Source organism: Emys orbicularis, chromosome 1 (genome assembly GCF_028017835.1).
Source record: "Emys orbicularis isolate rEmyOrb1 chromosome 1, rEmyOrb1.hap1, whole genome shotgun sequence".
Lineage (NCBI taxonomy): Eukaryota > Metazoa > Chordata > Testudines > Emydidae > Emys > Emys orbicularis.
In genome coordinates, this window is record NC_088683.1 from 145,425,142 (window position 1) to 145,497,038 (window position 71,897).

Consider the following 71,897-nt stretch of genomic DNA (forward strand, 5'->3'; position numbering starts at 1 on the left):
GACGCCTTTGAGGAGCAGTGGGCGCTGTCCGGGGTTCTCTGCTCGGTGTCCCCATCCGGTACCCTCGTCTTGAACCTATGACCTTCACCTCAGTCCCTGTTTTTCTCATTTGTTGTCCCCCGTAAGCACTTGGTCCCTGGGTCCAGTGATCCCTTCTGCTAGACTGGGGGAGGGGCCTTTAGAAGTGGGCGGGCTTGTGCCTGCCCACCTCCCGTGTTTTCCAATAAGACTACAGGGGGCAATCCATGTGACCTCAAAACTCTTTGAGAATGATATGGCAGAGAGGAACCTTCTTTGTTTGCAGAATCTTTCATCCTATGTTTGGGACTGTGATGGATATGCTAAGAATGGAACTACGACCCCCACCAGACCCTTCCCCGCTGCACTTCCCTTTCCTCTGACAAGGTACAGGGAATGGTCTTGAACCAGGAAAGGGCTGGGCTATTGTGGGAAGCGGTGGCCGCATGGCAAGTGAGGAGCTGCAGAGAGCTGTATGCAGAGGGCAGTCCCCAGGAGCTGTATGCAGAGCTGCACATGGAACAGGCTGTGACTGCCAGAGATAACAGCTGGCTGCAGGTCTGTGAGAGGTTTATGGAGGAACAGCAGCGGCTGGGCAGGGAGCCAGTGGAGAGCAGCCCCAAAGAGAGATACTAAGTGAACCTGGCCTGGAAACCTGCAAGGTCCCATTTGCTTGAATAGAGATTGGACTAGAGAGGGCACTCAAGGCACTAGGCCAGAAGACCCTTGACTCTCAACTGGACTGCCCCAGAGACCCAAACATTTACCAGTATTGCTCCCTATGAACTGTAACTATTTAAGCCTCTGGACCTAGTGTGTGTAGAACCTTCCCCTTTCCCTTCGCCATGTGTCTGAGCAGTTAGTGGGACCAATCAGACCTAGCTGCCGAAGCACCTACAGTGCTTGCCTCCGAGTGACGGTGTACCGGGCACGCTGCTGGCACTTCAGGGGTTTGGTGTACTCCAGCACCGAACTGCCCCAATAATTACAGGATTGTTTCTAATGGATTAAAGAAGAACTTGGGCTGAGACTAACACGTCCCTCTTGGGTTTGGTGTTTTTACAGTATGAACTTGCTCTGCTTGTGGGTACAGTGCATGTGTTTTAGCTGGTACCCACACACCAACATGGCTGAAACATGCAACTCCCTCTCTCATTCCTTTCCACTGGGGGTGCTGGCCCATCTTCTGTACGGCCAGAGACCGTGATGTGCAGCAGTCAGGGGTGTTGGGAGAGGTTTTGTTTTCTATGGCTAGTGACTGTCCCTAAAGTTTCTCCTACCAGCGCCCTATTGCCTTTCACTGCAGCTGCCATTCCCTGAATACTAGGAGGTGACTGGGTTGGAAGGAGGGGGCACCTGTGAGTTGAAGTGACCACGGGTCAGACACAGCAACATCTTAGCCATAACGTAGATGTGTAGATTTTAAGGCCTGTAGGGACAATTAAATAATCTAGTCTAACCCCCATACACATGACAGACCATCAAAGTCACCCCTGCATTGAGCCCAACAACCTGGATTAGACCAAACTGTTACAGCCCTCGGGAGTCTAAACTATTGTTTGCCACGGGCAGAGACTAGGAGGGACTGAGGGGCACCCACACCTGAGGCCCCTTTAATGGCAGGGAATTGATTTGGTGAGATATACCCAAATGATCCTAGCAAGTGACTTGTGCCCCATGCTGCACAGGATGGCAAAAACCTCCGGTGTCCCTGCCAATCTGACCTGGGGAAAAATTCCTTCCTGACCCTAAAAATGGAGATCACTTAGACCCTGAGCATGTGAGGGAGACCCACCAGCCAAGCACCTGAGAGAAATAGTTTTCTATATCACCTGAGAGCACTTGCTTAAGTAGCCCCTGTCCCCTCACGCCAACTCCATGTGGGGTGGAGAATCCATCATTTCCCTTGGTACTTTGTTTCAATGTTTAATCACCTATTTCAAATTTGTCCTTTATTTCTAATTTTAAATTATCTTGCATTAATTTCTTTATTATGCCTTTCTCTGCTAGATGAAAGAACCCTTTAGTACCCAGTATTTTCTCTTTGTGAGGGTATTTATGCACCATAATCAAGTCACCTCTTCATCTTCTTTTTGATAAACTGAACAGATTGAACTCTTGTCTCTCACTGTAAGGCATCTTTTCAGCTCTTTTTAAAATAGCTCTTCACTGCCCCTTGTCCAATTTTTCACAGTTAGTCTTAAAATGTGAACAATGCAACTGGATGCAATGTTTTGGTATTGGTCTTACCAATGTTGAATACAGAAATAAAATCAGCGCCCTATTTCTAGCCATTATTCTCTTGTATATACTTCCAAGAATTGTGTTGGCCATTTTGGCCACAGCATCACCCTGGGATTTCATGCTGAGTTGTTTGTCCATTATGACGCATAAATCCTTCTCAGAGTCACATATGTATGACCTTGCATTTTATCAAAGCTCATTCATACAATGGAATTCCCTCCTCAGTCACCTTCACCTGCTGCTGTTCCTTTTCTCTTTCCTTTTCTCCAGGATCTGCGTGTGCCATTTTGGGGGGAGTTCTCCTTCTCTCTTTGCCTGTGAGCAATGTGACCCCCCTGGATGGACTGACCAAACCCAGGATTCCTTCAGCCTGAAAGAAGAGGGGAGAGTTGACCTGCTCCCTCTTTAACGCTCCAGTCCCAAGCCCTAGGCAGAGTCAGAAGCCTGGGTTCCCTACTAAAGCACAAACATCCAACCTGGGGCTACCTCCTCTCTCTGGTCATTTCCTTTGTCCTGCACATCTGTCTTGAAGACACAACCCCTGGAACAGATTAGCACAGCCCCTGAGATTTCCTTTCTCAGTCTCCAAGGGTCAGTACACTCTATTACATGTCTCCATAATGTTTTCTGTTTTTCCCTTTTAAAAGTAAATTGTTTTATTCCTAGTCTCTTCATATGACCGTCCCACCCCCAAACTTCCTGCTTCCAATCATCTGCTTTCACTTTCTGTCAACATTTTCTATCTCCATTGTACCTGTGTACAGATGAAGTGATCAGACTGAATGCAGGATTTGTGGTAAAGGAAAGAAAGACATTTCTGTGAAATAGTGATGTACTCTGCATGCATTCTGATACTGATTTCACTGAGGGTTCATCCAGGGAACACTTCTGGCTTCTCCACTGGTCAGTACTCAGCTCAGCATTGATATTAAACTATATTTGTAGATGGCATTGGAAATAAACATTCCACTGTGTGAACATGATCAGTTTTACTGGGGTTTCTAGTAACAACTCAGTGACTTATTTGTTGTAGCTTTATCGGTTCAGTGGAAATCCAGACTCTGATTAACCTTCCCCTTGTCACTATTGTCTATAAAGTATTTATTATCCTAGCAGAAATATTCATCCTTTGTATTTATCGCTAATGGGGAATTCTTTTCTCCATTTTTTTAATTTCAGGTGTGAATTACCCAGGGAAAATTTCCCATTTATCTCCTTGGATTCAATGAACGTTTCAAATCTGAATTTGCTTTAGGAACAACCATGTTGCTCACTGCAGAATGTTCTCTTGCTGGTGTCTCTCTTTTACCACATGTCTGATAGAACATTCAGTAGAACCCCTCCCTCCCCCTCCAACAAATAGCCTGCCAGACCCAGAGGTGGCCCACCCTTGTCTCTTGATTTGTTCAATGTCAGCCTCTCCCTGTGATGAGCCCTGGAAACTGCACAATTCATCTGGCAAGAAAAACTTCCACTATGGGGAAGACTTTCAGAAAGGATTTAATAAGAAAAAAGGAACAAATTGAAGCTGAAGAAATTACAGGGATAAAAAATCAGGAAACTTCCATCCTGGCCAATCAATGGGAAGTTATACAGAGGAAATTTGTGAACCTTTTCCTACTCGGATTTGAATTTCCTGCAACTTCACACAACTTCTATAGAAACCCCTGCTCTGTCTATCTACTGTCTCTGGGCATCATGCCAGAGGGAGCATTTCTCAGAGAAAGAGGCAAAGCTTTTACATCATCTCACGGTTATTTGGTCCAATCACATTGTTCTGATACTGATCCCCCAGAGTCACCATGTCCCACATCATCATAACTTGTGTCTCCAGGAGGCAGGAACAGGGTTTCTTTCTCCATCCCAGAGACACCTTCACTCCTTAGCGAGTGCAGATTCCAACCTGAAAATACAAAGGGAGACACATACAGTCAGTGGATCCATTTTATAGCTATGTGTGGCCGCACAGCAAGGGTGGAGTTCACTCTCTGGTATGGGTTAGAAAATGTTCCCTCTTTCTTCTTCTCATTGGGTCCATGACAAGTTTTAATCCATCTCTGTACATATTCTGGAAATAAAATCCTTGGTTTCCAGACCATTTATAGTTGCCAAGTGAGAACTGTATTCACCTGTCACTTCATGTATAAAACCCAATCACTTACCAGGAAGTAGATCTTACTTAAGGACATTGTATAATTCACTCTGAGCTAATCATACACATAAGCACGTTATTCTTATCAAGTACTAAGCAATGCATATTTGATCGCCACTCCACTTCCTTTAGGGAGGCTGGTGGTGTCTCTGCTCATGACATAGTGGGGATGGGAGGGGAGATGTTGGCCAAGGATAATGGGAAAAGCCCAACTTTTACAGGAAGTGTCACAGGCTCTTTAACATTTGTGCATCAGTAACAGGACTTTGGTTTATAAGATTCTGTCCAAAAGATACAAGCACAGTAAACTGGTGGGAATCCAGTACATCCAGGGTGTGGCAGCCACACAAGGATTTGAACCTAGAGATTGAGGGATTTTGCTGCTTTGACCACGAAGTAGTACACAGCAAGAACTCCCCTTTTCCTGTCACCATTGCAAGCACAGAAACCTCTGCTTTGAGGGAAAGGAGAGAAGGAGAGGTTTTTTTTTTCCCCACAGGCATTGGGTTGGCCAGGTTTATTCCCTAGCTGTGTAATGCACATTCCGAGCCATCCCATTCTGTAGACGCACTGTGAAGTGCAAACTCACCTGTCTGTGAATCCCTGTTCCTGTCACTCGCCCCAGTGCCTTCCTCATCATTCTGCCCCAAACCAGGGTCATCTTCACGGTCAGACATGTCTCTGGCATCATCATAACCAGCCCCTGGGACATCTCCAGCCAGGACAGGGGCATCTGACATGAAGATGTGAAGTAATTAAGAGAATATTCACAGTGAAGACAGAATTAAAGTTCAAGCTGCAGATGCACCAGCCTCACTGGTCCCTGGGGATCTCTCAGCACTTCCACCCTCAGGGTGGTAAGAGGAGCCCTCCTCTGGAACCCTCAAATTGAGGGATTTTACATATCACATTGATTTGATACATTTCAATAGCTGGTTGAGAGGATCCTAGAGCTCCCAGATGAGCAGGGGAGGGGCAGTTCTAGAAAGAGGTGACTGGGATCTAGTCCAGAGGGATTGCTCCACAAGGCATTTCATTACAATAATTACAAATAGAAATGGCTTGGAATTGTCCTGAGTTTGTTTCCAGATTCCTAAATTCGACATTATTTTAAAATGTCTTTTCAATGTGTTCTCCTGATAATGTTTACCCCATAACCTGCCATCAGTCTCCAATGTACTGACACCACTGGGAGCTGAGCCAGCTAATAAGGTTGGGACATTGACCCGTGGGTGTAAAATCTCTATGTCCCACCCACTCTCCCGTCACAGCGTGTCTGACACAGATGTATATAAGCTGCCATAGCTGCATACCAGGAAAGGCTGGCAGGGAACATTGCTGCTATGTAAAGGTCTCTGCTTCGGTGCGTTGTCTTTACAAATAGTGAGTAACACTAGTGCACACGGCAGTGAGGGTCACAGGGCACTTACCTGAGCCAAGTACAGCATGGGCAGCTCCTGAGCAAACTGCTCCTTCAGTCCCTTCAGTGGGCCTCTGGCATGACCTAGGACATCACACGCTTCCCTACCGCTGGACCTCCACACAGCTCTTGTAATGCACCTGGTCAGTGCCCCCAGCATTAGTCCAATAGACAATACTGGTGGGTGAACTTTTGTGGTTTTCTTAACAAACCACTATTGTCCCTACTGGGAAATAAAGTTAAATAAATTAATGGAGATATCCTATCTCATAGAGCTGGAAGGGACCTTGAAAGGTCAAGGAGTCCAGCCCCCTGCCTTCACTAGCAGGACCACATACTGATTTTTGCCCCAGATCCCTAAGTGGCCCCCTCAAGGATTGAACTCACAACCCTGGGTTTAGCAGACCAATACTCAAACCACTGAGCATTGCCTCTATCTAGCATACCACTATCCCTCCCCTGAAAAAGTTAGTTTTCAGTCAGGGTGACGTTGGTTCCAGGAGGCAGATTCACTGCTCACCTCGGCCGCCTGGAGTCTGGGGGTCGTCGTTCAAGGCAGGCTCCTCCACGTTATCGTAATCCAACTGAGACCCCTCCGGGGAAGCTCCCTCTGGAAGAGCAAACACCACACTCAGCCCATGGCACCAGCAGCGTCTCTTCAGCACAGGTGGTGCTTATAACTACAGCTGCTCAGTTTATGCCACCCCATTTATAATTAGAGATGGGCCCAGGCCAGGAAGTTCAGATCTAGGATTTTGCTTCAGCCTGTTATAGTGACAGGTGCCAGCCCCAAAACTGAGATCCAGAGCTGGGGTCAGAATCTGCAAATTCCCCCTCCCCTAAAATTCTGGTGGGTTTGGATCAGTGAGTTGGGCTGAACCCATCTGTAATTATAACACAGGACAATCTTCTCATATCTCTCGCGGGATGTGTGTTGAGCCCTGCTGGGCATTGACACCTTCCACCCAAAGAGACTGACCCGTCTGCTCCAGCTCCTCACCTGAGGAGGTCACTGGGAGCCACTCCCAGGGGTGTGTGCTCAGGAGATGGTCACATGTTCCCATCCTGAGATTCTGACAGAAATCCTGTTCAATGGGATTAGACCCGACTGTGTACAATGGGAACCGTGTGAGGAGAAATGGCTGCGATTGCAGAAAGTGTCATAGAAATTCTGTTCTCTGCCCAGATTTGGGTCTCTCAGCCTGAGTCTGCCCCTCCCCCGTTACCTTGTTCTGATCCAGGATCATTTTCCCCCTCGCTGTCTCCGGTGTAATACTGCAGCTTCGTCACTGAGTCATCTGAATAGGAGACTGGAGAGACGAGAACCAGAAATTCATCACAGTGAGAACAGCAGAACTGTGGGACTGGGAACATATCCGGGGCCAGGAGCAGGATTTCCAGTCTCGGTCTATTCCTTCTTCTACAGGAGATGGTAACTCACAGCGACTCTGAGCGGTGAGAGGCTGACACAGACTCCCCAAGAGAAATCTCAATGTTACTGTGGTAAATGTGACTGAGGGGATGATACAATCAGACCTGAAATATACTGGGGTGAATGAAGGGCACATCTCTGGCTCCTGGTCCAGGGAAGTTCCACAATGGTCCTGGCCTCCTCATCCACAGAGGGGACTCCTCCTTCTTAAGGGTAAACCTGCCTCCCCCATGAATCAGTCGATCAGCTCTCTGTGGTGTTTCCAGATTAGGCCAAAACAAGCCCAGAGCAGAGTCTGTGATTCACTGTAACCATCTTGGCAGTGATGCTGGGAGATGCCCTGAGCATGTTCCCAGAGCCCCACCACAGCACAGCCCTTGGGCAGGACGTTCCCATCAGACATTGAGAGAAAATGGCACAAAGGATAAAAGGGCCGTGACTCAAAGTCATGAGGCTCTCCTGGGCTGATCTCTCTGCTCCGGGGGCAGGAGGGAGCCGACCCAGCAGGCCAGTGGCTGCGGTAGGAGGGGGGCACAGAACATTTCCTGCGCCAATGCTCCAGGGCAGTTTTCAAATTATAGTTTAGCCTGGCCCCAGACAGTCGCTTTCCTGACCCATAACTGGTTACACTCCAAGGCTGCAGGATAGGCAGAGTGACATTAACTGTCCCTAGAATTGGGAGACTCAGTATATGGTGGGAAGGAAACCCATCTCCCTCAGTCTGTATGAGTAATTGCTGGTCTCACCACAGACCCAGCTCCCACAGCTAGAGTGTGTGTGGGGGGGGGAAAGATGGTTTGGTTCTCTGGCAATTGGGGGGAAAAAACAAAAACAAAAAAACCAAAACCCAACATTCTTTTGAGTTGAGCCAAAAATGACTTTAAGTTTTGGCAAATGCAATAGTAAAAAAAAAAAAGTTTAATTTTGACTGAAACCATTTGGTGTTCTTTTGGACATTAGTTAATTTTTGTTTGTTTGTTTTTATAGATGAAATTAAAGGAAATTTCTAATGGAAAAATACTATCAAATTGAAAAAACAAATGTTTTCTTTAGTGTTGTACACAAAGAACATTTCATTTCAGTAACTCCTCATTTAAAGTCGTCCCGGTTAATGTTGTTTCATTTCTGATCAATTAGGGAACATGCTCATTTAAAGCTGTGCAATGCTCCCTTCTAACGTCATTTGGCAGCCGCCTGCTTTGTCCACTACTTGCAGGAAGAGCAGCCCGGTGGAGCTAGCTGGTGGGGGCTTGGAACCAGGGTGGACCAGCAGCCCCCCATCAGCTCTCCACTCCCCTAAGTTCCCTGTGCAGCAGCTGCCTGCAGTTCAGCTGTGTCCCTCCCCCCACTGCCATGTGATGCTCCTGCCCTCTGCCTTGGAGCTGCTCCCCGAGACTCCTGCGTGCTGTATGGGGGGGGAGGGGAAGAAGATGGGGCCTAATGTCAGGGTGTCCCCCTCCCTCCTGCTCCTGCACCCTGCTTACCCCATCTTCCATAGAGCAGGGGGGACACACGACAGAGGGAGCTTCCAGGCAGCAGCAGAAACAGCTGCGGTTGGGTCTCAGCTGTCTGATCTAATTAACAAGGCAGTGTACTTCTGACCCCACTCTTCATACTTAAAGGGGAAATGTGCACCCCTCTCTCTCTCTCTCACACACACACAGGGTATGTGTCTCTGTCCCTGTCTGCCCTCCCTCCTTTCCTGCTGCCTTGTAGAATGTGAGAGTTAACCCTTGAGGGCTCAGCCCAGGTATGTGTTTTGCTGCCCAAGCAAAAGCAAACAAAAAAAAAGAGCTCAGAGAGCACAATTGCCAAAGCAAAAATGCCGCCCCTGTAATTGTGCCACCCCAAGCATTTGCTTGGTTTGCTGGTGCCTGGAGCCGGCCCTGGCTCAGCCAATTGCTAGTTCATCATTTAGCAGTAAGGCATTCCCTGGGAAATATCCCACCCTCTGACTCCTCCACCTCAACCAAGCTTCACAATCATCATCACTGTGTACCAGTATTAAATTGTTTGTTTAAAACTTATACTGTGTGTGTGTGTATATATGTATATATATATATATATATATATATATATATATATATATATATACACACACATACACTATAGTCTTTTGTCTGGTGAAAAAAATTTCCCTGGAACCTAACCCTCTCATTTACTTTAATTCTTATGGGGAAATTGGATTCGCTTAACATCATTTCACTTAAAGTCGCATTTTTCAGGAACATAACTACAACGTTAAATGAGGAGTTACTGTATTTGGAACAACTGGGTGAAATTGACAGGAATTTGTGAAATGTTTCGGTGTCTCTTGATCTGAATTTTTCACCACAACATTTTGTAATGAAGACTTGTGCCGAGCTCCAATGACAAGTTCACAGGGCTGAAGCTGCAGTGATTGAACTCTGGGTCAGGGCCTCAGATGGAAAGGGCATTAGATAGCTGCTCCCTGTTAAGAGTGAGACACACAGACCTGAGCGACTGAACATCTCCTGCTTCTCTCTCATCAGGTTATAATCAATCTCCTCATACACAGCCTCAGAGAAGGGATCCAAGGGTCTTCTGGAACCTGAAAACAAAGGTCAGGGTTTGCAGAGGGTCATTGAAAACAGAGATGGGAAACACTATGGGATCATTCATCCCCTCCCCCTCAGGCCCAGTGCGAGCCTGAACCCTACAGCACATTCCCACTGCTGGAATTTAAATGAGCCAGGTGACAGGGTTTCTTTCCACAACAGCCCTTTGATGATGGTTCCCAGGGTTAGTTCGCTGTCAGGAAGCTTCCTCACATTCATCTTAAATGTTCCCTTTTTAATCTCATCCCATTATTCCGGGCTATTCCCCTTTGGAGCAGCTTAAATAATTCTTCCCCCACGCTGGTGTTTATCTTTTTTTTCCCATCGAGTTTAAGGCCAGAAGGGACCATTAGAACATCTAGTCTGACCTCCTGTATAACACAGGCCACTGCATTTCACCCAGATACCCCTAGGTTTGAGCCCAAAGATGCACTTAGACTAAAGCATTTCAGTCCTCAGCAGAATAAACTCTTGTGTGCGACAGGCAGAAATCAGGAGCGACGAAGGTACCACCAATGCCCAAGGCCCCCGCAATGGCAGGGAATTGACTAGGTGAGAGATGCCTAGATAATCCTGGCAGGCGATCCATGCTCCATGGTTCAGAGGAAGACGAAAATCCCCCAAGGTCCCTTTTTGCCAGTCTGACCTAGGGGAAAATTCCTTCCTGACCCCAAATCTGGCAATCGGTTTGACACTGAGCATGTGGAAAAGACACACCAGCCAGATATCTTAGAAAGAGCTTTCTCTATACCACCTCAGAGGACTGGTCCAGCCTATCCAGTGTCACATATCCCTTTGTAGCTAATGTCTGATGCTTCAGAGCAGGGCAAGAAACACAACAAAGCAAAACAAAACACAAATATGGGAGTTTCCCAGATTCCTTCCTGACCCCTGCAGGCAACCGGCTGAAGCCCTGAACCATGAGGTCTGATTATAGTCATTGTCTTACTGCAAAGTTGTGAATGTTACGTGTATGTTGATGGCGATCCCGTCCTCTATCTTCTTGCAATGGAGCTGCTAGCTAATGTATGTATACTGTTTTATAGAAGTAAAATCCCCTACAAGTGCCAGCTTTCAGTACAATACAGTATAATGCTCCTTTCCTGCACTAAGATTGTCTTTTCTACTGGATCACTCTCTTCACAACTATTTACCACAGCTCTATTTTTATACACTTTTCCCCCCTGAAAATATTTCCAATTTCTCTAGGTCCCTTTTCCATGATGTCTCTCATGATATTCTGAACCCCTCCCTGGGACAGATACTGAAATTCCAGGCAGTATCTTTGGGAATCACTGTATTAAAGCTATGAATGGTTTATGTTCTACTTCATATGGGAGGGTTACCACAGCTCCTCAAGGAAGAAAAAACAATGAGAGTGTGTGTGTGTGTGTGTGTGTGTGTGTGTTTGTTGGAGGGGGGGGGAGTGTGATTAAGGTGAATCACTGAGGGTATGTCTACACTACGAAATTTGGTGGAATTAATAGAAGCCGGTTTTATAGAAATCGGTTGTATACAGCCGATTGTGTGTGTCCCCACATAAAATGCTCTAAGTGCTCTAGTCGGCGGACCGCGTCCACAGTACCGAGGCTAGCGTCGACTTCCGGAGCATTGCACTATGGGTAGCTATCCCACAGTTCCCGCAGTCTCCGCCGCCCATTGGAATTCTGGGTTGAGATCCCAATGCCCGAATGATGCAAAACAGTGTCGCGGGGGGTTCTGGGTACATGTCGTCAGGCCCCTCCCCCTCCGTCACAGCAACGGCAGACAATAGATTCGCGCCTTTTTACCTGGGTTACCTGTGCTGACAACATACCACGGCAAGCATGGAGCCCGCTCAGCTCAGCTCACCGTCACCATATGTCATCTGGGTGCCGGCAGACGTGGGACTGCATTGCTACACAGCAGCAGCAGCTAACTGTCTTTTGGCAGTAGACGGTGCAGCATAACTGGTAGCCTTCATCGGCGATCTGGGTGCTGGCAGCCATAGGGCTGCATTGCACCAGCCCTTGCCTTTTGCCTTTTGGCAGTAGATGGTTTATTACGACTGGTAACCGTCCTCGTTGTACAGCAGTGGCTGTCAATCATGGGCACCTGGGCAGACATGGTCAGTCCAGCAGTGGCTGGAACTCCGTATGTCCCCCAGTCCCCCATCCTGCTGCCTTCACAATGACGATGATGGCTATCAGTCGTAGTATGCCATTTTCTGCCAAGCGCCCTGTTGGCTCATCGCACGTTAGCAGTCTTCCCTGAGCAGCAGATCGTGCAATAGGCCTGAAGGCTACTGCCAAGCGCCCAGTATTTGCTGCCAAGCACCCAGAAGATGCCGAGGGCTATCATTCATGCTGCACCGTCGTCTTAAGATGTAAAAAATAGATTTGTTCTGTATTCATTTGCTTCCCCCCTCCCTCCGTCAAATCAACGTCCTGCTAAACCCAGGCTTTTGAGTTCAATCTTTGGGGGGGGCCATTCTGTGTGACAGTTGTTTGTGTTTCTCCCTGATGCACGCCACCTTTCTTGGTTTTAATTCCCTGTACCTGTACGCCATGTCGTCACTCGCCCCTCCCTCCCTCCCTCCCTCCTTCCCCTGGTCCGTCAGATACTAGTTTCGCGCCTTTTTTCAGACCAGACGCCATAGCTAGCACTGGGATCATGGAGCCCGCTCAGATCACCGCGGCAATTATGAGCACTATGAACACCACGCGCATTGTCCTGGAGTATATGCAGAGCCAGGACATGCCAAAGCAAAACCGGGACCAGCCGAGGAGGCGATTGCAGCGCGGCCACGAGAGTGATGAGGAAATGGACATGGACATAGACCTCTCACAAAGCACAGGCCCCAGCAATGTGGAAATCATGGTGTTCCTGGGGCAGGTTGATGCCGTGGAACGCCGATTCTGGGCCCGGGAAACAAGCACAGACTGGTGGGACCGCATCGTGCTGCAGGTGTGGGACGATTCCCAGTGGCTGCAAAACTTTTGCATGCGTAAGGGCACTTTCATGGAACTTTGTAACTTGCTTTCCCCTGCCCTGAAGCGCCAGAATACCAAGATGAGAGCAGCCCTCACAGTTGAGAAGCGAGTGGCCATAGCCCTGTGGAAGCTTGCAACGCCAGACAGCTACCGGTCAGTCAGGAATCAATTTGGAGTGGGCAAATCTACTGTGGGGGCTGCTGTGATCCAAGTTGCCAGGGCAATGAGAGACCTGGTGATATCAAGGGTAGTGACTCTGGGAAACGTGCAGACCATAGTGGATGGCTTTGCTGCAATGGGATTCCCAAACTGTGGTGGGGCCATAGACGGAACCCATATCCCTATCTTGGCACCGGAGCACCAAGCCACCGAGTACATAAACCGCAAGGGGTACTTTTCAATGCTGCTGCAAGCCCTGGTAGATCACAAGGGACGTTTCACCAACATCAACGTGGGCTGGCCGGGAAGGGTACATGATGCTCGCGTCTTCAGGCAGTCTGCTCTGTTTCGAAAGCTGGAGGAAGGGACTTTCTTCCCGGACCAGAAAATAACCGTTGGGGATGTTGAAATGCCTATCGTGATCCTTGGGGACCCAGCCTACCCCTTAATGCCATGGCTCATGAAGCCCTACACAGGCAGCCTGGACAGGAGTCAGGACCTGTTCAACTACAGGCTGAGCAAGTGCCGAATGGTGGTGGAATGTGCATTTGGGCATTTAAAAGCGCGCTGGCACAGCTTACTGACTCGCTCAGACCTTAGCGAAAAGAATATCCCCATTGTTATTGCTGCTTGCTGTGCGCTCCACAATATCTGTGAGAGTAAGGGGGAGACATTTATGGCGGGGTGGGAGGTTGAGGCAAATCGCCTGGCCGCTGATTACGCGCAGCCAGACACCAGGGCGGTTAGAGGAGCACAGCATGGCGCGGTGCGCATCAGAGAAGCTTTGAAAACCAGTTTTGTGATGCCCAAGCTACGGTGTGAAACTTCTGTTTGTTTCTCCTTGATGAACCCTCCGCCCCTCCCCCCCCACCCAGTTAGCTCTACTTCCCTGTAAACCAACCACCCCACCCTCCCCTACCCTCCCCCCTGCGACCACCACTTGCAGAGGCAATAAAGTCATTGTTACTTCACGTTCATGCATTCTTTATTAATTCATCACACAACTAGGGGATAATTGCAAAGGTAGCCCGGGATGGGTGGGGGAGGAGGGAAGGAAAAGGACACACTGCAGTTTAAAACTTTAACTCTTATTGAAGGCCAGCCTTCTGATGCTAGGGCAATCATCTGGGGTGGAGTGACTGGGTGGCCGGAGGCCCCCCCACCGTGTTCTTGGGCGTCTGAGAGAGGAGGCTATGGAACTTGGGGAGGAGGGCTGTTGGTTACACAGGGGCTGTAGTGGCGGTCTCTGCTCCTGCTGCCTTTCCTGCAGCTCAACCATACGCTGGAGCATATCAGTTTGATGCTCCAGCAGCCGGAGCATCGACTCTTGCCTTCTGTCTGCAAGCTGACGCCACCTATCATCTTCAGCCCGCAACTTGCTCTGTTCATCCCGCGATTCAGCACGCCACCTCTCCTCTCGTTCATATTGGGCCTTTCTATAATCAGTCATTGACTGCCTCCACGCATTCTGCTGTGCTCTGTCAGCGTGGGAGGCAGTCTGTAGTTCTGTAAACATGTCATCACGTGTCCTTCGCTTCCTCTTCCTAATCTTCACTAGCCTCTGTGAAGGAGAAAGATTTGCAGCTGGTGGAGGAGAAGGGAGAGGTGGTTAAAAAAGACACATTTTAGAGAACAATGGGTATACTCTTTCACGTTAAATTTTGCTGTTCACATTACACAGCACATGTGCTTTCGTTACAAGGTCGCATTTTTCCTCTTATATTGAGGGCCTGCCGGTTTGGTGTGAGAGATCACTCACGCACTGCCAGGCCACAGATTTCAGCTTGCAGACAGCCATGGTAAGACACAGTCTTTTGGCTTTTTTAACCTTCTTAACATGTGGGAATGATTTCAAACAGTAGTGCTCTCATTTACCATACCAAGCACCCATTGGGTTGGCCATTTAAAATGGGTTTGCAATGTAAAAGGAGGGGCTGCGGTTTCAGGGTTAACATGCAGCACAAACCCAACTAATTCCCCTCCCCCACACCCAATTCTCTGGGATGATCACTTCACCCCTCCCCCCACCGCGTGGCTAACAGCGGGGAATATTTCTGTTCAGCAGAGCAGGAAAGGGCACCTCTGAATGTCCCCTTAATAAAATCACCCCATTTCAACCAGGTGACCGTGAATGATATCACTCTCCTGAGGATAACAAAGAGAGATAAGGAATGGATGTTGTCTGCTTGCCAGCAAACACCGGGACCATACGCTGCCATGCTTTGTTATGCAATGATTCCAGACTACGTGCTACTGGCCTGGCGTGGTAAAGTGTCCTACCATGGCGGACGGGATAAGGCAGCCCTCCCCAGAAACCTTTTGCAAAGGCTTTGGGAGTACATGAAGGAGAGCTTTCTGGAGATGTCCCTGGAGGATTTCCGCTCCATCCCCATACACTTTAACAGACTTTTCCAGTAGCTGTACTGGCCGCAATTGCCAGGGCAAATTAATCATTAATCAATAAACACGCTTGCTTTTAAACCATGTGTAATATTTACAAAGGTACACTCACCAGAGGTCCCCTGTGTGCCCTCAGGGTCTTCGGTGAGTTCGGGGGTTACTGGTTCCAGGTCCAGGGTGACAAACATATCCTGGCTGTTGGGGAAACTGGTTTCTCCGCTTCCTTGCGGCTGTGAGCTATCTACATTTCCTCCATTCTCCTCTTCCGAACCCTCTTCCCTGTGTGTTTCTCCAGTGAGGGAGTCATAGCACACGGTTGGGGTAGTGGTGGCTGCACCCCCTAGAATGGCATGCAGCTCCGCGTAGAAGCGGCATGTTTGCGGCTCAGCCCCGGACCTTCCGTTTGCTTCTCTGGCTTTGTGGTAGGCTTGCCTTAGCTCCTTAATTTTCACGCGGCACTGCTGTGCGTCCCTGTTATGGCCTCTTTCCTTCATGGCCTTGGAGACCTTTTCTAATATTTTGCCATTTCGTTTACTGCTTCGGAGTTCAGCCAGCACTGATTCATCTCCCCATATGGCGAGCAGATCCCGTACCTCCCGTTCTGTCCATGCTGGAGCTCTTTTGCGATACTGGGACTCCATCACGGTTACCTGTGCTGATGAGCTCTGCGTGGTCACCTGTGCTCTCCACGCTGAGCAAACAGGATATGAAATTCAAATGTTCGTGGGGCTTTTCCTGTCTACCTGGCCAGTGCATCTGAGTTGAGAGTGCTGTCCAGAGCGGTCACAATGAAGCACTGTGGGATAGCTCCCGGAGGCCAATAACGTCGAATTCCGTCCACACTACCCCAATTCCGACCCCCTAAGGCCGATTTTATCGCTAATCCCCTCGTCGGAGGTGGAGTAAAGAAACTGGTTTAAAGGGCCCTTTAAGTCGAAAGAAAGGGCTTCGTCGTGTGAACGTGTCCAGGCTTAATTCGATTTAACGCGGCTAAAGTCGACCTAAACTCGTAGTGTAGACCAGGCCTGAGATTGTAAACAACTCCAGAAAGGTACAACTTCAGGGTGGTTTATACAGACTGGTCCAAACTGGGTTACCAGAGACCAAGAGACAAAGAAAGACTTCTGGTATGAAAGGCTGAGTTTAAACAGACTCAGGGCCTTCATTTTGATTCAGCAAATGGGCAGGACCTTCTGTCCACGGGGATCCCAACACTGAATAGTTGGAGGGACGTTGGTCTATCAGGCTGCCCATGAGGAAGACGGGTGAATTCATGTATGTTCAGCAAGTGTGGAGGAATTTTTATTGTTTTTAATGTTTTCTGTGTCATACTTTTATCCTAGGAATAAGGTGTAGTTTGCTGAGAGAGAGTTGGGTGGTGACTTGTAACTGCTGGCAATGCACTGCTCATAGCCCTTGGGGAGAATGCACAGCATGGGGGCTGGCCTGTAGGCAGACTGGTTTGCTGGGGGTATCACAGTGGAAGTCGGGGGGGGGTGCAGTATTAAAAACTCCTGGCCACAAGGAGGTGGGACAGGGGGTTCCCACCCAGAGACTGGTGACGGCAGGAGGCCTGAGTGGGCACTCCTGGAGTGGATCACCGGAGGGGGCGGGGATACAGATGCAGATTCTCTGAAACTGTAAAGGTCCCTAGCTAGCATCATCTCCAGATTTCATGGCTGGGCTGTCCCACTGCCAGACAGTTAATGAAATATTAAATGAGAGAGGAGTTAGGCACCCTCGTCCACCCCACCCAGCCCGGTATCACCCCTCACCCTGACACCTGCAGCTCCCCTGCTATTGCAGAGGCATTTCACACAGTGACACCAATCAGCACCCACCTCTGCGCTGTGCCCTGGCACTTCGCAGCTGCGCCCCCAGGATGATTAAGACCAGGCAGAGCAGGGCCCCCAGGATAATGCAGATGATCAGGGGCACCGTGACTCTCCCACTGTCGGTCGGAGGGCGTCGCGGGGGACCTGGATGGAAATGAACATGCGACAAGGAGAGATTATCCTGTGAGATTCGGGGGAGGGAGGGGGACCTGGGGAGCTCCCCAGTCACTCATTGCACGGCCCAGGACAGCAGGGTAATGAGCTGGGACAGTCTGTGCGCTATGGGGGCAGCTCACAGGCTGCTGTTTAAATCATGAGCCCTCCCCTGTCAGCTGGAGCCAGAAGACAGGAATCCTCTGGCTCAGCAGGGCCTGCAGCTCCCAGGTGTCATTCCCCCTCAGATGTCACAGGCCATGGAAAGGAGCTCCTTCCCTCAGGCTGCAGCTTGCAGCTCCTCCTCTGTGACCCAGCACCAGGGAAATTTAACCCTTGATGGGAGGAGGGGGATGCTTTAACTGGGGTATTTGGAAAATCTGTCCTCTCTGTCACACCTGCAAAGAGAAAGGGAGGAGAGGTGGAGTCTGGAGCGAGGGGGAGGTGACGTGTTTGTTCCTGGGGGGAACCTCACCTCTGAGAGTCCCTGGTTGTCTCCAGCTGTCATGTCCACAAACTCCCTCACAGCTGCACAGGGCCTGTTTGTTAGTGATTTAGGGCCCAAGTCCCTTGTGCTCTGTGCAGCGATGAGGACTCTAGTAACAAACCAGCACACTGGGGCCGGTGATGGATACGGGGGCTATGTGGGCTGATGCCTGAGCCAATCTGACCCCACAAAGGTTCCACCCCACAGCATCCATGATGCTCCTGCACACAGGAGATGGGAGGGCCTGGTCTGGGACCAAAGGGATAGGGGGGCAGAGGCTGATCCATCGTCCTCCCTGAAAATTACAGCATGTAGCAGAAACATCTCCTGTCACTCACCTGAGCAATTCACAGCAGCATCTTCCTTATGACCACAGTTGCTCTCACCCCAGGGCTTGGCAGGACAGTCCCAGAGAGATGACTCTGTCCCTCTGCAGTTCACCTTCTCCACCCAGATGGGACCAGTCCCCTCACCGAATGCAGCCTCGCCCGGGGCAGATACAGCAGATCCACAGCCCAGTAGTTTACACACAACATTAGCATCCGCCATGTCCCAGGAATCATCACAAACTGTTCCCCAGGAGCCACGGTACCAAACCTCCACTCTCCCCGAGCATCTGTCCTCTCCTCCCACGACACGTAACTTCTCCTGGTCTGGAAATGCAGAAACCTCACATGTTACTGGGACAGCTGGGAAAGTCCTTAGGGACCAAGAGGGAGACAGTGAGAAGCAGAGATACCTGTGCAGCTTGGAGCGTTTGGGCACTCGGTAAACAGGGTCTGAGTTGGTTTTGCTTTTTTTCCTATGGAGAGAAAAAGCTGTGGTGAATGCACTGGGTTGTGTGTGTGATGTGGGAGTAGAATTTGTCTGTATTTTAAACCCCTAATTTCAGCACTGTATGAACTGAAATGTGAACTCTGGGTCATTTAATATCTAATTAATTTGCTATTCAGCTGTTACTCAGACACACAGGCTGACATGCACATAGACTTGTGCAGGATTCCAGTTCTGACCCAAACTGCACAGCCTGGGCCCATCTCTGATTGTTCATCCCAAAAGGATTAATAACCACAGAGCTGCCTAATGACGGTCTCTAGGGAGAGGCTTTTCTAGGATCTCACACTACCTTATCACACTGTATAACACTGGTCTCTTTTATAATTAATTGATTAATTTCCATGTTTGTTGTTAATCAGACAAATGCTTATTGCTATAAAACATCATGAAAATATGTTTGTATCTTGTGTTGAGAATTTACATCTGCCTACACTGAGATGTGAACAACAACAAGTTCTATCCTAACCCTTCAATTAATTGAACACATCACGTATATGTGTGTTTGCACGCGCGCATGCAGGTAGTTTCAGAATTACCAGTGCAAGAAATATGGGTCTCTTCTGCTCGGTTATCACATGACTTTGGATTCCAGGGCTCTGACGGGCACTGCCAGAGGGAGCTGTTCTGCTCACTGCATGCAACATGGTCCAGCCACGTGGGACCAGAACCTGCTCCATATTCAAAGTCTCTTGCAATCTGCCCTCCATCCCCACAGTTCAGTTGTTTGCAGACAATTGCTGGGGTGACTCCAGACATCTGATTGGAGCAAACACTGCCCCATGTCCCATTGTAGAAAACCTCCAGCCGCCCAGCACAGTCACTGTCACTCACCAGCCTCAGATCTGTGAATTCTAGAAGGAAAGGCAAAAAAAGGGAATTTAAATCATCTGATTCTGAAATGAACTGGGGTGTGAAGAGTGAAATCTCGGCAATTGCTAATGATCCTGTGCATCATTCTGCAGGAGCTCCTGCTAGAGAACCACTCCAAGAATGAGAGACTCTTTTGCACACCACATGCCCCTTAGAAATACAGTGGGCATCTCTGGAAGGCCACCATTTACCAGCAGCTACATTCAGATTGTACTAGATAAAGGCCGGGAAGGATTGTGACATTGGCAGGCCAGATGCCAGCTCTTGCCCAGGCTGCAGCTGAGAATTGACAATCTCACAGCTGGAGACCAGATCAGGTCACCTGTATGTTAGTTTTGCTCAGAACAGGTATTAGTCTTGTAAGAATGTATTTTGTGCTTAGATTCTATGAAATGATGGTTAGTTGCTGCAGGCATTAATCTCACTTGTAATCTCTGTGGTCCATGCTACAAGAAAATATGTAAGTTTTGCTTTATAACTGAAAATGTTTGCTCTGAACTTGTGAACTCAGGCACGGGAATGATCCCCCCATCCATCCCCTGCATGTAGTACATGCAGAAGGCCTCATCCCATCGCTTTGAAGGCTGGAAGGGGGAAATAAAAATAATAGATGTGAAGATTGTTCATCTTTTTGGCTGTTTGAACTGTGACAGGGCTAGAGACACCAAACTGAAGCCAGAGACCCCAAGGGGTTACCCCTGGGTCAGCGCTGAAGGACATTTGGAATTGACAGATCACTACAACTCTGTCACTGCTAGGATGTAAATGGTAACTCATTTGTGTTTAGATGATTTTTTGCTTTAACCTGTAAATAACCTGTTTATTTCTTTTTCCTAGTCAATAAACCTGCATATAGTTTATTACAGGATTGGCTACAGGCATTGTCTTTGGTGTAAGAATCAGGGTACCAACTGATCTGGGATAAGTGACTGGCCTCTTGGGACTGGAATCAACCTGAATGTGGTGTGATTTTTGGTGTAAGTGACCAATTCACTAAGTCCAGTTTGTCTGTGTGACAAGATAGGCTAGAGAGTCTAAGGGGACTGTCTGTGACGCCATGGGAAGATAGATATAGTGAATCAGGACTACATTGCCTCTAAGTTGTGCGGCCACATGGCCGCAGAGCAGGATATCAAGGGCCCCGTAGGCACGGAGCCACAGGGGCCTGGACTGGAGAGGCACCACTCAGTGGCATAGCCAGGTTTTAAGAGCAGGGGGAGCAAACATAAAAAAGGCGCCCCCCCCTTGCCTCCTCCTCTGGCCACGCCCCCCTTGGCTCCTCCTCCGGCCGCTCCGTGCCCCCCCCCCCCCCTTTGGCTGGCTCCTCCAGACCCATCTATTGCCAGGGTCCTGCAGGCACCCGGGAGCCCCCGGCATGCACCCTGACACTCCCACGTGCCCCGGGCCGGGCCGAGCCATGGTGGGGTCCGTGTCCCTTTAAGAGCGGGGATGGGCTGAGCCGAGCCGGCGGGGGTGTGGCTCCACTCCCCGCTGCAGGCTGATGCCGGAGCCTTGGCTGAGAGCCCCACTCGTCTCCTGCACCAGCTCCGGGCGGGGCTTTGCTGCGGCTCCCCCTGGGCCGAGCCGCCCCCTGCACCTGCACAGTAGGGGCAGGTTGCATGAGGGCAGGACCTGGTGCCATCTGCCTGGTGGGCCCTGGAGGGCACCGGGCAGGGCACCAGGGGAGATGGGGTGTTGCGGGGGGCACCGGGTAGTGGGATGGGGCACTGGGCCCCGGGCCAAGCGCCCAGCATGCGCTCGGTCACTCATCTTCCTGTCCAGGCCGAAGGGGAGGGACTCTCAGTCTCTTCCCCAACTGGGGAGGGCGCGGGGTCCCGCTGGGTCTCTGCGGCCGCGCTTGGCCTTGAGGAGGCGGCGGCGGCGCTCCTCCATCTCCGCCTCGCCCCAAGCACAGAGCACGCCAGGCGCGAACCCCATCCCAGGTTAGCCCCCTGCTGGGGCTGAGGGCTGAACAGGCCCAGCAGGGCAGTGCGGGGGCTGCTGGAGCCTTGAGGGGGAAGCTGGGGAAGGGGTGGCACGGCCTCAACCCCCTGGGGCTACCTGCCCCACGGAGGAGGCGGAGGGGCGCAAGCTGCAGCAGGACCCCTGCCCCCTGGTAGAGGGGATATGGGGCCAGCCCAGGGAGGCAGGAGCAGCCCCGGGTGTGCTGGACGCGTGCAGGGCAGAGCCCCGGGAGAGCCCCAGCCCCGCGGCGGGAAGCACTGCAGAGGAGGAGCCCGCGGTGGGCGAGGGGAGCCCCAGGCAGGGGGAGTCGGGCCGCCCGCACCCACCTCTCACGGCCGCTCCATGCTGCTCCCAGTACCAGCCCCGCTGCTGCAGTTGCTAGTGCCGCCGCTTTCCGCTTTTTCTGCCTGGTGCCGCGCCACCCCACCGCATTGACCAGCCCCTGTCCCCCCCTTGCCTGCAGGAATTCAGCGCGGGCCGGCAGGCCAAGCTTCAGAGCGGAGCGTGGGCTGGGCCCCGCCCACTGGCGCCATAGTAACCTAAGGCGCCTCTTTTGGAAAATGTGGTGAGGGGAAGCGTCTGCTTCCCCTGCACCCCACTAGCTACGCTACTGGCATCACTTCCCCAGCCCTGAAGCTGCTGCAGCCGGGGACAGGCACCTCTCCCCTGGCCCCAGCCCTGGATCTGTCGTGGCCAGGGAGAGGTTCCTCTCTCCTGATCCTGGAGCTGCCGCAGCGGGGAAAGAGGTGCCTTTCCCCTGGCCACAAGCTGCTGCAGCAGGAGAAGGCTGGGGGGAGTCCTCTCTTCCTGCCACAGCCCCAGGGCAGCCTGCACCCCAAACCCTTCATCCATGGCCCCACCCCATAGCCCACACCCCCAGCCAGAGCCCTCACCCACCACATACTCCAACTCTATTCCCACACCCTGAGCCCCCTCCTGCATCCTGAGCCCCTCATCTCTGGGCCCACCCCACAGCCCTCACCCCTAACCAGAGCCCTCAGCCCCAACACTATAACCCTCTGCCCCAGCCCTGAGCCCCTCACAACCCCAAACCCTTCATCCCTGGCCCCACCCCAAAGCCTGCATCCCCAGCCAGAGCCCTCACCCTGTGCACCGCCACCCTGTGCACCAGCCCTGAGCTGCCTCCCACACTCTGAACCCCTCGGCCCCACCCCCGCCACACATCACCTCTATACTGGTGCACATAACAAAATTCATTCTGCACATGGATGTAAAAAATTAGAAGGAACATTGGTTCAGGAGTTCACATCTGTTACTGTCTTGGTGATATCGACTTGTCGAACGCACCACCAGTTTGGGGTATTGCCTTGTTTTTCATCATTCTCCCGGAGGTGGGCACTCAGAGCTGTGAGCCACTCCAGACAGCGTGACAGGGATCATGAGATCAAATAGTTTGACCTTCTGTAAAACAGCTGCATAGAGCCTAATAACTTGAGTATGATGTAAGCATCGCTTCCAGAAAGGCATCCGGTCTAGACAGGAAGACTTCAAGAGATGCAGAATGCACCATTTCCCTGGTAGTTTGTTCTGATGGTTAATCACCCTCCCTGTTAAAAACCTGGGCCTTATTTCTGATGTGAATTTGTCTGGTTTCAGCTTCCAGCCATTGACTCTTGTTCTGCCTTTCTCCATTAGATTAAAGAGCCCTTTAGTAAGTGGTATGTTCTCCTTGTGGAGAAACTTATGCACTGTAATCAAGTCACCTCTTGATCATTTTGATAAGCTAAACAGATTCAGCATCTGAAATCTCTCACCATAAGGCTTTTATTCAAGCCATCACATCACTTTTGTGGCTCATCTCTGCTCCCTTTCCAATTTTTGTGGACATCAGAATTGGACACAGTATTCCAGTATCTGTCTCACCAGTGCCACACACAACAGTAAAATTTAGTCCCCACTCCTACTCTCTGCTCCTCTGTTTACACATCTAAGGTTCGCATTACCCCATTTTACCACACAGGGCACTGGGAGCTCATGTTCAGTTATTTCTCCACTAGGACCCTACATCCTTTTTCAGTCACTGCTTTCCATGATACAGTCTCCTTCAGATACCTGAGACGCAGCATTCTAACATTAGGGAAATCTTGCAATATCTCCAATATCTCTGGTGGGAGCTGAGGACTTTCTAATGGTGAGCCTGGTAGGTAGTTACACAAGGGAAAGGGAGGCAGAGACAGCCAGGGAAAGTATCATTCTCAGCAATCTCCTTAAACATCTGCCCCCTCCATTAAATCACCTGGTAACTCAGCTCACAAGAGCATTCACAAAACAGACCTGAGCAGAGAACTCCCGCGTCCTCTTTGTGTCTGCAGTTGTGCTGGCCCCAGCCCCTGGAAGGACACGCCCAGAGATCGGATTCATTCCCAGAGCAGTTCACATCATCCAGCCAGATCTGCCCGGATCCTTCCCCATAATGAGCTGAGACAGTTGCATTGATGGCACGTCCACATCCCAGTTGTTTGCAGACGACACTGGAGTCCGGTAGGTCCCAGAAATCATCACAGACTGTCCCCCAACTGCCGCTGTAATAAATCTCCACTCTCCCGGCACAGCGACCTGTCCCATTCACAAGTCTGATCTGCCTGCTCCCTGTGGGGATAGATCCCAGCTGTTAATACGTATTTTCCTACTCAACAGAGAATGTTTGTGAGATTTGGAAATGAATCACCTGAACAAACGACACCGACATCCGCAGCGATTCCTGCTTGGGCTGTCTCAGACGTGGAGTTGTCACAGAGAGTCAGACGAGTCTCATTTCCTGCACACTGGACCCTTCTCAGCCCCATGGGGCCCGTTCCTTGCTCAGACTTAGGGGGGTTATAAGCTTTCTCAGCGACTCCACACTGGAGCTCCCTGCACACCACGCTGGCATCATTCATGTCCCACTGGTCATCCAGCACTCTGCCCCACACACCACGGAGGGAAATCTCAACTCTCCCGTCACACCGGCTCTCTCCATTCAGCAGTCTGAGTGATTCAGAATGACCTGGGCTCAGGAGAGATGGGAAACACACTGAATAACACTCCCTGTTATACAGTAGAAATAATACAGAGTGTGCATGAAATTATGGACTGTTTCTAAAGAAGAAGGTTATCACCCAGTGATCAGAATGTGTCACAGTGTTAAATGGAACAACCTGTCAGAAGAAACTTTCTCTTTTGAATCTCTAAGTGAAGCTGATATAAGGATTGTTGTAACACGCTGAGTTTGCCAGCGGGACTTGCCAGCAGACCCTGTAAATGAGTGAGCGAGAGAATTCCTGCAGGTTACTGATTGGGAAAATAGTCTCTGTGTGTGCTGGTGGAATGGCTGCTGAGGTTTGTAGTCACTTTATCCAGGCTTAAATGCCTGGAAGCCAGTGAATGGTGTCTGCACAAGCGCTTAGCAGGTGGGTTGTGAATGATTTAGGCAAGTTTGCCTTGAGGGAGTTTGGCCAATGGAAAAGCAGGGATCATGATGGTCAGGAACAGGTTATTGTTGGTAAATTCCCTTAGTTCCCTCTCATCTTTGCTCAATAGGTGGCAACTTTCTTGGTTCACCTGGGTCCAGTGCAGGAGCTCCCAGTTTGAGATAGTTCCTGGCACTGGTGGTTCTGACTGGAGCTGTCCCCTGAAGTGTGGTGTCATCTCTGAGCCCAACGTGAGATTCCAGCTGATCAATTCACACCACACTAAGCAGGTTGTGTGTGGGGCGGGGAAGGGGACGTTCTCTGTTGGTGAATATTGTGATGTCCTTGGGATGTGAATCTCAGTTTTTGCATGTGTCACAGAGTCAGTGAGTCCTACAGCAAGGTGATAAGTTAGGAATTACTCACTGGGTTCAGACACGGTGCAGCCAGGAGAGACTGACAATGGTAGAAGACAAGCAGCAGAGTCAATGCAAGGCACACCCACTGGCTGTGTCAGGTACAGTATGTACTAGTATGGCAACCTGACGGGTGCAGTGTGTGTGCACTGGATCCAAACAGCTCAAGGCTCTTGGTAGCCAAACAACATTTCAAGGCTAAGAGTGAAATCCTGGTCCCACTGAAGGCAATGCTAAAACCTCCATTGACTTCAACGGAGCCAGGAGTTCGCCCTAAGACTGGACCAAGAGAATGCCTGTGTGCAGCTAGTGTGGTGCAGGGGTGTAGCCACGGGTGGGCTGTGGCCCACCCAGTTAGCATCCAGGCCCAGCCAAATCAGTGCCGGAGACCCCCAAATCCACCGGCTGGGACTCCCAACCCCGGCTCGGTGTTCATCAGTCTTGCGCCGTGCGCTGCTTCCCTGGTCTCTGACCCCAGCATTAGCAGGGCAGCTGCTCCCGGCGCCGTCAGGAAAAGGATGTGGCTGGGCTGACGGACACCGAGCCAGGGTTGGGAAGGGTGGGTGGAGCTCGAGCCCCAGCGGGACCCCCCTTTGCCCAAAGGGCACACCTAGGTGACCAGATGTCCCAATTTTAGAGGGACAGTCCTGATATTTGGGGCTTTTTCTTATATAGGCGCCTATTACCTCCCATCACCTGTCCAATTTTTCACATTTGCTATCTGGTTACCCAAGACACACCCCGCAGCCTGTGTGCCCCAGGCAGCCTCAGCTTTGGGTGCCTGCTGAGCGGTAAGGGCCGGCTGGAAGGGGGGGAGGGAGAAGAGCCCCCGCCTCCTGACCCCTTCCCAGGGTACCGGATTCCTCCTGCATCCCTTCCTCTGCCCCTCCCATCATTGCCCCCCCCCCCAAAAGCCAAGGCCCACTCAAGTTTCCTGTCCTAGCTATGCCACTAGTGTAGTGTGAGGGTAGAGAGTAGATTTGGGGCTTTCCGAGGAGGCTCATGGATATAACTGGGTACCACAGCCCCTCAGGAAGGCCAGATGGGATCATGGCAGATGGAGCTCGTACGGAAGGGACCGGGTGTTTTTCCTTAGAAGGGATTCTCCTTCCAGCAACTGTAGGGAGAAATCAGCATCTTCATGTGCTGAGGAGTTCCCTCCGAGAACCAGGGTATGGGCTGGGTAGCTAGTTAGGAGGGGCAGGGCAGGGCTGCAGGGAATTCAGTTAGGAATGCAGGTAGCAGCCTCTGTGAGAAGCAGGAGAACTGTGAGGTGAATTGCCCCCAAGGTACAAAGGTATCAGCTGTGAAGAAGAGAGTAGACCTCTGTTGTGAGTGCTGGGCAGGGCCCTATAGGCTTAGTTATGGTGTGTAATGGCACCAGTGACTCTGGGCTCTGTGGGAGACAGTCCTGGAAGCTATGTGTCCATTATTAGGAAGAAGGTTGAAATCCAGGGCTTCTGAAGTAGGTTTCTCTGTAAGGACCCCAGTTCCAGCCAGTCAAGAAGCCCTATGGAGACTCTGTATATGGATTTGAAGATGGGTCAGAGAGGGGAGCTGGAACTTCATTAAGCAGTAAGGGTCCCTTTGGTGAGGGGAGAAGCAGATGATCACAGTGGCCTCTTTGGGTCTTAAAACTGCGGATCTATAGACCCATGAGACGGGCTCCATTTAGCCAGAAGGGAACCAGATTGGCTGGTCATTAAAATTAAGTTTTCTAGTGAATTATTTTCCTGCAGGGCCCTGGCCACTTTCAGTGCCCAGGATGGATAAGTCGGGGTTGTGCAGCATCAGGCTGTTGCCTGTATGACCCCTGCCTCATTCACTTTAGAAACTGGAAGGCCTGAAGAGAACAAGCAGGGGAGCGCAGGAAGAACTAGGATGATCTTGTTAAGAGCAGTGACCGTCATTCATTAGAGCTCAGTTCTGTTCCTGCCTCTGCTGCAGACTTCACAGGTGATGCTGAGCAGGTCTCTTAAGCCAATTTTTATGGGGTCTGATTTGCAGAAGTATTGAGCACTCACAACTGCTGCTAGGGTCAAGACAAAATGTGGATACTCAGCTCTTCTGCAGTCAGGCAGTGGGGTCGGGTGGAACGAGCACAGGGCTGCAAGTCAAAACACTTTGTTTTATCCTGTCTCCGCTGCTGAGTCACTGGGTGGTCTTGGGCAAGTCACTTTGCTTATCTCTCTCAGTTTCACCATTTGTAAAATGGAGCTAATAATAATACTTACCACCTGCTTCCCTGGAGTTTGGTGAGGGTTTATTAATGTCTGGAGAGAACTTTGAACACAGAAAACTCTTCAGAAATGGTGAGTATTCTGGAGTATCAGGCCCCGAGGGTCTCAGGTTGCTGCCCAATCACCCCAAATAAGTAGCGAGTTTGGAATTTTGGCTTTAATCATTGTAAGTAAAATTTTCAAAAGCAGCTAAATGATGTAGGAGCCTAAGTGCTATTTTCAGAAGTGACTTAGGCAGCAAGAGGGAGAAGTCTGCATGGTTCTTGGGCTCCTACGTTACTTGAGAAAATAGGATTTAAGTCTCTAAGTCACTTAGGCATTTTTGAAAATGTTATTCTTGGGCTTCTAAGTGCCTAAGTCACTTTTGAAATGGGCATCATAAGAGTCTGCTATCTCCTGGGGTGTTATGAAGACAAATTCATTAATGTTTGTGGTGCACTCTGATACTGGGGGTAGGTAAGAATAATAGGACGTATGCATGCAATTAGACTGTATCATAATGTATATGCAGAAGGGAGGGTGGGGGACTGAATTAACATTATATAGGTAACCTTAATTCTGTTTTTTTCTAATTCTTGTGCCTTTGGCTTTGACTAAATGAACTAAATAATGCTGTTTATTTTATTTTTTTTTTATAAAAGGTAAATATTAGAGCGGGTCAACAACTCAAAATTTTTCCTGTGAAGTATTTCAAATGCAGTATTTCAATTTTTAAACAGATCCATGATATTGGCATGTGGAAATGGAATGAGAACTTTTGTTTAGACTCTAACTAAAATGTTGATTAATTTCAACGTTTGGAAAATGAAACATTCAATGTTCTTTTCCAGTTTTTGGATTTACAGGTTTGCCACTTCCTCCCCCTTTCTATTTTTTTATACAATCAGAATATTATGATTAGAAGAGACCTCATGCGGTCATTAGTCCAATCCCCTGCTAATCTTTTCTTCCACTGTAAAAAGTTAGAAAAAGGTAAAAAAGTGTAAGAAAGTAAGAAAGCCGGGGGGGGGGGGGGGGCGGGGGAATTTTTAGAGTTTTTTCAATTGGAAAGGTGTGAAAAAAGTAAAAAAAGCTAAGTGAGTGAAAGCACTACTTTCTCTGTAGTGTGCTACCAAAAATACCCTCAGGAGAAGGGAAATGGTGATTTTCAGCAGTTTATAATTCAGCCAAACCTGGAAGGAATCTCACTGCACTAGAGAAGGCACCTCCCTGGCCCCAGCACTGACCTCTTCCCAAACTTCAAAGGCTGCAGCAATCAAGGAAGGCGCGAGAGCTTCTCAAGAAGGTGCCGAGAATATTTTATAATAGAAAGTGGGAACCAACCTCCATATTGGGAGTCACTACCAGCTCCTCCTCTAATTACTATTGGAGAAGGCTGGGGACAATAATTGGTGACATTTGTGTAACCCGAAGGACAAAGTGCTGCCCCTGCTCCTCTGCCCTGCGTAAGGACAGGGTTACTGATGTTTTTATTGGAGAATCCAGGGCTTTCCCAGGTCACAACTATTCTTTTGTGATAATATTATTTACTTAAATTTTATCTTTAATACATTTACTAGTATTATACGTGTTTTAGGATCTAGCTCCCTCTCCCCTTGCTGTGTCCTGAGATTCCCCTGCTCTGGGAGCAGTGTCACACACTGAGGGGCCGGTGTCATTAATCCAGCATCTCTCCTGCACTTACCTGAGCAAATCACACTGGCATCATTGTCGTGTGAGCACTGAGAGGCCCCCAGGGCAGTAACAGGGCAATGGCTCAAATGGGGTTCAGTCCCTTTGCAGTGATATGTGTCTGTCCAGACAGAGCCGGTTCCTTTCCCAAAATACGCTTCTCCTGGGACTGATACAGCGAATCCGCAGTCGAGCTGATGACAGAGAACGTTGGCATCTGGTAAATCCCAGCGTGAGTCACAGAGGGTTCCCCAGGCACCAAGAACCTGGATCTCCACCCTCCCTGAGCACGCTGTGCTGCCGTTCACCAGCCGGAATCCTGTGTACCCAGAGGAGAAGGGGTTTAAAGAGGGAGGCTTGGAGCTATTTTATATTAAATAACAAAGAAAAGGAAAGTCAAGGGGATTGAGCCCATCCCTATTATATTGGATTGTTGAGGTTTTACTAGGAGCCGATAGCAGCTCTATTATCCCAGCTCCCTACAGAGTGAGATTGTTTTATTGCTGCACTAGAATACACAACACTGGGATTTTAGAGACATTGTGCCAAATTCTTACGTGAGCATATGGCACTGGCATCATTTGCATGTGAGCACGTCTGACTCCCGTGTGATACCCTGAGACAGTAGATGAGGTGTGACTCATTCCCTACACACTGGAATTCCTCAGACCAGATTGGTCCATGTCCTTCTCCGAAGTGAGCTCCTCCTGGGATAGATAGAGCTGTTCCACACTGTAGTCCATTACAGATAACACTGGCAGCTTTGAGATCAAAGTGTGCATCACAGATTGTAGCCCAGGTGTCTCCATGTCTTACTTTCACACGTCCTGAGCAGGCATTGTCCCCTCCATCCAGCTGGAGCTCAATGTGTCCTAGAAAGCCAATGAAGTATGAAAATTACAAAGGAGCCTTAGGGAGTTAGGTGTTCCACTGCCCTAGAACTTTGGCCAAAAGCCCGTCCTGGTGCAGTGGGGCAGTGCAGGCAGCAATTAGAAATAAAAAAAAAAGTACAACAAATGGAAAGAGGGGAATTCAGTAGCAATTGATATACATTGGAAGCTATGAGATGTAGAAAATCGATAAGGGAAGCTAAAGCTATCATGGAAAACTCCATAGTTGGCAGGGCAAGGAACAATAATGGCAATTTTTAAAGTATATTAGGAGCAAAGACAAACAAACAAACACATCCTAACAAAGGTGTAGGCCCATTACAAATGGAGATGGTAAAATAGTTTATAATGATGCAAATAAGGCAGATGTGTTCAATAAACATTTCTGGTTTTGGATAGAAGCAGGATGTGTTTTCATACTATGTGAGGAGGGTGTGCCACTCTGCAATCCATTGGTAACTAAGGAGGATGTTAAACAGTATCTACTAGAGATAATCTTTTTTTAAAAAATCAGCAGGCCTCAATAGCTTATCAAATCTTGGAATAAATAGAAATGTAGGACTGGAAGGAACCTGACGAAGTCAGATAGTCCATCCCTCCACACCAAGACAGGTTTAAGTATACCTAGTCCATCCCTGATAGATGTTTGTCTAACTTGTTCTTAAAAGTCACCAATGATGTGTGTGACGGGTTCGGTCACAGAGACCCCCTTGGGACTTTCACCTGATGTTCTGAAATTACCTCTGAGCCTGTTTTCCCTGCCAGTTGGGATTCCATAACCCTGCCTTGTTGAGCCACACATGCTAGCCTGCTGCAACACAGACCAATGTATAAAAAGTAGGATTTAAGTGGTTTCAAGTAATAACTGACAGAACAAAGTAAGTCACCCAGCGAAATAAAAAACATGCAAATCTAAGCCTAATACATTAAGAAACTGATCACAGATAAAATCTTACCCTCAGAGATGTTCCAATAAGCTTTTTTGACAGACTAGACTCCTTCCTAGTCTGGGCCCAATCCTTTCCCCTGGTATAGTCCTTATTAGTTCCAGCAGACATCTTAGGTGGAAAACAGGGGCTTTCTCATGACTGGCATCCCAGACTGTCCTGCTCCACCCCTTTTTATAGCTTTGGCACAAGGCGGGAAACTTTTGTCTCTCTGGGTCCCTACCCCTCCTTCTAAATGGAAAAGTACCAGATTTAAGATGGATTCCAGTATCATGTGACATGGTCACATGTCCTGTGAGACCTCATTCTTCATTACCCATGGGCTGGCCCACACATACACAGGAAGGCTTGCAGGTAAATAAACCTTCTACAAGCAATTGTCCTAGTCAATGGGAACCGTCCAGATTCTAAACCACCATTAATGGCCCACACTTTGCATAATTATAATAGGACCTCAGAGTTATACTTCATATTTGTAGCTTCAGATACAAGAATGATACATACATACAAATAGGAGGAATATATTCAGTAGGTTATAACTTTTGTTATGATACCTTACAAGAGATCTTTTGTATAAAGCATATTCCAGTTACATCATATTCACGCTCATAAGCATATTTCCATAAAACATATGGAGTGCAACATCACAATGGGGATTCCACAACCTCCCTTGTTACCTTGTTCCAGTACTTAACTATCCTTATAGTTAGAAAGATTTTCCAAATATCTGACCTGACTCTCCCTTGCTGCAATCTAAGTGGATTAATTCTTGTCCTACCCGTCGTAGAGAGAGAGACCAAAACTGGACACAGTGCTCCAGCTGAGGCCTCACCAGTGCTGAGTACAGCAGGACAATTACCTCCTCTGTCTTACTTAGGACAATTCTGTTAATTAAATCCAGAATGACATTTCCTGTTTTCAAAACAGCATCACCCATTTCACTCTGTGATCCAATATAATCCCAGAACATTTTCTGCAGTACTGCTGCCTAGTCAGTTATTCCCCATTTTGGATTTTTTGCATTTGATTTTTCCTTCCGAAGTCTAGTACTTTGTACTTGTCTTTACTGAATTTTAATTTACTGATTTCAAACCAATTCTCCAATGTATCAAGGTCATTATGAATTCTAATACTCTCATCCAAAGAGCTTGTGACCCCTCCCAGGTTTGTGTCATCCACACATTTGATGACTTGATTCTCTACTCCATCGTCCAAATCATTAATGAAAATATTGAATAGTACCAGGCCCAGGAGAATGATTTTTTTATGTATCCATTGGAACACAGTGACCAGAGAGAAAAGTGTTAAAGCAACTAAAGGCCAACAGGCATATGTCTTACCTAATCCTCATCTGACGAAGTGGGTATTCACCCACGAAAGCTTATGCTCCAATACATCTGTTAGTCTTAAAGGTGCCACAGGACTCTGATGCTTTTTACTAATCCTCATAATTTCCCTCAAAACCTAGGCTGGCCCAACCTATCCCAGCTACCCCTGCTTCTGGGGACTGGGTTTCAATCTCCTTCCCTGCAGACCCTGCCTCTCCCTCTCTGTTCATCAGGGCTCCCCTTTTCATAGTTCCCAAGCTCTTTGTTTAATTTTCCCACTTGAAGGGCACCTCCCCTCTTCCAAGCTAGGGGGGTTGTGCCCGGCTTGGTCAGAGGCAAAAGTTGAAAGGCCTTGACACCTGTATTGTCAGTTAAGTACCAGTGACTGGGTTCTCTGTAGCCATTGTCTGCCTTACTGGGACATGTGGGGAGCTCCAGCGGGAGTTACTCTCTGAACTCTGGTAGGAAATGGTAAAAGAGCAATAAAAGAAACAGAGGTAACACATAATATACATGTAACCCTTCTGCCCATCTAGTTGGCAGCAACAAGGGCCGGGTTCTGTATCTAGGGGTTCCGTTTCAATAATACAATGCAAAACCGGCTCGAGCCCCCACCCAGTGACCTGGGACAATTACATACCACCCCCCTGGGTACCTCTAAGAGGCAATACTTCCCCTCTCGCAAGCACGGAGTCTGAGTGTAGCAGAAAATGTTTAATAACATGAGGTAAACGACATCAGCATAAAATTGGAAAAACACCACAAACAGGATTCATAACACAAACCATGAGCAAAACCCACCCCAGCAAATTGGGCTGTGTCAACAAGATCAACCCCTGGAGTTCTTTTCCACACTCGCCATAATTCACCACCAGATGTCAGGGTAGAGCTCATCCTGACTCTGCTTACATACATAAACATACAGATATCTCCCATGGTCTTCACAGGGGTCATAGTGGACAAGCAACTGAACTAGAGGTCCCAGGGTGATGCTGTGAAAAGGCTGAGGTGATCCTTGGAGGTTTAAACAAGGGAGCAGTGAGAAGAACTGGCTGAAACGCAGGATTTCCAGCTCACAGGAAATTTTGCTATTTCAAAAGTTCCTGTGAACCAGAAATCCTCTCAACATTTGTTCTGGAAACACCAACACATGGTGTGTCCGACATGAAATTTGCTCCCAGGGACACCAGCAGATGCTGAGTGACACTGACATTCTTGTCAGTTTCACCAGTGCTAAGAGAAAAACAAAAATGTCAATTTCTCTCAGTTACCGCTGGGGCTCCCAGGGTCTGTGGCTCTTGGGCAGCCTCGCCATGCAGACTGCCTTGGACTGGGGACCCTGGGTTTCCAGACTCCTGGGCCAGCTGGTGTCCCAAATAGCCAGCTGGCCTGGAAGCCTCGAAGCTCTGGGGTCCCCGGTCTGGAGCAGTCTGCAACGCAGGGCTGCCTCAGAGCTGCAGACCCTGGGAATCGGGATCCCATTCCAAGATTTCTAATTTCCCTACTGTGGAGCTGGGAGATGAGCCCTGGTTAAAGCGGGGGACAGAAGCAACTTTGTCTGTAGAAAGTGCAAGCTGGTCTCCCTATTGGAAGAGAAGGTTCAAGGTCTGGAGAAATAAGTATCAACCCCGCGTTGCATAAGAGAAAATGAAGATTTCCTGGACAGATGTCAGGATATGCTTCTGCGGTCACGACATTCTGAAGAATCAGAGCAGGCTGAGCAGCGGGGACAGAAGGATGGTGAAGAAAATTGGTAGCTTGTGACCTCCAGAAAAAGAAAGAGGAGCGTCCACGTACCAGCAATGCAGATACAGGTGAGCAACCATTTTCATGTTCTCTCCAGAGGTACTAATGTGGAGAGTGGACTAGATAGTACATCTGAGGGAAGGGAGCAGAAGGAGACTCCACCAATTGGAAAGCATGAGATGCACTGTCCGAGGGATGGGGGTTCCACAACCGCCACTCCCAAGAGAAGGAGGTGGGTGGTGGTGGTGGTTGGGGAATCCCTCCTCAGGGGGACTGAGTCATCTATCTGCCGTCCCGACCGGGAAAGCCGAGAAGTGTGCTGCTTGCCAGGAGCTAGGATTCACGACGTGACAGAGAGACTGCTGAGACTCATCAAGCCCTCGGATCGCTACCCCTTCCTGCTTCTCCACGTGGGCACCAATGATACTGCCAAGAATGACCTTGAGCGGATCACTGCAGACTATGTGGCTCTGGGAAGAAGGATAAAGGAGTTTGAGGTGCAAGTGGTGTTCTCGTCCATCCTCCCTGTGGAAGGAAAAGGCCCAGGTAGAGACCATTGAATCGTGGAAGTTAAGGAATGGCTATGCAGGTGGTGTCGGAGAGAAGGCTTTGGATTCTTTGACCATGGGATGGTGTTCCAAGAAGGAGGATTGCTAGGTAGAGATGGGCTCCACCTAACAAAGAGAGGGAAGAGCATCTTCGCAAGCAGGCTAGCTAACCTAGTGAGGAGGGCTTTAAACTAGGTTTACTGGGGGAAGGAGACCAAAGCTCTGAGGTAAGTGGGGAAGTGGGATACCAGGAGGAAGCACGAGCAGGAGAGCGCAAGATGGGAGGACTCCTGTCTTATACTGAGAAAGCAGGTCCATCAGCGAGTTATCTTAAATGCCTATACACAAATGCAAGAAGCCTGGGAAACAAGCAGGGAAAACTGGAAGTCCTGGCACAGTCATGGAATTATGATGTGATTAGAATGACAGAGACTTGGTGAGATAACTCACATGACTGGAGTACTGTCATGGATGGATATAAACTGTTCAGGAGGGACAGGCAGGGGAGAAAAGCTGGGGGAGTTGCACTGTATGTAAGAGAGCAGTATGACTGCTCAGAGCTCCAGTATGAAACTGCAGAAAAACCCGAGAGTCTAGAAGTGTGAGGAACAAGGGTGATGTCGTGGTGGGAGTCTGCTATTGACCACCAGACCAGGGGGATGAGATGGACGAGGCTTTCTTCAGGCAACTAACAGAAGTTACTAGATCACAGGCCCTGGTTCTCATGAGAGACATTAATTACCCTGATATCTGCTGGGAGAGCAATACAGCGGTGCACAGACAATCCAGGAAGCTTTTGGGAAGTGTAGGGGACAATTTCCTGGTGCAAATGCTGGAGGAACCAACTGGGGCAGAGCTCTTCTTGACCTGCTGCTCACAAACAGGGAAGAATTAGTAGGGGAAGCAAAAGTGGATGGGAACCTGGGAGGCAGTGACTATGAGATGGTCGAGTTCAGGATCCTGACACAAGGAAGAAAGGAAAGCAGCAGAATACGGACCCTGGACTTCAGAAAAGCAGACTTTGACTCCCTCAGAGAACTGATGGGCAGGATCCCCTGGGAGAATAACATGAGGGGGAAAGGAGTCCAGGAGACTGGACAAATGACCAGGGAGGAGTATATATTTTTTTATTTTTATTTTTTGCCAGACAAAAGGCATTATATACATTTTAAACAATTTTAAACAGGCAATTTAATACAGGTATTTAACAGGTTGGCAGCCCCCCATCGGCTCCCCTATGCCCCCCCCACCCGCTGGCAGACCCTGCGGACCAGCGCCCTCCCCCTGCTCCCCACGCCTGCTGCCCATGGTGGTCGGCTGTCTTACGGCGTTCGGGAGGCTGGGGGGAGGAGCGGGGGTGCTGGGTGCACCCCTTCCCTCCCTTGCCTCCTGAGTGATGCGGGTCAGCTGGTTGCCGCAGGCGGGAGGCAGGGGGGAGGCAGTGCGCCACGTCCTCACTCCTCCCCCCTGCCTCCTGAACGCCGCAAGACAGCTGGTTGCCGCAAGCAGGAGGTGAGGGGTGGAGGGGACTGTGAGCCACGTCTTCGCTCCTCCCCGCGGCCTCCTGGGTGCCGCAGGTGGGAGGGGAGGGGTAGGGGAGCTTGTCCGTGGGGTCTGCCTGCGGGCGGCGGGCACTGGGGGGGCGGGTAGGGGAGCTGATGGGAGGGCTGCCAGCCATGGACAAAGCAGGCAGCCTAACGACGTTATAGCAGAGCATTGCACAAGTTTAAATGAGCATGTTCTGTAATGGAGCAGAGATGTAACATCGAAACAACGTTAAGCGAGAGGAAGTTAAGTGGGGAGTTATTGTATTTAGTCTGCAGAAGAGAAGAATGAGGGGGGATTTGATAGCTACTTTCAACTACCTGAAGGGGGGCTCCAAAGAGGATGGATCTAGACTGTTCTCCGTGGTACCAGATGACAGAACAAGGAGTAATGGTCTCAAGTTGCAATGGGGGAGGTTTACGTTGGATATTAGGACAACCTTTTTCACTAGGAGGGTGGTGAAGCACTGGAATGGGTTACCTAGGGTGGTGGTGGAATCTCCTTCCTTAAAGGTTTTTAAGGTCAGGCTTGACAAAGCCCTGGCTGGGATGATTTAGTTGGGGATTGGTCCTGCTTTGAGCAGGGGGTTGGACCAGATGGCCTCCTGAGGTCCCTTCCAACCCTGATATTCTATGATTCTATGACTCCCTTCTCCATGGCAGGGTTGCCCTGGAGCATCAGACTATAGAACACCAGGGTCTCTGGTGCTGGGGCAGTCTACATGGTGCAGCTATCCCAGAGCAGCTGACCTGAGAAGACTGGGGTACCTGGCCCTAAGGCAGTCTACATGGCAGGGCTGGCTGGAGGGCCCCCAAGCAAGCTGGAACTTAACCATGCAAGTTTCTGCCATAACCCAGCCTGTGGTCTGGAGAAAGTTCATTGCACCCGACTCACTTTCATGGGAAATGTGGAGTTCAACAAACCAGCATTTTCCTATGAATCTCCATTTTGTTGGATAATTTCTGACCAGGGACATGATTTTACCTCTGTATACAGCATGGTGAGACCGCTACTGCATCCAGCTGTGCTGTCCACATTTTAAGAAGGATATTTTTTAAAAAATGGAAAGGGTGCAGGCGGCGAACAGCAGAGGCTAACAGAGGGAGTTTGCCTGGGAGCTGTCCGAGAGGAGGTACGCTAAGTGCTGCATTAGGGGGGCTGTGTTGGTGAGTATCTGAGTGTCTGCTGCTGGGACAGTTGGTCAGTTTGACCGTGTGCTTGATTGCTTGCTTGTTTGTTTGAAAAGTGTGAATTGGGAGTGCTTTGTTCCAGGTGGGCCTTGAGTGGGCCTGACTGGTATATAAGGGCAGTCAGCAGCGAACCAGCTGAGCGGCGAACAGCAGAGGCTAACAGAGGGAGTTTGCCTGGAGAGAGCTCACTGAGGCTTTCAGCTGCAGGTTTCTCTGAGTAGTTCCTGCAACAGCTGAGGAAGCTCTTAAGAGGACAGGGATATGGAAGGTGAGCGATCAGCTGTTGTAACCTGCACAGGTTGTGCCATGTTTGTCTTTCTTCCACAGGACAGAAGCGACTTTGTCTGTACAAAGTGCAAGCTGGTCTCCATATTGGAAGAGAAGGTTCGAGGGCTGGAGAAACGAGTATCAACACTGCGTTGCATAAGGGAAAATGAAGATTTCCTGGACAGACGTCAGGAGATGCTTCTACGGCCACAATGTTCTGAAGATTCAGAGCAGGCACAGCAGGGACAGAAGGATTGTGAAGAGGTTTGGCAGCATGTGACTTCCAGAAGGAGAAAGAGGAGCGTCCATGCACCAGCAATGGAGATACAGGTGAGCAATCGTTTCCATGTTCTCTCCACAGGTACTAATGCGGAGAGTGGACTAGATGACCCATCTGAGGGAAGGGAGCAGAAGGAGACTCCACCGATTGGAAGGCAAAAGATGCACTGTCCTAGGGATGGGGGTTCCACGACCACCACTCCCAAGAGGAGGAGGAGGGTGGTGGTGGTCGGGGACTCCCTCCTCAGGGGGACTGAGTCATCTATCTGCCGCCCCGACCGGGAAAACCGAGAGGTCTGCTGCTTGCCAGGAGCTAGGATACACGATGTGACAGAGAGACTGCCGAGACTCATCAAGCCCTCGGATCGCTACCCCTTCCTGCTTCTCCATGTGGGCACCAATGATACTGCCAAGAATGACCTTGAGCGGATCACTGCAGACTACGTGGCTCTGGGAAGAAGGATAAAGGAGTTTGAGGCGCAAGTGGTGTTCTCGTCCATCCTCCCTGTGCAAGGAAAAGGCCTGGGTAGAGACCGTCGAATCGTGGAAGTCAATGAATGGCTACGCAGGTGGTGTCGGAGAGAAGGCTTTGGATTCTTCGACCATGGGATGGTGTTCCAAGAAGGAGGAGTGCTGGGCAGAGACGGGCTCCACCTAACGAAGAGAGGGAAGAGCATCTTCGCCAGCAGGCTGGCTAACCTAGTGAGGAGGGCTTTAAACTAGGTTCACCGGGGGAAGGAGACCAAAGCCCTGAGGTAAGTGGGGAAATGGGATCCTGGGAGGAAGCACAAGCAGGAGAGCGCAAGAGGGGAGGACTCCTGTCTCATGCTGAGAAAGAGGGACGATCGATGAGTTATCTTAAGTGCCTATACACAAATGCAAGAAGCCTGGGAACCAAGCAGGGAGAACTGGAAGTCCTGGCACAATCAGGGAACTATGATGCGATTGGAATAACAGAGACTTGGTGGGATAACTCACATGACTGGAGTACTGTCATGGATGGATATAAACTGTTCAGGAAGGACAGGCAGGGCAGAAAAGGTGGGGGAGTTGCGTTGTATGTAAGAGAGGAGTATGACTGCTCAGAGCTCCGATATGAAACTGCAGAAAAACCTGAGAGTCTCTGGATAAAGTTGAGAAGTGTGAGCAACAAGGGTGATGTCGTGGTTGGAGTCTGCTATAGACCACCAGACCAGGGGGATGAGGTGGATGAGGCTTTCTTCTGGCAACTAGCAGAAGTTGCTAGATCGCAGGCCCTGGTTCTCATGGGAGACTTTAATCACCCTGATATCTGCTGGGAGAGCAATACAGCGGTGCACAGACAATCCAGGAAGTTTTTGGAAAGTGTAGGGGACAATTTCCTGGTGCAAGTGCTGGAGGAACCAACTAGGGGCAGAGCTTTTCTTGACCTGCTGCTCACAAACAGGGAAGAATTAGTAGGGGAAGCAAAAGTGGATGGGAACCTGGGAGGCAGTGACCATGAGATGGTCGAGTTCAGGATCCTGACACAAGGAAGAAAGGAGAGCAGCAGAATACGGACCCTGGACTTCAGAAAAGCAGACTTTGACTCCCTCAGGGAACAGATGGGCAGGATCCCCTGGGAGAATAACATGAAGGGCAAAGGGGTCCAGGAGAGCTGGCTGTATTTTAAAGAATCCTTATTGCGGTTGCAGGAAAAAAACATCCCGATGTGTAGAAAGAATAGTAAATATGGCAGGCGACCAGCTTGGCTAAACAGTGAAATCCTTGCTGAACTTAAACGCAAAAAAGAAGCTTACAAGAAGTGGAAGATTGGACAAATGACCAGGGAGGAGTATAAAACTATTGCTCAGGCATGCAGGAATGAAATCAGGAAGGCCAAATCACACTTGGAGTTGCAGCTAGCAAGAGATGTTAAGAGTAACAAGAAAGGTTTCTTCAGGTATGTTAGCAACAAGAAGAAAGTCAAGGAAAGTGTGGGCCCCTTACTGAATGTGGGAGGCAACCTAGTGACCGAGGATGTGGAAAAAGCTAATGTACTCAATGATTTTTTTGCCTCTGTCTTCACAAACAAGGTCAGCTCCCAGACTGCTGCACTGGGCAGCACAATATGGGGAGAAGGTGACCAGCCCTATGTGGAGAAAGAAGTGGTTCGGGACTATTTAGAAAAACTGGATGTGCACAAGTCCATGGGGCCGGATGCGCTGCATCCGAGGGTGCTAAAGGAGTTGGCGGATGAGATTGCAGAGCCATTAGCCATTATTTTTGAAAACTCATGGCGATCGGGGGAGGTCCCGGATGACTGGAAAAAGGCTAATGTAGTGCCCATCTTTAAAAAAGGGAAGAAGGAGGATCCGGGGAACTACAGGCCAGTCAGCCTCACCTCAGTCCCTGGAAAAATCATGGAACAGGTCCTCAAGGAATCAATTATGAAACACTTAGAGGAGAGGAAAGTGATCAGGAACAGTCAGCATGGATTCACCAAAGGGAAGTCGTGCCTGACTAACCTAATTGCCTTCTATGATGAGATAACTTGCTCTGTGGATGAGGGGAAAGCAGTGGATGTGTTATTCCTTGACTTTAGCAAAGCTTTTGATACAGTCTCCCACAGTATTCTTGCCGCCAAGTTAAAGAAATATGGGCTGGATGAATGGACTGTAAGGTGGATAGAAAGCTGGCTAGATCGTCGGGCTCAACGGGTAGTGATCAATGGCTCCATGTCTAGTTGGCAGCCGGTTTCAAGCGGAGTGCCCCAAGGGTCGGTCCTGGGGCCGGTTTTGTTTAATATCTTTATTAATGATCTGGAGGATGGTGTGGACTGCACTCTCAGCAAGTTTGCAGATGACACTAAACTAGGAGGCGTGGTAGATACACTAGAGGGTAGGGATCGGATACAGAGGGACCTAGACAAATTAGAGGATTGGGCCAAAAAAAACCTGATGAGGTTCAACAAGGATAAGTGCAGAGTCCTGCACTTAGGACGGAAGAATCCCATGCACTGCTACAGACTAGGGACCGAATGGCTAGGTAGCAGTTCTGCAGAAAAGGACCTAGGGGTCACAGTGGACGAGAAGCTGGATATGAGTCAACAGTGTGCTCTTGTTGCCAAGAAGGCTAACGGCATTTTGGGCTGTATAAGTAGGGGCATTGCCAGCAGATCGAGGAACGTGATCGTTCCCCTTTATTCGACATTGGTGAGGCCTCATCTGGAATACTGTGTCCAATTTTGGGCCCCACACTACAAGAAGGATGTGGAAAAATTGGAAAGAGTCCAGCGGAGGGCAACAAAAATGATTAGGGGTCTGGAGCACATGACTTATGAGGAGAGGCTGAGGGAACTGGGATTGTTTAGTCTCCAGAAGAGAAGAATGAGGGGGGATTTGATAGCAGCCTTCAACTACCTGAAGGGAGGTTCCAAAGAGGATGGAGCTCGGCTGTTCTCAGTGGTGGCAGATGACAGAACAAGGAGCAATGGTCTCAAGTTGCAGTGGGGGAGGTCCAGGTTGGATATTAGGAAACACTATTTCACTAGGAGGGTGGTAAAGCACTGGAATGCGTTACCTAGGGAGGTGGTGGAGTCTCCTTCCTTGGAGGTTTTTAAGGCCCGGCTTGACAAAGCCCTGGCTGGGATGATTTAGTTGGGAATTGGTCCTGCTTTGAGCAGGGGGTTGGACTAGATGACCTCTTGAGGTCCCTTCCAACCCTGATATTCTATTCTATTCTATTCTATTCTAAGAGCCACAAAGATAATTTGAGGGCTTGAAAATATGCCTTGCAATGAGAGATTCCAGGAGCTCCATCTGTTTATTTTTAACAAAGAAGAGCAAGAGGTGATGTGATTATACTATATAAGTACTTTAGTGTATAAATACTTGTGCAGGGACAAAACACTGGTAAGTAGAGGCCTCTTTATTCTAGTGGAGAAAGGCAAAACAAGAACTAATGGCTGGAAGTTAAAGCCAGATAAGTCATATTAGAAGTAAGCCATATATTTTTCATAGTGAGGGTGATTAACCATTGGAACAAACTAAAAGGGAAGCAGAAAATTATTCACCTCCTGAAGTATTTAGATGAAGACTGGATGCCTTTCTGGAAGATGTGCTTTAGCCAAACAACAACGATTGGATTCAGTTCAAGAGTAACTGGATTAAATTCTGTAGCCTGTTACCCAGGAGGCCAGACTATATAATCTAATGCTTCCTTTGGCCCTTAAAATCTATAAAGCTAAGTAGCTAAAAGGAAGTTAAATTTGTAAAGCTGAGCACTCAAACATTCAGAATGACACACTCGTGCTGTCCTCTGTAACCTTAATTAGTCCCTTTTGTATTTGCATTGTGATACAGCCTTTAATTACATGATCAAATGCTATTTTTGCCCCAGGACCCCTGCCTCATTCAGTGAACAGGACACATGGTGCTGACTGAATGGGTGGATGGTCAATAGTTCTTTTTATACTCATTGTTCAATGTGTGGTCCCAGCCCCTATGTACTGCACGTCATCCAAACTGAACTCCCAAAACAGAATTGTTAATTTCCTCATAGGCTTTTCTATGGCTCATTTCTATGGGAGCTGAGTGCTTCACAAACATTAAAGAATTTCTCTATTCAGCACCCCTGGGAGGCAGGGAAGTGTTATTTCCATTTTACACATAGGGAACTGAAGCCCAGAGACACTATGGACAAAATGATCAAAAGTGTCAACTGATTTTGGGTGCCCAACTTGAGACACCAGGTCCTGATTTTTCAGAGTCCTTAGCATTATACCGCACTTAGTATGTTCAGAGCACAGCACCTACTGACTTCAGTTTACAGCAGTGAGTGCTCAGCACTTCTCCAAACCAGACCCCCAAGGTTACCAGGGGGCCACCCATTAAATGAGGAACACACAATTAATGACCACCTGGGAAACTTTTGGTTTCAGTGACTTGCCAAGCATTGCATAGGAACTCTGTGGCAGAGGCAGGGATAGAATCCAATTCCCCAGGGCAGCATTCATCTGCCTTAACAAGAGACCCTCCTTTCCATTTCTGCAATCACCTGCCTCATACACAGCACACTTCACAGTTTCTGCAACAAATGAGGCAGGGGACCTACAGACACCTGCCTCCTTCACTCCACAACCCTGACTCAGAGCCCTGTCTGTCCTGTGCACAGAATGAAGCAGGGGTCCTGTGGAGAAAATAGCATGATATCATGTAATGAAAGACTGTATCTTAATGCATACGTAGAAGTGGGCCAAAATAAACATTTGGTTTCAGTGACTTGCCAAGGATCACATAGGAACTCTGTGGCAAAGGCAGGGATAGAACCCAATTCCTCATCGAGAAAATAGCTTGTTATCATGTAATTAAAGACGGTATCTTAACACATATGTACAGGTGAGCCAAAATAAAGTTGCAAAGACAACTTTAATTCTGCCATTTCCTTGTTTTTTACTGCTTAGCTTTGCAAACTTAATGTGCCTTACAAGTAAAGCTTTGTGCATAATTCCCTAGGTTTTTAAGAAAAGCAAACTGAAAAAAAACAGAAATAAATGGCACCTGAACCAAAAGTCTGGTTTCCACTGGGCGGGGGAAAGCACCAGTGCATTAATCTGTGCCAGCCCCTGCTCAGCCGGGGTGACTTCGTACCTGCAGACAGGCTCCTTGAGACTATCCAGTGAGTGATCATGGGGGGGGGGAGGAGTGAGCGACGGAGGCAGGGCCTTGAGGGGAAGAGGCAGAGAAGGGGCGGGGCCTCAAGGAAAGAGGTGGAGCAGGAGCGGGGGAAGAGGTGGAGAAGGGTGTGGCCTTGGGAGGAAGAGGCAGGGCTGGGTGTAGGGACTTGAGGATCCAAATACTAGCCATTAGAAAGATGACAACCCTGTAACACCCACATGGGTCATCAGCAGAGTTGTAACCTTTAGATCCACCACAGAATCCACTGCCACTTGAGCTAATGGAGTAACTGACAGTAGTAGTAGGTTGTCATCCTCTTTGTGGACCAGCAGTAGACGGGGATCAGAAAATTTTGCTGGAGGGTTTGACACATATTTGCTGACAGCAGGGGAATGGCAAAACTCAGGGATGCTGGGTTCCATTCCAGGCTCTGGAGAGGTGTGTGTTCTGGTAGTGACAGACCCTTCTTCCCCTGTTCCCCCAAGCCTAACCCCTTCTGCCCCATATCCTCCAACCTGTCCCTGTCCCAGTCCTGTTTCTTCTCCGTCCCTTGCTCTATGTCCCAGTCCCCGTCTCCACTTCTCAAGCTTCTCATCCCCAGTCCCAGTCTCCTTGCCAAGCCAGTCCTGGACTTCACCTCTGGCTTCCCCAGCCAAGTCCCAGTTTCCCCCCGTTCTCTGTGCTGTCCCTCCCCTCTGGGGTCCTCATCTGATCTCTTTCTACCACTTATCCTTACCTTGAGTTGTCCTGTCTGCCTCAAGCCCCAGTTTCTCTCCATGGATGCCTCATACAGTCTCAGGGTTTCTCTCGACACACACTTAGTTTGTGTCAAACTGGGGTGTAATTTTACCTCGCACTAGCCTGCTGCACACTGAGTGTCTGTGTGGAGCCTGCTGCTGCGCACTAACATTTCCCTAATGCTTGGAAATGGGATAGATCAAAGCACACAAGGGAACTGTTAGGGCTTCTCTTCGCTACCACACTAAATCAGTGCCACTGTATCGATGCAGCGGTGCCGATTTAGCATGTCTGGTGAAGACACATTACGTCGATGGGAGAGCGCTCTCCTGTCGACATAATTAGTCATAGACTCATAGAATATTAGAGTTGGAAGAGACCTCAGGAGGTCATCTAGTCCAATCCCCTGCTCAAAGCAGGACCAACACCAACTAAATCATCCCAGCCAGGGCTTTGTCAAGCCTGACCTTAAAAACCTCTAAGGATGGAGATTCCACCACCTCCCTAGGTAACCCATTCCAGTGCTTCACCACCCTCCTAGTGAAATAGTGTTTCCTAATATCCAACCCACACCTCTCCCCACTGCAACTTGGGACCATTACTCCTTGTTCTGTCATCTGCCACCACTGAGAACAGCCGAGCTCCATCCTCTTTGGAATCCCCCCTTCAGGTAATTGAAGACTGCTATCAAATCCCCCCTCACACTTCTCTTCTGCAGATTAAATAACCCCAGTTCCCTCAGCCTCTCCTCGTAAGTAATGTGTCCCAGCCCCCTAATCATTTTCGTTGCCCTCCACTGCACTCTCTCCAATTTGTCCACATCCCTTCTGTAGTGGGGGAACCAAAATTTGATGCAATACTCCAGGTGTGGCCTCACCAGTGCCGAATAGAGGGGAATAATCACGTCCCTCGATCTGCTGGCAATGCTCCTACTAATACAGCCCAATATGCCATTGGCCTTCTTGGCAACAGGGACATGCTGCTGACTCATATCCAGCTTCTCATCCACTGTAATTCCCAGGTCCTTTTCTGCAGAACTGCTGCTTAACCAGTCGGTCCCCAGCCTGTAGTGGTGCATGGGATTCTTCCTTCCTAAGTGCAGAATTCTGCACTTGTACTTGTTGAACCTCATCAGATTTCTTTTGGCCCAATCCTCCAATTTGTTTAGGTCACTCTGGACCTATCTCTACCCTCTATCGTATCTACCTCTCCCCACAGCTTAGTGTCATCTGCGAACTTGCTGAGGGTGCAATTAATCCCATCATCCAGATCATTAATAAAAATGTTGAACAAAACCGGCCCCAGGACTGACCTCTGGGGCACTCCGCTTGATATCGTCTGCCAACTAGACATCAAGCCATTGATCACTACCCATTGAGCCCAACAATCTAGCCAGCTTTCTATCCACCTTATAGTCCACCTCATCGAGAGGCAGAAGCTATGCTGGTGGGAGAGTGTCTCCACCTGACATAGTGCGATGTAGACCCTGCTTTAATTCAATGCGGGGAAAGGGAGGCAGTATTTTCACAGTAGATTTACACCCCAGCTTGCCACAAACTAAATGTTCATGTAGATCTGCTCTCAGTCTCCAGCAACCCACCCTGGCTGCTTATTCCAGTCTCGTCGCCCAGTTAGACTTAGACTCCCCCTACACCCTGGTTCCTAATCTGATCTGTTTTTCCTCACTCACCTCCAGTTCCTTCCCACTGGTTCCCTGTCCCAGACTTCTCACCAGTCAGTCTCAGTCTCCCCAGCTCCCAATCTCCTTGCTCAGCAAGTCACAGTCTCTCCCCACCCACTCCCTGTCCTAATCACCCTGCCTAGCCAGTCCTAGTCTCTTTCCCGCTCCTCCCAGTCCCAGTCTCCTTGCCCAGCCAGTCCCCATCTCCTGCTTTCTCACCCAGTCCCAGTTTCTCTCCATCCACCAGCCTTCAGGCTCAGAATATTCCCCCTGCATCCTTATCCTCATCGACTTTCCCTTCTCACCCCGGTCTGTGTTCAATTCAGGTAGCTTCCTCCCCACACTGCCTGGGCCCAATAGGTGGAGACAGTCTCCCTCATCTCAGTTCTAGTGCCTGGTGCCACTCTGGCCCATAGCAGCCAGGAGCATAATTTCAGCATAATTTTATTGGTTACACATCTTGCCATTGCTGCAACCCCTCTTTGGAGACCATCACCTTGTTGCGGTGAATGGGCTTGTGTGCTCCAATGATCCTCAGAGCTACGCTGTCGGGAGCTTCATTTTTCTTCAAATCTGGTATAATGAGAATATTCTGGAAGACTTGAGAAATGCCATCATTGTTATCTTTTAAAAAGGAGATACGTTGGAGTGTGGAAATTATTGCCTTGCTATCTACAGCAGGGAAAATTCTCACCCGTATCCTCTTAAACCGATTACTTCCACTTGCTAAGTAAATACTGCTGGAATCTCAGTGCAGTTTCAGACCATCCCGCAGGACAACCGACATGATCTTCGTTGCCCACCAAATCCAGGAAAAGTCTTGGGAGCAAATTCAGGACTTGTACATGGTCTTCATCGATTTGACAAAAGCCTTCGACTCTGTCAATCGCAAAGCCCTGTGGAAGGGGCTGGCCAGATTTGGCTGCCCTCCAAAATTTATTAAGGTCCTAAGGCTTCTACCTGATGAGATGACTGCCACCATTCTCTGTAATGGCCTGGAGATGGATCCTTTTGGCATCAAAACTGGGGTTAAGCAAGGATGTGTTATTGCTGCAACCCTGTTCTCCATGTATTTAGCAGTCATTTTGGTCCTTGTTAAAGACGGCCTCCCCACTGGAGTTGACATTCAATACAGGATGGATGGGCGGCTTATTAATCTTTGATGTTTCCACTCAAAGTCTAAACTCTCAGAGCGTCCATTACTGACCTTCAGTACAGTGATGACTGCGCCATCGCCGCGCACACTGAGAATGACCTTCAGTCCACACTGGAATTTTTTGCACAAGCTTACCGAAGCCTATGACTCTCACTCAATATCAAGAAAACTAAAGTGCTCCATCAACCTGCTTCAGGCCTTCCACATGAGCCGCCACAAATCACCATCGAGGGGCAGACTTTGGAGAGAGTTGAGGACTTCTGTTACCTCGGTAGCCAACTTTCTCAAAATGCAAAAATTGACAGTGAGATCCAGCACAGGATCCATTGCGCAAGTGCTTCCTTTGGGAAACTGCTCTGGCACATTTTCACAGACCGTGACCTACAGCAGGACACCAAGATACAGGTCTATGAGATAATTGTTATTCCTACACTCCTTTATAGCTGCGAAACCTGGGTGACCTATCAACAGCACCTTAAGAGACTGGAGAGGTACCACCAACGATGTGTCTGGAAGATGCTTTTCATCAAGTGGGAAGTTCACTGCACGAACACCAGCATCCTCATTGAAGCTAATGTCACCAGCATTGAAGCAATGATCCTCACTCACCAACTCTGCTGGGCTGGACATTGTGTGCGGATGCCAGACTCTCACCTCCCAAAACAAGCCCTCTACTCTCAGCTCACCCATGGTGAGAGATCCCATGGTAGTCAGAGGAAACCCTACAAAGACACACTGAAAACATATCTCAAGAAAACTCATGTGGATATCACAAGCTGGGAGGAGCAAAGAACCAACCGATCTCAATGACACTTCATTCTCCACCAGGCAGTGGCCTGCTTCGAGGAGAAGTGCCTTGCCCTCGAAGTTGAAAAGAGAGAGAGAAGGAAGGAAAGAAAATGAACTTTCTCCCAGCAAGCAGCTGACCCATCAGGAAACGTCTGTACCTACTACGGGCAGATCTATGGTTCTAGGATCGGATTCCTGAGTCATCTCAGGACCCATATGTAAATCTGTGGTAGAGATCATCCTCGAATGGAAGGGTCACCGATGATGTTGATGCTGCTGCTGCAACCAATGGAGCTGTGGGCCTACAGACAACAGCCTCTTTCACTGTGCACCCCTGATTCACTCCCTGGGCACCGTCCAGCCTGTGCACTAACTGAGGCAGGGACCTTGGTAGAGGAGAATGTTTTGGCGAAGTTTGGTATTAATCCAACCAGAAATGAAAAGCAAAATCTGGATGAGAAGGGGTTGAGAGAGACAAGGTGGGTGAGGTAATATCTTTTATTGGACCAACTCCTTTTGGTGAGAGAGACGAGCTTCTGAGGTTACACACAGCTCTTCTGTGTACGATCAAAAGTTTGTCTCTCTCCAACAGAAATGGGTCCAATAAAAGATATTACCTCACCCACCTTGTCCCTCTAATATCCTGGGACTAACACAGCTACAACAACACTGCATACAAGACGACGACTCTCACTTTTTGGAAAGTTTTCTACTATTCTGTCAGGACAGCATCTCTCAAAAATTGCTTGGTGCAGAAACATCACAGCTCCTGTATAAAGAACAGGAGTACTTGTGGCACCTTAGAGACTAACAAATTTAATTGAGCATAAGCTTTCGTGGGCTACAGCCCACTTCATCGGATGCAGAGAATGGAACACACAGAGAACATGAAAAGGTGGAAGTAGCCATACCAACTGTAAGAGCCAATGAATTGAGATGAGCTATCATCAGCAGGAGAAAAAAAACCTTTGACGTGATAATCGAGATGACCCATAGAAGGTGTGAGGCCACACGAAAGCTGTAGCCCACGAGAGCTTATGCTCAAATAAATTTGTTAGTCTCTAAGGTGCCACAAGTACTCCTGTTCTTTTTGCGGATACAGACTAACACGGCTGCTACTCTGAGCTCCTGTATGTGTTTGTTCTCAGTGATATCTAGTGCACAGGGCAGTTTGTAGACAGCTGAGTGGTTATTTCTGGAATAATTCTGAATGGGCCCAATCCTGAATCCTTTATGCTGTTTCTACTCAGTCTGTACAAAGCAAACTCACATTACAGTCAATAGCTGACTGCCTGAGTAAGGAACCCTGGATTTGGCCCTATGAGCTGGCCCTGAACCTCTATCCAAGGAAGATGGGGATTAGTGACAAGAACGGACATAACTATAAGGGCCATGGAAAGACTCATCCTCCTCTCCAAGCTTCAGCACAGACATGTGGAACTACCCTGCCAGCACAGCAGGGGTTAAAGGGAGCCTTTGGGCCCAGCTAGCCCCACCCTGCTGTACCTGCATCCAATTCCAGGCCTGGGGGGAGAAAAGGAGAGAGCCTGACTCAGTTGAGGGCTGACTGGCGAAAGGGCAGGAGTATCCGCCTCCCTACCTGAGGGGAAGGATCACTAGCCTGCCAGCCGAGGCAGCCACCAGGGAGTAAGCGCTGTCTCCTCAGCCAAGGGGGACTGTGGAGGAGCCGTAGGAGCCTCTTGCAACTGAGGTAACTGGGTCCCTGAATCTCAGAGACATTGTGGGGTTCAGCCTCACCAAACTTGCGGCTGCCCCACCTGAAGGAGCCGGGGATCGCAGCAAGGTGCCACCCACGATCCACGAGAGGGCGCTATGGGATACAAGGCACCAGCGAATGGGACTAGAGGGGCCATGCCCCAAACAAAAGGGACAGTGGTAGGAAGTAGCCCAGGGCAGGGGATTTAGATCCCTGCTGGGAGGCCCCTATTCAGGGGTAGATGCATGCAGGACCCTGGCCTGGGACCCGGTGGAGAGGGGGGGCCTGGCTTTCCCTACCCCACTGCCTAAAATACTGAGGAAACTTAACCTGAAAAACAAGGGGCTGGAGATCAGGCGCACCAACCACTAGGCAGCCCAGCCCTTCAGACGCCCTGTTACAAACCCAAACTTTATTCCCACTGCAAACGTGCAGCTCCAGCTAGATGCAGGCGCAGTGTTACAGAAGGGACTTTTGCTTTGATACCCCTTTGTTTGTGAGCAGCTCCCTCCTCCTGGTGCGGTTCAGCGGAGAGGGGCTCCCTGCTGTGCACTTGCTAGGTGTGCAGCACAAGGCATGGCAGTGGTTATTACCGGGTTAGGGAATTTACATTGGCGAAGGACAATCTGTTTTCTGAAGAGTTTCAAACTCCTGGCAATGAATTTCTGTAAAGTTCCCGCCCACCCCAGCTTTTTTATTTTTAAAAAATACTAAGAAATTGCATACAACCCCTCCCCCCATGTGAAGAGCGTATCCATGTTTGTCATTGAAACACTCAAAATCCAGGAAAGGGTTGAGATTAAACACTGCCCTGAGCTCCCATTGCCAGCGGGAGCTGCTAAAACTTTTGGAACGATGGGGAAATATTCTCTCTTCCTTGTGCTATGTCAGAGGAAGATATTACTCCCACTAAATGTTAAGAAGAGGGTAGTTAAAAATAAAATTTATAATGAGTCTGTAGCTGTAATGTTAGCTACTGAGTCACAATAATATGACATTCCTGTGCTGTGTAGGGTTGAGGTATATTTTTGGCTGAGCTCTCTATGCTATGCCAGATCCACTGGGTATCAGAGGTTTTGAAATTTTCTATTACTGGTTGGTCCAAAATGTGAGAAGTAACAGAGCAGACGGGGGAGTGCTCTTGGCTAAATCTAATTCTGGCCAAGCTGGGAGAATCTGCCCATTCCTCGGTCACCCTATGAGGGTGGCAAAGGGGCTACATAAATGCCCCACCCTCTGTACCTCTGTGGTTGGGTGTCTGGGTCTGGATTTTGGCAGGAGTGTAACATTTTCAAAAGTGCCTCAGCAACTTAGGAGCCTAAGTGACATTTTCCTTTTTAATTTTCTCTCCTATCTGCATTTTAGACCCATTCAGAGGGAAAGGGAAAGGAAATACATGACGTTGAAACAACTGGAAATGAAATAATGAAAACACTTCAGTCACACAGGGAGATCCTCAGTGGCCAGTGACATGAACAGTAATAATTACAGTTCAGTAATAACAATAATTACAGAAATTGCTCTAGTTTTTGTTTGTTTCTCATTAGGGTCACAGGCACATGATGCCCTCTGGGTTCAAACCCTTTTGTCTCAAGGAATTTGTCTTTCAGGACTGAGCTGGCTGATTCTTACCTGAACAGGTCACTCCAGCATCCTCTCCATGATTGCAGTAACTATTAGCCCATCCACTGTTCCCGCAGTGCCAGAGAGCAGACTCGGTACCGTCACAGGCAACTTCATCCAGCCAAATTGGTCCAGATCCTTGTCCAAAACGTGCATTTCCAGGGGCACTGACAGCAGCTCCACATCCCAACTGCTTACAGATAACCCCAGCATCTGCCATGTCCCAGCCATCATCACACACCGTCCCCCACTGATCCTGGTGTTTAACCTCCACTCTCCCGGCACAGGGGCTGCCTCCACTCACCAGCCTCAGCTCATCAGCACCTTCAAGGAGAGACACAGAGCAGGGTCAGAGCGAGCAGGGAGCCCCCTGCCCAGCGTTATCACAGCAGAGTCTGTGCCCAGCAGCAGGGGATCCGCGCCCAGAGCCAGGAGAATGGGACATGCCCAGAGCTGCCTCATGGCGCCACCTTCTCACGTCTCAGGGCCTCACACTCGGGGCTGTCAGTGCTGCAGCTCTCGCCATTTTATCCCCACTCTGGAGATTTGGGGTGTTTTGATAAAAGGCACCAACTCACGGAGTTTCTCTTATTCCAAATGGTGCCATCTCCTGTCACTGGGGCTGAAGCCAGCGAGATGCCGCCATCTCCCTACAGTCTGTTGGTGTGTGAGAGATGGCAGGGAGCGGGTTTGCAGTGGGGTAACAGGGAAGCAGGAGAGAGGGTCACAAGGGAGGGGAGGGGACAGGGATCTGATATTGGGGCAGGAGGGAGGAGTGGAGATGGAGCACAGGGTGGTCTGGAGGGAGAGGAGGGAGCATGGGGCTGGAAGGGGTTATTGAGCAGGGGGCAGGAAGGAGGGGAGGAGAAGGAGATTTAGAGAAGGGCGTCTGCATGGAGAGGTGGAGAGAGGAGGGGGTCTGGAATGGAGGACAGGAGTGAGAAGTGAGGAGGTGGTGTGGAATCGGGCAGGAGGGAGAGAGGGGAAGGGAGAGAGCAGAGAAGGTGCAGAAGGAGGCACGGGGAGAAGAGGGGGCTCTAAAAAGGGGGGAAGGAGGAGGTGGGGGTGGGGAAAGGTGATCATGTGTAGGGGGCAGGAGGGAGGGGATTAGAAGCAGGGCAGGAAGAGGGTGAGGAGGGGAGGGGTGTGGAGCAGAGGATGGGAGGGTGGGGAGGTAGCCTGGAGCAGGGGGAGATGAGGGAGGATTGGGTAAAATGGAGGAATCGGGATGGAGTGGGGGGGGGGTCTGGTGCCAGTGGACAGGAGGTAGGGGAGGGGGTTCTGGAGCAGGGGGACATGAGGAAGTATTGGGGAGGAGGAGGGGGCAGGAGGGAAGGAGAGATGGGAAGGAAGGTGAAGGGGATTCTAGAACGGGGGCAGTGCTTCCCAGTCTCAGGCAGAGAAGTTGCAGGGGCGGTGTGGAGTGGAGGAAATCAGGGAAGTGTTGCTGTTTGCAAAAGGCTGAACCAAACCCGTCGTGTTACGGTGACATAATTTCTGTGAATGGTTAATGTCAGATCAGAGTGAAGGTCTCCAGTGTCTCTGTCTGTAACTCACCCCTGAACAGTAACAGAAGTTCTGTGTGTGAGAGTGAACTATGCTGCATTGATTAGCTCAGAGGCTGTCAACTATTTCTCAGTCAGCCCTTTGTCTGTCAGAGGAACTGAACCAGGAGGGGAGAGCGAAGGCAGTGCTGGGCAATGGACGGCAGTTCCCAGCTCAGGGGTGAGGGGAGGGTAAGCGCAGCCTCCAGCTGAGCGGCCAGGGGGAGTCGTGCAGTTTGGGTGCACTGAAGGATGACTTTTCAGCCTGCGATACTCACCCCCACTCTGGCAGAGGAGTAGAGGGGGGTTCTACAGTCCAAAGACGGATGGAAAAATGAGACTGGATGGTTTTTTTAACCTCACCATTTTTGTTCTGCATAGCTTGGCATTACAGCCTTGTGCTTCCTCTCCCCACCTGCCCCACACATTTCCCTCTTCCACTGGTCTCTTCCCACCCACCTCCCTTGGGCTCTGCCCCCTCCTCTTCTCCCCTTTCTACCTGGCCTCTCTGCCCTGCATGTACAGGCTGCTTCTTCCCCTTCTGCCCCCACTCCCTGCAATCTGCTTTTCTCCCAGTAGCTCTGAGTTTCACCCCCTGCCCCCAGTTGTCTCTACAGCTGTTTGCATTTCTGGGGGTTGTGGAGAGGCAAAGCTGGCTGGTGGGAGAGAGGCAATAAACAGGAACTGTGAGGAGGGGCAATCACAATCACATTTACATACTGCACCTATCATATCCTGGCTCCACTTCGGTGGCCCAAATTGGAATAATGACCCCACCCAGCACTCGGAATATTGGGGAAGTTCAGATCTGGGTCTGGGAGTGAAACCTGCTGCTTTGGTCCATCCCTGATATTTTCTCATTTGTTTGCCTGGACCCCACATCACTTTACAAATGTGTTTTCCTGCACAATGCAAAGAGGTCAATAATTGTGAAACACAATCTTCAGGCAAAGACTGACCTGGCCTCTGCTCAGGGCTCAGGGAGGAGAATTGGGGCACTGAGGAAAAGGGAAAAATAGCTACATGGGGTGATATCCCCTATCTTGTAAACTCCCCTGTGTCTGTGTCATGTGAAGCAAACTCAAATTTCCAATAGAAAATAAAAAATATCAAAGGGATGATGCACATTTCCTCATCAATCAAACAAAAATACATTGAGCTGAGCATGGGCTTGGCATCACTATATGACACCATCCCACAAGTAACAGGAGAGTATTTTATGCTCCCCCATGTCACTGTGTCTGCATCATGTGAAGCAGTCAAATTTCCCATAGAAAATAAGAAATATTCAGGGGATGATAAACATTTGCTCATAAATCCAACAAAAATACACTGAGCTGAACATGTGCTTGGCATCGCTATATGACGCCATCCCACAATCTTGCAGTAATTTATCCCTCACCTGGTAATAATTGTCCGTCCCCTGCAATGTCAATCTGATCACCAGAAGTCACCATAGAATCCTCTGCTTTTCGGTCTTGTACAGCTGTGTTATGGGCTCTAACCCCAGCACATTATATTTGAACTTATTGGGAATCTGAAATATAAACTCCAAGTAACCTGCTAGTCGGTTTGGTTTGCTCAGGATTTTCTGGGTACCAGCCCCCTAATCACCGCACTGAGCTGTCTGTGAAATATACATTACGGCAGGTTTTTCTCTAAGACAATAATGTAGACGGACATTTCTGATGATCAACTTCAGGCTTGTGCAGCAGCACATCGGGTTCCCATGAACCAGCTACTGCTATGGAGTTCACTGCCCTGCCAGTCACATGGATCATTCTCATGCTGTTAACACCAGCCCAACAGGTTCCAATCACTATATTAATTAAATCATATCTGGATCCCACATTCAATTTTAATCCTATTGCTAATCAGTTTGGAGTCTTTGGGCCAGATTCACGTCCTAAAATGCACCAGCACATACTGATGTACCCCATGATCTGCCTCTCCCCCCCGCCCCCACCTTTGCTGTTGAGTCTGCCTTGAACTGGGACACAGCATGGCAAGGAGACTGCAGCCCCCTCTGTGCTGGAGGAATGAGAGCAGCCCTGATGCTGGGCAGGGGCAGCCTTGAGGGAATGAAACCAATGTGGCTGTGAGAGGCACTGATACAGTACCTCTGCCATGCAGCTTGTGCTGGTCGGGCTTCTCTAGGCTCCAACTAGGATTCAGAGCTTCTCTGCTCCAGCAGAAACCCTGGGGGAGGGAGGCAGGGCTCTTGCAGGATAAATCTTCCTGCTTCCAGAGCTTCCGGTACCCTCATAGGCACAGGGCATTGCACACTGCACCCCAACACATGCACACACCCCTTCCCTGGGAGGAATTGGCTCTGGGTTTATTTGGATAAATCCTGCTCACTTCAAAATTGCAAAACTTCTACTGGCTTCAGTGAGTGAATGGGGGGGTGAGGAACCAAGACCTGGCCCTTGGAGCTGTTGGATTCAGGACCAAACAGACATTTCTGTTGGATCCCAAATTATTGATGCATTTATTGGGATTTAAAACACTAAAGCGATGCCCAGCCAAGACTGTTGGCACCCGGACGACATTGATAACACACTCAAATCCCAGCAGCATGAAGTGGCCATTTCAACAGGAACTCAGCCAGCCAGACACCTACAGAAACTCCTTCCCACCCATTTCTCATTATGTGATGCACGGTCTGGGTCCTTCCCACCCCCAATCCCAGCACCAAACAAGTGTCTTTTGCAGTGTGCCCAGAAGGTCACCAAATTTGGGCTATTTTGGCCCAAATGGAACAACAAGTTTCAGAGTCCTGGAGGCCTCACTGAGAACACACTCCCAGCCCACCCCTCTCCTTTATAAAAAGCTCAGGTGCCCCAGCTAACCATAGCTGTGGCAGTACGGCACGGGGTGAGAGGTGATCCCTCAGGGAGGCCGGTTCCAGGCCATTAAGGACTTTATAAATCCTAACTGACACCTTAACCTCCACCCACAGATGGGCAGCCAGTGCAGATCCTGCAGCACGGCTGTAACATGCTCCCAGCGAGATGCCCTGCTAAGTGAGTCACTGCTATTTGCACCAGCTTCATTCTCTGAAAGGTTCTAAGGTGCAGCCCCACATTAGAGTCATTTGAATAGTCCAATCACAAGGTAACAAAAGCCTCGATAACAGTGGCCAGGCCCAATCCCGAAAGGAAAAGTCACAACCTCCTAGCCAGGCACCGATGGTAAAAAGCTGACTGTAAAAGTTACCACCCTAGTTCTAGTTAACCCAGCTCCCCTGGTGAAACACAGAGGAGACTTACCTGCTATGTCCTGAATTGTGAGGAGAAGAAGCCACAGCACCAGAGTGGAGAGATGTCCCTTCATTGCCAGCCTGACTTGCTGTCCCCTCCTCTCACTGCTCTGGCTGCACCTAAGCACCTGCCAGGGCTCCTCTGTGTCTGACAAGTGACAACAAAGCAGTGGAAGGGAAATATATAGATTCAGAGGCTGGCATCAGCTGCGGGAAGGAACCAATAGCAAACTCATCTGCCTTTTTAGTTATTATCAGTGGTTTTATCTGTGACTTTATGCAGCTAAAACATCCAATAAAACTTGAAAGCAACAAACATCACCATATATGAGTGATGAGCCCCCTCCTGACGTCAGGTTTACCACAGCTTCAGATCATCGGGTAACCCCCAATCTCCGGAGCCGGAAAGAAAAGTTCTGTACAAACTGTATCCGTGCTGTTTCTCACCCCGATAGATTCTATATCATATTAAACATGATTTGGGAGACATTAGACGCTGGTTATTTTATAAACTAGGAAAGAAATCCCTTGTGCCAAAGGTGATCATTACAAGACCAATTCCCAGTATAGGACATGCCTAGTTGTAGACAAGGACAACTCACTAGAACCAGGTTGTGTCACTCAGATCAGCTTTATAGAAGAATTATTCAGCAGCATCAGAAATATTGACAGCTCTACTAATAGACCTTGAGGGAGGGGTGAAAGGGGGCCGGTACAACATACTGGTAAAAAGTGGCTGCCAGTACCAGCCCGTATGCAGCCGACGTTAAAGCGCTGCCACGGTTGCCCCTTTCCCCCCACCCCCACATGTCACCAACATTGGGGGGGTAAAAGGGGCCCTGGGTGGTGCGGGCCAGGCAGTGCGGATGGGCAGGCTGGGGGAGGCTGACCTCCACCCCGCCCCTTCTGCCCAAGGTCCCACCCCTTCCGGGGCCCCGGCTCCGGGCCCCCATACCGGTAAGTGCTTAATATTAATTTCACCCTGGCCTTGGGGTTTCCTGCCTAGACCATAATTCATAGTGCTAGAGGCAGAGCTTAGGGCTTCCTGAGTAGGCCATGACCCGCTCTTGCAGTAGCAGGATGTCCTGCACAGACCATGCCCATCAGTGCTGTCAGTAGGGGGAGGGCTCCTTGGAAAAAAGTTTACTTGATTCATGGGACACAGACAATTAAAGGAACAGGCACAAGGCAAGGGGCATATAGCACAGAACAATGACTGGCTGACACCACACCTACCTCCTCCTCAAGAGAACTGTTAAAATACTTGGATTAAGGGGAATGTTTTTAACTCTTTACCTTTGCATTTTCTCGCATGCTGCCCTTTCTGTATGGAGAAAAATCCCTGAGAAAATCTGTGCAACCAACACCTGATCCTCCTTCGAATCCCTCCTTGAGACTCTGCTCTGTTGTGATTCTGGAAAAACACTTGACAGTGAGTGACTAGTTTGGCAGGGGAGGAGGTGTGGCCTCTTCCCCTTCCTTCCCTCTCCTTATTTTTACCAAACTCCCCGCCCCAATCCTGCCATTCCCCTCACTTGGCCCTCCCCCTACTTAAACAAACAGTAATGACAAAACAGGAAATTGCACCCAAGTATTGTAAGGGCCCTACTGTCAATCAAACATTAGTCCCTCCCCTTGTCCCCTGCCCACCTGTCACAGGAAGTCCCACCCCTGGGGGTATTACTTCTGGAGTCAGGCCGGACACATGACTGGAAGCAAGGTGTGTCATGTGACCACTCTAAGAACTCCTCCCACCTCTCTCTACCAATCAGGATGGGTTTCACCCCCTTAGGACCGCCCTGAGATGTGATTTGACCAATGAGAGGGAGTTCCAGGACAGGGTGACCTGTCCGGAAGTGGGTCGTGTGACCCCTCTTAGAACTCCTCCCACCATCCTCTACCAATCAGGAGGGGTTTCAGCTGCTGGGGACCACTCCCGAGAGGACATTTGAACAATAGGGGGAGTTCTGGGATGGGGTGACCTGTCCGGAACTGGTTCATGTGACCCCTCTAAGAATTCCCCCCAATGCCCTCTGCCAATTGGGATGGATTTCGGCCACAGAGGACTGCCCTGAGAACAGATTTGACCAAAATAGAGCAGGTTCTGGGGTAGGATGAACCGCCCAGAAGACGGTCATGTGACCCCTCTAAGAACTCCTCCCACCACCCTCTGCCAATCAGAGCACAGCACTACTACCCCATAAGTCCCAGCTCTGGGCAGAAGAGGCTATCTCTTACCAAGAATGCATGTTTTAGAACTCGTGGAGTTGCTGAGAGTAAACATGGACTCCTTCCCCACCCCTGTGAAAACTTCAGACTTTGTTTTAGCCTCGAGGGCCTTTGACCATCCCCGGAGAAAGTGCTACATCAGCAACAGTTCTGAGGAGGAGGACGGAGCAGCCGAGGGGAGCCCTTTGGCCCAGCCATTGCTGGATACGTCGGAACCCAACCCTGAAACCCAGCTACTCATGAGACAACCCAATGAGCGTGCTGGCCTCTCGTCGTCCACCCTCATGGTGGAGGAAGGTGAACGCAGCTCAGGGTGGGGTTAGGAACTGGGGTTGTGTAAATCTAAACACAAGCAGTTGGAACTTACACTTGTTTCTTTTCTGGAAATCTCTCGACAGCTCAACTATGCCTTCCTAGAGGCCCTGGAGGCCCTGGACAGCGTTGCATCAAGCAGCGAAAATGAACTGGACCTGCCTTGTTTTTGCTCAACGCTGATACAATTGTTGAAGAGGACTCGGAGGATGACGGCTATGAGGAGTTTAGGAGGAGGCTTGGCATGGAACTAACTGAGCCAGTGCTACATCGGGAGTGTAAAAAAGTAATGTGGACTATTGCTTATTGCTGTTTATGCTGTCTTTAATCATTATCTTAGGGAAAGCTTTTTGAAGATTGTGAGGGCTGTGTCATAGATGCGCCAGGCCAGCGGCACCATGACTGTGTGGCTTGGACTTCAATGGGTATAAACTGCAAGCTCTGGGGCTTGTGTGCTGAGCTGCGTTTGGAAAGCTTATTAAACACTGTTATTGCCATAGGTGATGCTATGCAATGTCTGTGCTTAACTCAAGAACATTTAGCACAAGGGGTGACCTTGATAAATGCTATGCAATTCAGTGGAAACCCTGACCGTGTTTTAAAGAAAATGACCAAACCAGAAGATGCCTGCTTACAGCCTCATATTGACCGTCTGTTCCGCACAAAAAGTTACAGAACCCTGCTTAAGAAAAAGACTATTTGTAAGAAATCTAAAAGGATTAAGTTAGAGAATGGTGAGGGGACAAACATGCGATATAAAACTTGGTACCTGTAAATAAAAAAAAATCTATTGAAAAGGGCTTTGTGACTATCTGTGTTTCTGTTAGAAGGTCTCTGTCTCTTAAGTGAGATAAAAGTTTTAATGGAGCATCTTGGTTTGTTTTCAAGGAGCTGTATGTATTTTAAATAAAAAAATAGTTTGTGAGAACCTAGCTCTTGTGTTTTTGTGTAAAAGAGACCCATTTACAGCAAAAAGCTAAAATGTATGGTGTGGAATATTGTGAGGGGGAAAAAACCCTAAAAATGTGTTTACAATTAAAAAAAAAACAGGGATTGTTCAGACACGTGTTTGAGTTCAATGGAGCTGACCCACCGTGTTGAATGAATGGTTTTAATCACACCCCCACTGAATAGCCAGGGTGACTGAGATTACCCACCCTTGTTGCCATCAGGGTTAATCGTATTACTGATCAGTAATTAAATTTGATGGGTGTACACTCACAGTAAGGGAGGTGGGTGGGTGAGGATGGTGAGCTTTGGTTAATATGAAATGAAATAAAACCTCAGGAGTTTGCAGACGCTATTGGACAGTTCAAATATAACCCCAGAAGTTGGTAGAACTCTATTGGACAGTTTAAATATAATCCAGGAGTTGGTTGTACCCTATGGGTCACTCTTTCTAGCAACTCTAGCAATATTAATTAAATTAACTTATTTACAAAAATGAAGAAGGGTCTAACCCAATACCGAAATGTTTCAAGGGTTCACAAACCTCCGCCATACTTTAGAACAAGCATGTGCTCTAAAGATAATCAAACATGTAAAAGCTGTGGGTATTTCTAGGGTGCTTACTATGGTTGTGATACACCCAGTTTATTTCAAAAACAACCCCCAAACTTTAAGCATGAAAGAAACATGTTTAAAAAACAAACAAACAAGCCCCAAGACATTCATTGATATCTGCAAGGGGCCCCCACTTGGGAATGGGGGTACAGGAACATTAAGGATTGTTGTGTATGGTGATTTACTGGTTTTTCATTGAAACAGAAAAATGTATTTTAACTAAAAGAAAAAAAATAGCCAAAAGCAGCCCAGTTGTGCAGACAACTTAATTCCTCCACCCCAGATCACAAAAGGGAATGTTAGGGGACAGGTGCATAAGTCCTTAAAAGCAGCAAAGAGTCCTGTGTGCTCCAGTACGTCTGTTAGTCTATAAGGTGCCACAGGACTCTTTGCTGCTTTTACAGATCCAGACTAACACGGCTACCCCTCTGATACTAAAGTCCTTAAGTATCTATTAATTCAGAGTTGTGGTGATCGAATCAACCTGCTAACTACAGACTTTTGAAGTCTGTTTGAAACAAAGAATTAGGATGGTATAAAAACCTCAGTTTTTTGGAGACTGTCCTCTTTCAACAGAAACTATCTTGAATTGAATTGCTGCTGGACTGCAAGAGGAGGTAGGCTCCCTTGTTTTAACTCTGAAAATATATATTATATAATGTCACTCTTTGGCCATGCTGTCCTTACTAAATAATGGTACCTATCTTTATTGCAGTGTGATCTGTTTAGTGTGGAGCCAGTAACTTTAAGCTGCATTTCACCACCAGGTCAAGGTGGTAAAAACCAAAACCCATTTTTAACTATAATTGTGTTTAATACTGTTAAATTAAAAAAAAAAACCTTCAGGTATTACACAGATTGTACAGGGGTTTGATGCATTTAGGGAATAATACTAACTAAAATTTTTGCTTGTTCTTTAACCCAAGGGCCCAAATACACATGGGGGGGGGGGACCAGAACAGCCATGTGCTGGCAACCCTTTATCCCGTGGTAGAAGGTAACTTTCTGCAATTGGCTTTTAAATGCATGTGGGTTTATTGAAAAGTATTTTGTTGCAAACTGTTGGTTTTAAACTGCTGCAGTTTTATAGCTGAAAACTGAAGGTATGGTGTGTCTCAAACTAATAGAGTATTTTTCCGTGCAAAATGGTTTTTAAAAGTTGTTTTTTAAAAGCAGTTTGGTTTTTATTCTGCAAAACAAATGTGTTTTTTTTAAATGGGGTTGTTTGTCTTCTTAAAAGAGTTGGCTTTAATGTTTAAATTGTTAGTAATTCAGGGACCTAAGCTAGAGATAAGTGTGGGTGTTTAAAAAAGCATTTTGTTGCAAACTGTTGGTTTGGTGTTTTAAACTGCTGGTCTGTGTATGTGCAAAACATAGTTGGGTTTTTTTTTTGTTGTTTTTTAAAGTATATGGCTGCAAAGTATTGGTTTGGTGTGTTTCAAACTAACGGGTTTCTGTGCAAAATGTGTTTTAAAATAGATTTTAAAAATTGGTTTTTAAAGCAGTTCGGTTTTTTACTCTGCACGAGATGTATTTTTAAAAAATGTTTGTGGGTTTTTTTTTTTAAGTGGTAGAAATAAACTCAAAACCTGTGTTTGTTGTACAGCCAAAATTGATTATTTTGTTTTAAAGCTATGACTTTTTAAATAGAAAAACACCCTAATAAGTATTTTATTTTTAAGTTTACAAGACAGTTTCATATGTTTTATAATAATAACATTGTCTGTTCCAGAGTACGGTCAAAACATGAGAGATCCTTAGACCAGAGGGCAAACAAGCTCAAAAGAAAAAGGAAAGAGACAGCTGAAAAGGAAAATTCACCAGCATCAGTGACTGATGGATGGATGAAGCCCAGTAAATATATTTTGCTTATTGGTTTGGTTGTTTTATGAGGTTGTGTATTTTAAATAAATACATAGGTGTGGGTGAGAAAAATGGTAACGTTAAGTTTTGTAAAATGTTTTTCCCCCTCATTAGACATGTGAAGCTCTCCTGACAATGCTGTAGTCGGAGCTACAGGGACACCTCCACCAGAAATGCCAAAGAACCAGGAATCTGCTTTGAGACCTTTAACAACGCCAACACAAAACAGCACAAGAGTGCAGATGAACCATCAGGGCAGTCTCATAGACTCATAGACTTTAAGGTCAGAAGGGACCATTATGATCATCTAGTCTGACCTCCTACACAACGCAGGCCACAGAATCTCACCCACCCACTCCTGTAACAAACCCCTATGCTATGTCTGAGTTATCAAAGTCCTCAGATCATGGTTTAAAGACCTCAAGGTGCAGAGAATCCTCCAGCAAGTGACCCGTGCCCCACGCTGCAGAGGAAGGCGAAAAACCTCCAGGGCCTCTGCCAATCTGCCCTAGAGGAAAATTCCTTCTCAACCCCAAATATGGTGATCAGCTAAACCCTGAGCATGTGGGCAAGACTCACCAGCCAGACACCCAGGAAAGAATTCTCTGTAGTAACTCAGATCCCACCCCATCACACATCCCATCACAAGCCATTGGACATATTTACCGATAATAATCAAAGATCAATTAATTGCCAAAATTAGGTTATCTCATCATACCATCCCCTCCATAAACTTATCCAGCTTAGTCTTGAAGACAGATATGTCTTTTGACCCCACTACTCCCTTGGAAGGCTGTTCCAGAACTTCACTCCTCTAATGGTTAGAAACCTTCATCTAATTTCAAGTCTAAACTTCCTAATGTCCAGTTTATATCCATTTGTTCTTGTGTCCACACTGGTACTGAGCTTAAATAATTCCTCTCCCTCCCTGATATTTATCCCTCTGATATATTTATAAAGAACAGTCATATCTCCCCTCAACCTTCTTTTGGTTAGGCTAAACAAGCCAAACTCTTTGAGTCTCCTTTCATAAGACAGGTTTTCCATTCCTCGGATCATCCTAGTAGCCCTTCTCTGTACCTGTTCCACTTTCCTCACCCAGCAGTCTCCCCTCAGAGTTCTTTGGTCCTGCTTCCATCTGCAAGTCTGAGCTTTTCCCTTCAGCCTCCTCATGTCTTTGCTCCATCATCTGCTCGAACCCCCTTCTAAACTCAACCAGAGTTTTCACCTGCATCTCCAATCCTCGGATCTTTTCTTCCATCAGCTCTATCAGGCAGCATTTCATGCAGACGAAACTCTTTTCAGGTACCCCCTCCAGGATTATGTATATGCCACGGCTTCCACATCCAGTCATCTTCATTGTGTCTTCCACTGCTGCCTCTGTATCTGTCATAGCCTTTCCACCTAAAACCTGTTAGTCCGGGAAACACAAACCAAACCACAATACCACCACCCACAGCAAAACAAACCCCCAATGAGCACCAGAACACTGCCAGAATACCACACATTCCCTTCACTAGCCTGTCTATTCCTCTGCCTAGCTCTCTTAGTCTTCCCCGCAAACTCCCACTGAAACTCCCCTGTTTACACCTCTGTTTGCTGGCTCCTGTGATGCTGCAGCTGTCTGTGTCACTGCCTGACTGGCTGGCTACCTTTATAGGACCCCTACGCAGAGAAGCCCCGCCCCCTACCAGCCTCTACCAAACCTCATATACGTCAAACCCAAGGACAAAACAAAAGACTCCGGTAAAAACCAAGCACGCAAACACAACTCCAGTTTCTCAGCGGCCACCACCACACCAAGCCCTGAGAAAACTGTGAGCGAAAATGCCCACATTCACAAACCCGGAGCACGCGCTCTAGGGGTGTGAATAAAAAAACAAGGCCTGAGAAACCATTCTCCCAACACCATTAGCTCATCACAGCTCCCCCATATTCTAGTATTTGGGAAAAGTATGATGCTTCATTCAGAAAACTGATGGATGCTGTATCCTCGGGGGTTCTAAAAGAATGGTGTTCTAAAAAGAATTGGGGAAAATATGATGCTTCATTCAGAATACTGGTGGACGCTGTATCCTCAGGGGTTCTAAAAGAAAGGAGAGCTGGAAACATAAGCTCTTGTGGGTGACCTTTTGAAAAAAATACTTCAATTTTTCCAAAGGGTGGCTCTGAGCAGGCCTGACTATTCATGGAAAGGGGCTTGGGTAAAAGGGGCACCCTCAAGGGTACACATCAGCTAAGATGTAAACAAAAGAGGGAACAGTGCTTGGGGGATAAACAGATGGCTGCCCAAAAGTTCCAGGCCAGGGTCACTGTAAATTTTTTTTAAAAGGCTAAAGAGGTAATGAGGAAAAAAAAAGAGATGCCCCCTACTTGAGGCTCTCAGACTGGCTTGTCTGAAAATGGGGAGGTGGAAAATTAGCCTGTCCCTAAGATAGACGACGTGGTGAAGGTCCTAATACAAGCCACCAAAATGTACTAGTCATCCTTGACTATGCCACATGGTATCCAGAAGTCATTCCTTTAAGAAACTCCACATCCAAGGCAATAGCAAAAGAACTACTCCAGGTTTTTGCCAGAGTGGGCATCCCTAAGGAGATCCTGACTGACCAAGGAATTCCCTTCATGTCAAAATTAATGAAGGACTTATGTACCCTGCTCCACATCCAGGCCCTATGGACCTCAGTCTATCATCCACAAACAGATGGCCTGGTCGAGCGGTTTAACCGTACCCTTAAAAGTATGATCCGTAAGGTGGTAGCACAGGATGGAAAAGACTGGGATACCCTTCTACCGTACCTGATGTTTGCAATACAGGAAGTCCCCCAGGCATCCACTGGTTTCTCTCCCTTTGAGCTACTATACGGACGCCACCCACACGGAATATTAGATATCGCCAAGGAGGATTGGGAAGAACAACCCAACCCAGGAAAGAATGTCATTGAGCATGTGACACAGATGAGAGAGTGAATAGCTCAAGTAACCCCCATAGTACAAGAACATTTGGAAAAAGCACAAGAGGCCCAACGGACATATTACAACTGTCGGGTGAAAGTACGGAGAGTTCAGCCAGGGGAACGGGTGATGGTGCTAGAGCCGACAGCAGAAAGCAAACTCCTGGTCAGCTGGCATGGGCTGTATGAGATAGTGGAAGCCATTCGGGAGGTAGACTATAAGGTCAGACAACCAGACCGCCGGAGGCCAGAGCAGATCTACCATGTCAACTTACTGAAGCCCTGGCGTGACCGAGAGACGTGCCTGGTCATTCAGGGAGCTGCACCCCAGACAGACAACCCACAGGGGCAGGTGAGGATATCCCCCAAATTAACACCAGAACAACGAACAGAGATCATTGATATGATCCAATGGAACCAAGATGTGTTCTGTACACAGCCGGGCCGTACAACACTGGTCCAACATCATATCGTCACCAGTACAGGAGTAAGGGTGATGATAAGACCATACTGAATACCGGAAGCTAAAAGGGAAGAAATTAGGATGGAAGTGAAGAAGATGCTGGGACTCGGGGTTATTGAAGAATCCCACAGCCAGTGGTCCAGCCCTATCATCCTAGTCCCCAAGCCTGATGGCAACCTGAGGTTTTGCAATGACTTCCGGAAGTTGAATGAAGTATCCAAATTCGATGCCTATCCGATACCATGCATCGACAAGCTAATTGATCAGTTAGGCAAGGCCCAATACCTAACCACACTGGACCTGACCAAAGGATATTGGCAAATTCCCCTGGCCAAGGATGCCAAGGAAAAGACTGCCTTCTCTACACCCGATGGTCTGTTCCAATACACTGTCCTCCCTTTCGGACTCCATGGGGCCCCTGTAACATTCCAATGACTTATGAACAAATTGCTGTGACCCCGTACCAAGTATGCAGCTGCCTATTTAGACAACATAGTTATCCATAGCCCTGACTGGGAAACACACCTAGGAAAAGTAGAAGCGGTCCTACACACCCTTCGGAAGGCCGGCCTCACTGCCAACCCTCCCAAGCGCGTAATAGGGATAGCTGAGGCCAGATACCTCGGGTATGTAGTAGGGAGAGGCTTGGTGAAACCCCGATGGAACAATGTGGAGGCAATACAGGATTGGCCTCGACCGGTCTGAGACCGGTCTGCGAAAAGCAGGTCAGAGCATTCCTAGGGATAGTAGGGTACTATCGTAGATTCATCCCTCATTTTGCCACAAGAGTAGAGCCATTGATGGATCTGACAAAAGCTTGGGGCCCTGAGATAGTAAAGTGGATTGATGCGGCGGAAGAGGCATTCGCAAACTTAAGGACAGACCTTTGCTGCCGTCCAGTACTCATAGCACCAGACTTCAAGAAGGAATTGGTCCTACAAACAGATGCCTTGGAGGTAGGTCTAGGAGCCATCCTTTCGCAGACGATAGGGGAGGAGGAACACCCGATCCTGTACCTCAGCCAGAAACTCCTCCCCAGGGAACAAAAATATGCTGTGGTTGAAAAGGAATGTTTGGTGGTAAAATGGGCCATGGAGACTCTCTGCTACTACCTACTGTGGTGGTGGTTTACCCTCGTGACAGACCATGCCCCACTCCAATGGATGCACAGAAACAAGGAGAAGAATGCGAGAGTGACTAGATGGTTCCTCTCCCTACAACCCTTCCATTTCCGGGTACAGCATAGGGCCGGAAGCCAACAAGGCAACGCTGATGGCCTATCACGACAGCACTGCCTCTTGTCCAAAGTAGCCCAACCCCATGGTGTTGAGCGTGGGGAGAAGGAAGGGATATGTGATACAGCATGGCCGGAGGGCAGCAGGAGAGTGATAGAGGGGAGATATGTAAGCCCCAGGATGATGAGAACCTTATTCCCTGTAGAGGGAAGAGAGGTTGCTATAGATTAATTAGAGCACCTGAAGCTAATTAGAGCACCTGAAGCCAGTTAGATCACCTGAAGCCAGTCACCTGATAAAAAACCCCTGCTTCAATCAGACAGGGGAAGGAGTTGAAGCAGAGTGATTTGGTGTTAGAGCGGAGAGCAGTTTGGAGGAGAGCAGTTTGGAGAAGTGCTGTTGTGGGCCAGAAGACCAAGACCCTAGGTAAAGGGAGACCCGGCTTGTGCAGAGCAGAGGGACTCTACAGACACAAGGGGTTGGGAGAAACTTGTCCCAAGCGGAGAGAGGGCAGGAAAGCCCCACAAGCTGAAGGGCCAGAGAGGGAAGTAGCCCAGGGGAAGGAATCGCTAGTTCAAGTGGTTCACCGCTATCCCTAGGGTCCCTGGGCTGGGACCCGGAGTACAGGGCGGGCCTGGGTCCCTCCCTCTCCACTCCCCTTTTCTGGGACACTAGTGGGACAGTTGATACCCCAATTCAGGGGTGAGAAGCGGCACCCTGAACCCCCCACAAGAGGAGAAAGCACGGGACCCATCATAATAGTGCCGGCAGTTTGCCACAATGTGCATAGAACTGATCACTCAGGGTAGTAAACTAATGTGTGTGGAAGTTAAGGCCCTGGGTATTGGTTTTATAGACTCTTTAAACTTCTTGCCCATGAAGCTTAGCAAGCTTAGCAAGCTCCTGCAGGCGATGGGGTTTAAAGGGTGCAAAGGGTATTTTCCACATTTTTTTAACACTTTAGAAAAACAAAATTACGTGGGGTCTATGTCCGGTGTGAAGAACTATGGTGTAGAAAGCATGATGCCAAGGGAGAAAGCATAGTTACTTGACTGGTATTGGGACCACAGATATGAGACGTTTGACTTGCAGAAAGAGCTGGGATATTACTGTCAGCAGGATGTCAAAATTTTGAGACAGGCCTGTATTCTATACAGAAAAGAATTATGAAAATGACGGAGATGGGAGATATAGTAGAGAGAGGTCCTGGTAAATTCACTGAGATAAAACTGTATAGATCCATTCCGGTACATAACGCTGGCATCTGTCTGCATGGCTATGTACACGTTTATGTTTTTGGAGTCTAACATGGTAGCTCTTCTCCCTCCAAACAACTACCACAGGCAGAAAAAGAGATATTCGACCCCATCTATTAAGTGGCTGTCGTATACCTCTCCCATAGAAAATATACAGATACAGCATGATTTACAAGGTGGGGAACTACAGGTAGGCACCTACTGTGATGTTGCACTCTATATGATTTTATGAAAATATGCTAATGAGTTTGAATATAATGTAACTGAAATATGCTTCATGCAAAAGGTCTCTTGTAAGGTATCATTACAAATCTTATAGTCTACTGAGTGTGGTCATCCTATTTGTATAAATGTACCACTCTTGTATCTGAAATATGAAATATAACTCTGAGGGCCTATTGTAATTATGCGAAGTGTGGGCCATTAATGGTGGTTTGGAATCTTGATGACTCCCATTAACCAGGACAATTGACTGCAGATGGCTCTGTTTTACCTGTAAGTCTTCCTGTATATGTGTGTGCTCGCAAGTGGGTAATGAAGTCTTACAGTGACATGTGATCATTTCACATGAACGGGAATCCATCTTTAACCTGGTGCTTTTCCATTTAGAAGGAGGGGTGGGAACCCAGAGGGACAAAGGATTCCCGCCTTATGCAAAAGATATGTAAATGGGTGGAGGAGAACAGAGTGGGGAGCCATCTGAGAAATCCCCTAGCTACCACCTGAGCTGGAACAAGGGCTGTACCAGGGGAAAGGACTGTGCCCACACTAGGAAGGCGTCCAGTCTGTGAAAGAAACTTATTGAAACATCTCTCAGGGTGAGATTTTATCTGTACTCAGTTGTATTACTGTTTTAGGCTTAGATTTGCGTGTTTTATTTTATTTCACTTGGTAATTCACTTTGTTCTGTCTGTTACTACTAGGAACCACTTAAATCCTATTTCCTGTATTTAATAAAATGACTTTTTACTTATTAATTAACCCAGAGTAGGTATTAATACCTGGGGGGGGGCAAACAGCTGTGCATATCTCTCTATCAGTGTTATAAAGGGCAACCAATTTATGAGTTTACCCTGTGTAAGCTTTATACAGGGTAAAACGGATTTATTTGGGGTTTAGACCCCATTGGGAGTTGGGCATCTGAGTGTTAAAGACAGGAACACTTCTGTAAATTGCTTTCAGTTAAGTTTGCAGCTTTGGGGCACGTGGTTGAGACCCTGGGTCTGTGTTGGAGCAGACTGGCATGTGCTGGGTGCTGGATTCCCAGGCTGGCAGGGAAAGCAGAGGCAGAAGTAGTCTTGGCACATCAGTTGGCAGTTCCCCAGGGAGTTTCTGTGATCCAACCCGTCACACCTACGTTTTAGACGGTTGCACCAATGTTGACGGGGTGCACACAGCCTTTGAGTTTAACGGGTGTTTTTTCCACGGCTGTTATTGAAAAAAAGTACAGAACCCTGTGACAGGGACAACTTTTGGGTTTCTTTATTACAAGACGCAGCTCAAGACCGACTATCTGAAAAGACTTGGTTTTGTAGTGAGGACTCTCTGGGAGCACTAGTGGGCGATGATGAAAGAAACAGACAGGGAGCTTGCAGGTTTTTTAAACCGAGCCCGGTTGCCCCAGCCTCTCATGCCTAGGGATGCTCTTTTTGAGGGGAGGACAAACGCTATCCGCCTGTATTACAAACCTAACCCCGTGAAGAAATCCACTATTATGAGTTTACAAACCTGTACTCTTTCATAAACAAACCAAATAATACCCTATTGGACACCCCAATATAGTTTATGGCAAATTTGGACCCCTCACAAATTATTTTGGAATTGAAAAAGTTAAAGTGTACCCCGCGCAAGGCCTCTTTTCCCCATTGTTACCTGTCAGAGTGGGTGGCAAGTTTATGTTCCCGCTATGCCGAACCTGTGCAGAAACCGAGCAGTGGGAGACATGCACCCATACTGACGAGGAGCGGGCCATCCTGGGGACTTGGTGCACGGTGGAATTGAACGCGGCCATAGTGAAGGGGTACGCAGTGGCTCAAATTTATGAAATCTGGCATTTTAATAAAAAATCTGACAAACTCTTTTCAGAGTACATAAAAGTACACCTCCGTCAGAAACAAGAGGCTTCAGGGTATCGCAGCTGGTGCACAGTTGAAGAAAAACAAAATAAGTATGTTATCGATTTCTACCAGAAAGAAGGCGTGCATTTACGCCAACACGAGAGCAGGTTGAATCCCGCTAAACTCCAAATCGCTAAACTGTTTTTAAATTCTCTGTGCGGCAAATTCGGCCAAATAACAAACCTTCCGAATACCAGCATCATGAGAGACCCTGACAAACTCTTTCAGTACCTGTTCTTCCCCAATTACGAGGTTTCATCCTGTGAGTTTATCAATGATGAAACAGCATACATGTCTTGGAAGCACGCAAAAGACCGATACTCGGTCCTGTCAATAACAATGTCTTCATAACCTATTTCACCACCGCTTACGCCTGCTTAGAACTATACAACCTTCTAATCAGGCTGCAAGAGCAGTGCTTGTACCACAACACTGACTCAGTGATATTTGTGAAAGGGAGGGTGACTGGAATCCCCCTCTGGGGGATTATTTAGGGGACCTCACGGGCGAGATCCCGCCAGATCAGCACATCACCAAGTTTGTGTCGGCAGGCCTGAAAACATATGGGTATAAACTTTTGGGAGGAAAGGCTTGTATGAAAGTCAAATGGATTACCCTGAACATAGCAAACTGTGAAAAGATCAACTTTGACAGTTTGAAAGATCTAGTCCTGGACTTTTGCACGGGCCTGCGAGAAAACACCTCAAAAAAGATAGAGGTGCAGCAACCCTCTATTGTAAGGGACAAAAATCAGTGGCAAATAAAGACAAAACCCTTTAGAAAACACAGAAAGTTGTTTACAACAAGAGGGTCCTAGGAGAACGGTTTAAAACCCTGCCCTATGGCTTTTGAAAAGGGATACAAGGTGGAAACACCTCTTTTCTGCAATTCTCATGGGGCCTACCAACTGCAGGAAAAGTTACTTTATAAAAAATGTGTTGGATAATGTCCAACAAACGTTGTCTGTTATGCCTGAGAATGTTGTGTGGTGTTACAGTTGTTGGCAACCTCTGTATAAAGAACTGCTCTGTAAATATCCCTCTATCAATTTTGTGGAGGGCCTGCCTGATGCTTTTGACGGTGATCGTTTGTTTCCTACCAATAAAGTAAATATGATTATAGTAGATGATCTGATGAACTCTGCTTGTGAAAGCGATGAAATTGAGAAAGCCTTTACCAAGTACAAGAGTACTTGTGGCACCTTAGAGACTAACAATTTTATTTGAGCATAAGCTTTCGTGGGCTACAGCCCACTTCATCGGATGTATAGTGAGGATATATATATACATACAGAGAACATGAAAAGGTGAGAGTTGCCCGACCAACTCTAAGAGGCTAATTAATTAAGATGAGCTATTATCAGCAGGAGAAAAAAAACATTTGTAGTGATAATCAAGATAGCCCATTCCAGACAGTTTGACAAGAAGGTGTGAGGATACTTAACATGGGAAAATCGATTCAATGTGTCTAATGGCTCAGCCATTCCCAGTCTCTATTTAAGCCTAAATTGATGGTATCTAGTTTGCATATTAATTCAAGTTCAGCTGTTTCTCGTTGGGAAATTTCTGTTGCAAAATTGCCACCTTTAAGTCTGTTACTGAGTGACCAGAGAGGTTGAAGTGTTCTCCTACTGGTTTTTGAATGTTATGATTCCTGATGTCAGATTTGTGTCCATTTATTCTTTTGCGTAGACACTGTCCAGTTTGTCTTCTCCCACAACTATTTCACATTTGGGGACAATATATACCTTCAAGTCAGC

At 48.4% G+C, this 71,897-nt stretch overlaps 1 protein-coding gene across 1 annotated transcript; it reads right to left on the bottom strand.

Annotated features, from left to right (window-relative positions):
• Positions 1 to 4,016: 4,016 nt before the first annotated feature.
• Positions 4,017 to 51,560, bottom strand: LOC135887217 (antigen WC1.1-like). The gene is made up of 15 exons (XM_065415024.1): positions 51,350 to 51,560; positions 29,818 to 30,132; positions 29,274 to 29,588; positions 24,213 to 24,530; positions 23,810 to 24,133; positions 19,225 to 19,530; positions 18,591 to 18,653; positions 18,190 to 18,504; positions 17,732 to 17,762; positions 17,218 to 17,360; positions 9,743 to 9,838; positions 7,061 to 7,144; positions 6,355 to 6,444; positions 5,004 to 5,147; positions 4,017 to 4,165 (listed from the first exon to the last, which is right to left on the bottom strand). Exons 1-15 carry the CDS (start codon positions 51,558 to 51,560, stop codon positions 4,017 to 4,019), a joined length of 2,904 nt encoding a protein of 967 aa, XP_065271096.1.
• Between the last annotated feature and the right edge of the window lie 20,337 nt (positions 51,561 to 71,897).

Coding starts and splice junctions, on each gene's coding strand:
- LOC135887217 (XM_065415024.1), bottom strand. CDS start 51,560: ATGGCAGATGCTGGGGTTATCTGTAAGCAGTTGGGATGTGGAGCTGCT. Junction 30,133..51,349: donor TGCTGGAGTGACCTGTTCAG/GTAAGAATCAGC, acceptor TTGGCTTTCTAG/GACACATTGAGCTCCAGCTG. Junction 24,134..24,212: donor TGTCGGTGTCGTTTGTTCAG/GTGATTCATTTC, acceptor CTATCCCCACAG/GGAGCAGGCAGATCAGACTT.